The sequence below is a fragment of the Hemiscyllium ocellatum genome, chromosome 46, assembly GCF_020745735.1.
Source record: "Hemiscyllium ocellatum isolate sHemOce1 chromosome 46, sHemOce1.pat.X.cur, whole genome shotgun sequence".
NCBI classification, from domain to species: Eukaryota; Metazoa; Chordata; class Chondrichthyes; order Orectolobiformes; family Hemiscylliidae; genus Hemiscyllium; species Hemiscyllium ocellatum.
Window position 1 is genome coordinate 13,778,508 of NC_083446.1, and position 72,089 is coordinate 13,850,596.

The 72,089-nt window shown below is 43.9% G+C and overlaps 1 protein-coding gene across 1 annotated transcript; it reads left to right on the plus strand.

Moving 5' to 3' along the window:
- The first annotated feature begins 5,580 nt into the window (after positions 1-5,580).
- LOC132836207 (gastrula zinc finger protein XlCGF57.1-like) lies at positions 5,581-31,744 on the plus strand. Its single transcript, XM_060855535.1, has 3 exons — positions 5,581-5,666; positions 12,771-13,832; positions 28,203-31,744. The coding sequence occupies exons 2-3, from the start codon at positions 13,060-13,062 to the stop codon at positions 29,389-29,391; spliced, it is 1,962 nt and encodes a 653-aa protein (XP_060711518.1). The 5' UTR covers positions 5,581-5,666; positions 12,771-13,059; the 3' UTR covers positions 29,392-31,744.
- The last annotated feature ends 40,345 nt before the right edge of the window (positions 31,745-72,089 follow it).

Consider the following 72,089-nt stretch of genomic DNA (forward strand, 5'->3'; position numbering starts at 1 on the left):
GGGGAGTTTAATCAGGACAAATGTGAGGTGCTGCATTTTGGAAAGGCAAATCAGGGCAGGGCTTATACTCTTAATGGTAATGTCCTGGGGAGTGTTGCTGAACAGAGACCTTGGAGTGCAGGTTCATAATTCCTTGAAAGTGAACTTGCAGGCAGACAAGTGTAGTGAAGAAGGCCTTTATTGGTCAGAGCATCGAGTATCAGAGTTGGAATACTATGTTCAATTCTGGTCTCCCTCCTATAGGAAAGATGTTGTTCACCGGAAAGGGTTCAGAAAAGATTTACAAGGATGTTGCCAGGGTTGGAGGGCTTGAGCGACAGGGAGAGGCTGAATAGGCTGGGGCTGTTTTCCCTGAGCATCAGAGGCTGAGAGATTTATAAAATCATGAGGGTCATGGATATGGTAAATAGACAAGCTCTCTTCCCAAAGGTAGAAGAATCTAAAACTGGAGGGCATAGGTTTAAGGTGAGAGGGGAAAATTTAAAAGGGGCCTAAGGGGCAACTATTTCATGCAGAGGGTGGTCGTATGTAGGAAGAGCTGCCAGAGGAAATGGTAGAGGCTGGTACAATTACAACATTTAAAAGGTATCTGGATGGGTGTATGAATAGGAAAGGATGGAGGGATATGGGTCAAATATGGGCAAATGGGACTAGATTAATTTAGGATATCTGATCGGCATGGATGAGTTGGTCTGAAAGGTCTGTTTCTGTGCTGTACATCTCTATGACCTCTACATGAGTTAAAGGATATACTGTTGGAAGTGGACACCAGGCCGACTGAGTTTGGGAAAAACCACTTGAGTGAAGGCAATTGCATAGCATCACTCACGACATACACTGAACAGAGGGACTTTAGGTCAGCCGACAGCAAGACCCCAAACCAAAGCCAAGCCTTTGGCTAAAGGAGTTGGGAAATCATGTTGAGGTTGCACACGACAGTGGTGAGTCCTCCTGTGGAATAGTGTGTCCAGTTCTGGCCACCCCGCTATACGAAGGATATTAGTAAGCTGGAGAGGGTTCAGAAGAGATTACCAAGATGTTGCTGTGCATGGGACATTTGAGTTATAAACAGAGGCTGGATAGACTAGGATGTTTTTCACTGGAACATGGGAGGTTGAGAGTGAACTGATAGAGGTCTTTAAAATAATAAGGGGTATAGATAGAGTTAATGGTAGTTGTTTTTCTGCTAGGATGGGGAAATTTTAAGACACATTTTTAAGGTGAGAGAAAGATTTTTAATAAACGAGGGCAATTTTTTTTACACGGAATGTGGTTCGTGAGTGGAATAAAATCCAGAGGAAGTGGCGGACATGGGTACAATGGCAGTGTTTAAGAGAATTTGGATAAGTACATGAACAGGAAAGGGTTTGGAGGGATATGAGCCAGGTAGGTGGGCCTAGTTTTGTTTGGGATTATGCTCGGCATGGACTGGTTGGACCAAGGGGTCTTTTTCTGTGATGTATGAGTCTATGACTCTATAAGCCTCATCCAAATGGTTGACAGTTTTTCAGGACTCAGGTCTGTAGTTCCTGCCACCATGCAGACTCAAGACAGCAAGACAGTCCCGCTAGACCTAAATTTGAGTCAGGAGAGTGTACACCTTGGGAAGTTCATCTATATCTGATTTGGAACAGTTAAATTTCTGAGCAACATCCAAATAAGAACCAATCAAAATAAGCACCTGGTTACACGGTCACCTGGTTCTGATGGAGGTTGATCCTGGCGGCTTTGTCAGTGATTGCAGAACCAGTCCTCAACAAAATTCATTCTGGACTTCAACCCTTAAGATCGAAGACCTTAGCTAGACTGAGAACCTATATCAGGGCACATTTACAGATTAAGATTACAACTTTGGTTCTGATCTCAGTTCTGCTTCTGTTCCCACTGATTGTAGTAAAAGACTCAGGCCTGAGCCTGATGGGATTAACTTGGTTCAGAAAGATTCATCTTGATTAGCTCAATGTTTTTTAATGAGAAAATGACTGTCTGAGTGAAGTCCTATTTTAAATACCCGGACATTTTCCAGCATGGTCTGGAGTTTGTGTTGTTTAAGAATTGCTCTTTCAGTCACTCAGAGTTTCCTGGGGGTGGAAGAAGTCACTTTGGGTGTTTTACAGAGAGTAAGCAATGCAAGGTTTTTGGAATCAGCAAACATGCTGGAGTTGGGGCTGCCTGTGTGTGTGAGGAAAGGGGAGATAATTCAGACAATCACACAGCACTTACAATTGCCAAAAATGCCATTAGAATCTTGGGAATTGGCTAAATTTCAATTGCATGTGAAACAGTTTGAATTATGATTAAAAACAGAGGGAAAAGAAAAGGAAAGGAAGGCCCGGGGAGAAGAATAGGTGAGAGAGAGAGAAGAAAGGGAGAAAGAAAGAGTTTTTGAGCTTCAGAGTTTGGAAATGAAAAGTCAACTCACATTGGTGGAGGCAGAGGTAAAAAGTAGGAGCGATGGGGACTGTGATGACTGTCATCGCCCCAAAGACCTGGTGGGGATCTTTTTAAATATGTCCAAGCATTGTCTAAACTTGGCGAGAAGGATGCAGAATCCTTTTTCATTCAATTTGAGAAAGTGGCTAAACAAATGAAATGGCTCGTGACCTCATGGGTATTGTTGATCCAAACGAAATTGGGAGGTGGAGCTAGTGAGGTGCTTGCATGACAATCTGAGAAATTACTTAGGAAGTATAATGAGGTGTAAAGTTAGCGAGTTTTGAGAAGATTTGTACCTCAGATTGAGGTTCTGGATGTAGGTTTGCTCGCTAAGGTAGAAGGTTCATTTTCAGATGTTTCGTCACCATACTAGGTAACATCTTCAGTGAGCCTCCAGACAAAAATCCATCTTAAGTGCATATGAGCTAGGACCAGAAGCCTATAATAAAGTTCAAGAATCTAAGGAGGGACCCTGGTCAAATGTACATGGAGTTTGTAAGGATCAAACAAAGTAATTTTGATAAGTGGATAAGGGCACTGAAAATATATCATACATATAATGCTTTTATAGGGACAATTATTTTACAGGAGTTCAAAAATTCACTTCCTGAAGTACAGAAAACTCATGTGGAAAAGCAGAGAGCTAAGACTGCAAGATTAGCAGCGGAAATGACAATGATTATGAGTTGGTTCATACATCAAAGTTTGGCTTCTGACATCAATTTTAATCTCAAAGGGATAAATACTGGGAAAAAGAGAAATCCTCAGGTGTCAAGGGAAAAGGCGATCTCATTGAAAATAGTAAGGGCAGTTTACCACAGGGTAAAAAGAAAACAATTGACCTAACTGCAACTCTATCAAAATACTTAATAAAATAATAGATATATTCACTACTGCTAATTAACTATTCCAATCTAGTAACATCCCATGAACATCCCATAGCTCCTTGAAAGTAGAGTCACAAATAGATAGAATCGTGAAGAAGGTGTTTGGTATGCTTTCCTTTATTGATCAGAGTATTGAGTGTAGGAGTTGGGAAGTCACTTTGCAGCTGTACAGGATGTTGGTTAGGCCGTTTTTGGAATATTGCATGCAATTCTGGTCTCCTTCCTATCGGAAGGATGTTGTGAAATATGAAAGGGTTCAGAATAGATTTACAAGGATATTGGTAGGGTTGGAGGGTTTGAGGTACATGAAGAGGCTGAATAAGCTGGGGCTGTTTTCCCTGGAGCGTCAGAGGCTGAGGGGTGACCTTAAAGAGGTTTTGTAGAATCATGAGGGGCATAAATAGGATAAATAGACAAGGTCTTTTCCCGGGGTGTGGGAGTCCAGAAGTAGAGGGCATAGGTTTAGGATGAGAGAGACAAGATTTAAAAAAGACCTCAGGGTCAACCTTTTCACACAGAGGGTGGTGCGTAATTGGAATGAGCTGCCAGAGGAAATGGTGGAGGCTGGTACAATTACAACATTTAAAAGGCATCTGGATGGATATATGAATAAGAACGGTTTGGATAGCTATGGGCCAAGTGCTAGCAAATGGGACTCAAGTAGGTTGGGATATCTGGTTGACATGGACAAGTTGGACCGAAGGGTCTGTTTCCATGCGGTATGTCTCTGGACTCCATAAGACTCCAGCAACTGCTACTAAAAAATTAAAATTAAAACTAAAAATCCTGGCTCAGGGGAGTTTGACCCCACCCATTCAGGCTTCTTTCTTTGTTCCAACCGCAGAAAAAAACTTTTACTCTTTAGGTTATTAGATTCAAACAGACAGCTCTTCAAAAGAAAACAGGACAAAATACACCTCTGAAACCCATAGTATCATCACAGGACTATCGTTGGAGCCAAGGACACCTTACATGTAAGCCAGGAAGCATTTCCATGATTCTGCAAGGCCTGCCCAATGCCATTTGCTTTCCATACAAAAGTAGAGGCAGAAATCAGGAGGGTGGAAAGCAAAGAGATCATCAAACCAGTCCAATTTGTAGAATGAGCTGAAAATGTGTTGCTGGTTAAAGCGCAGCAGGTCAGGCAGCATCCAAGGAACAGGAAATTCGATGTTTCGGGCATAAGCCCTTCATCAAGATGATGAAGGGCTTATGCCCGAAACGTCGAATTTCCTGTTCCTTGGATGCTGCCTGACCTGCTGCGCTTTAACCAGCAACACATTTTCAGCTCTGATCTCCAGCATCTGCAGACCTCACTTTTTACTCAATTTGTAGAATGGGCACCTATGCTGACAGGATGATTTGGATCACTTCAATGATTTTAATATTATCAAAATACCAAATTCAAATTTGATTGGATTGTGGTATCTTGGGGTATAATTGAAACTGATTGGTTAAATTTGAGTTTGTTTTTATGCTCCATAGCAATACAGCTGTACTATTGGTTTCAACCAAGTGTTACATTGTTACCTTGTTCACTCTGGGCACAAGAGGTAGGCTATGGTCCAGTACACACTGTTGAGGCTGAGTCAGAGGAACCGGATCCAGGTGCAAAAATGTCTCGGAGAGGTGACAAGAATAAGAATAACACCACGTTTGTGGACTTAGAGGGGGAGGGATACAATGATTGTAACTAGATTATCCATGTGCATTTCCTAGTAAATGAGTTCCCTGATTGGGGCTGTTAACTCGGTCCAATCCGGGAGCCCTAGCTAACAGCTAAGTATGAGAGTGTCAGGATCTGAGAGTTGGGTCTGGGGGAGGCAGAACAGTGTCAAGCACGCTGAACACGTAAATAAAGGGTGATTTGTTGATAGAATACTGGTGTCTGTGGAGATATTTCACCTTTAGTAGCTCTCTTGCCTTCTGTCTCTCAGGAGAATAGCCCCAACTGCTTCAATCCATCCTCGTAACTGCTGTTCATCACCTCTGGAAGCAGAGACTGGGTTCAGTTCCCGTAATGGACTCCGCAATTCCCATAAGCCCTTTCGTCAGGGAATCCACTCAATGGACCTTGTAAACGAATGCGCATACGCATAGGCGAAAGAAGTACGCATGTGCAGAAGAAAGTTCATCCTCCTTTGTGGATGGCGGGAGATTGACCAATGGACTGTGCTGGAGGACCGGAAGAAGGCTGGTCCTCCACCCAATCAGAGCTTCCCCATTGTCTGAATGCGGATGTTACAGTTTGAGCTTCTGAAGCTGCTCTTTCCAGCCCAGTTAAAGTGTTTCTGTTCTGTCTGAACGAAGATTGAGTGAAACCTTCTCCTCCGGCCAACATCTGTGAGCAAAACATTTTCTTTTTCCTCATTTCCGTTTATTTTCAGATTCGGAGCTTAAATTGTTGACCTGCAGGAACTGATGGTAAACTTAAGTGGAATCTGAGGAGAGTGCAGACTCTGGAAGGGGTTGGCCCATGGGATGTCACTGGCTGGACCTCCACTTATTGACTAACCGTTGAGAAGGTGGTGGTGAGCTGCTTTTTTCAAACCCTGCACTCCATTTGGTGTAAGTAGATTCACAATACAGATACAGAGCAAGTTCCTGAAATTTAACCAAGCAACAGGGAAGGAATGATGATAATTTCCCGATTCAGGGTTGTAAGTGACTTGGAAGTGGTGTTGTTCCTATGTAATTGCTGTCCTTGCCCTTCTAAGTAAAAGTGGCTGTGAATTTGGAAGGTGCTGTTCAAAGAACCTTGGTGAATTTAGTAATACTGTAAGAAATAGAATCAGGATTTCCCCTACTGTTCAAGAATGTATCTCAGTCCTAAATATACACAAAACAGTGGCCTCTGTGGCAAAGAGCTCCAAAGATACTCAACCTGCTGAGAGAAGAAATTCCTCCTCATCTCAATCTTAAATTGGCAGCCATTAATTCTGAGACTATACACTCAGGTCTTAGACCAGAGGTGAAACATCGTTTCAGCATTAACCTGTCAAAATCTTCAGTCTCGTAAATGTCTTGCCTCTCATTCTTCTAAACTCCACAGACTCAAGTCCCAACTTGTTCAACCTTTACTCATAAGAAAATTCCTCCTCATTGGGAATCATCCTAGTGAACCTTGTCTGGACCGCCTGCAATTTAAAATTATTTTTTCTTCAATAAGGGAACAAAAACTGCTCTCTGTTTTCGAGGTGTGATCTCACCAGCACCTTGTACAGTTGCAAGATTTCCATTCAAATAAGGGACATCATTCCGTTAGCCTTCATAATTACCGGCTGTACATTTGTGGGTGCTTTGTTTCATGCATAAGTCCCTCCAAGTCCATTTGTGTTGTTGTTTTCTGTAGGTCTTCACCATCTAAATAGTGTTGTTCTTTTGCGTTCCCTTCCAAAATGAACAACTTCACATTTTCCCACATTATAATCCATATCCCAAATTTTTCCCCACTTAGTTTTAACCAATCAATAGCTCTCTGTAAATCATTTGTATTACTTTTACATTCGCCCTTTCTGGATGATTTTGTGTCATCTGCAAGTTTAGCCACAATATATTCACTTCCTTTCTCCAAGTCATTAATTTATATTGTAAACAGTTGCAGTCCCAGCACTGAACCCTGTGGAACCTCACTGGCCACAGATCACCTAAAAAAAATTCCTTAACCCTATTTGCTATTTGTTGCCTGTTAACTAATTCTCTATTCATGCCAATATATTGCCTCCACACCATGGGCCCTTATGTTACGAACGAAAATATAAATTGCTAGTAAAACTCTGCAGTCTGGCATCATCTGTGGAGAGAAATATTTCCGGTTCAGTGACTGAAGAACTGGACCAAAAACTTTAACTGTGCTTTCTTTCCACAGATCTGCTGAGTTTTCACAGCAATTTCTGTTTTTGTTTCTGATTTCCAGTATCCGCAGTTCTTTTGGGTTTTTTTTATGACTTAACCGCTTGTGAAGTGCTCTATCAAGCACCTTCTGGAAGTCCCAATACAATATAGCTACTGATTGATTTGGTCTTAAAAATGTGTTGCTGGAAAAGCGCAGCAGGTCAGGTAGCACCAAAGGAGCAGGAGAATCGACGTTTCGGGCATAAGCCCTTCTTCATTATGCCCGAAATGTCGATTCTCCTGCTCCTTTGGTGCTGCCTGACCTGCTGCGCTTTTCCAGCAACACATTTTTAAGCTCTGATCCCCAGCACCTGCAGTCCTCACTTTCTCCTAACTGATTGATTTGGTGTCAGGTGTACCCAAGAATAGTGAAAAGATTTGTTTCTGATCAATACAGGCAGATCAGAGTAAGCAAGGAAGTACAAATCAAAAAGACTTAGAGGCATACAAGTTCCATTGCACTAGGCAAGGTCAAATTCAGCAAGATCAGCATTATTTGAGGATAGAGAGTCCATTCATCAGCCAGGAGGAAGCTGTTCCTAAACCTGCTGGTGCATGTGTTCAGGCTTCGGTATCTTCTGCCTGACAGAAGAGGTTGTAGGAGATTATTACTGTGTTGTGGACCCTTGATTATGTTGGCACCCTTTTTGCATCAGTGAGCCGTGTAAATGGAGTCCATGGATGGAAGGTTGGCTTCTGTGATGGTCTGGGCTGTGCACATCACCTTGTATAGTTTCTTATGGTCCGGGGCAGAGTAGTTGCCGTACCAGGCCACAATGCACCCGGACCGTATATTTTCAATGGTGCATCTGTGGAAGTTGTTGAGGGTTCTTATGGACGTGCCAAATTTCCTGAGCTGCCCAACAGGAACCTTTGTGCTTTCTTGACTGTTGCATCCACGTGGCAAGTCTAGGACAGGTCCTTGGTTATTGTCTCTCCAAGGTCTTTACCTCTCAACCTCCATTCTGTTGATGTGTGTTGGGGGCATGTTTTCCTCTTTTCTTTCTGAAGTCAATGATCATTTCTTTAGTTTTGCTGATGTTGAGAGAGCAGTAGTTCTCATTGCACCATGTCAACAAGCTCTCTATCTCCCTTCCGTATTTTGACTTATCATTGTTAGACATCTGCCCTGTTACAATGGTGTCGTCAGCAAACTCGCACATAGCGTGCGTTAAGAATTTGGCAACACAGTCATGGGTATATAGGGAGTGCTGTAGGGGGCTGAGGATGCATCCTTTGTGGGGGGGGGGGGGGCGCTCCAATGTTGTGGAGGAGGTGCAGTTACCCATGTTCACTGATTGCAATCTGTGGGTCAGAAAGCTGAGGATCAAGTTGCAGAGGGCAGAACCGAGACCAAAGTCACAGAGCTTTGAGATCAGTCTGGAGGAGATAATGGTGTTGAAGGCAGATCTATAGCCAATGAGCAGGTGTTTAACATTGGTATCCTTGTTGTCCAGGTGTTCCAGGGATGATTATAGGGCAAGGGATACAGCATCTACTGTGGACCTGTTACATAAGTAAGGAAATTGTAGGGGATCGAGACAGGCTGGGAGACTGGAGTTGATGTGGGCCGTGACCAGCCTCTCGAGATACTTCATGATTATTGAGGTCAGAGTCACTGGCCAGTGGTCATTAAGGCACGTTGCATGTGCTTTCCTGGGTACGGGGATGATGGTGGTCTTCTTGAAGCAAGCGGGGACTTCGGCTTGTAGGAGGGAGGTTGAAGATGTCGGTGAATACCTCTACCGGCTGGTCCACACAGGATCTGAATGCTCGGCTGGGGAGTCCGTTGAGGCCTGTCCCTTTCCTTGGGTTGATTCCCAGGAAGACCGACCTGATGTCTGGTGCCGGAGGGAACAGCTGTGTCCGGTACTGTTGAGGCAGGCATCACCGCGCTGATGGCATTCTGCTGAAACCGAGCATAGAAAGCATTGAGCACATCAGGGAGGGATGTGTCTTTGTCTGCTACCTTCCATGCTTCATTTTGTATCCCATACTGTTGTTTAGGCATTGCCATAGATGCCGGGAGTCTGTATGGTAGGTTTGGGCCTCTAACTTGGTCCAGTTCTCCAGTTGGAGGTTGAACAATTCATCAGCTTCACCAACACTTTCCACCCCGACCTTAAATTCATCTGGAGCATCTCCGACACCTCCCTCCCCTTCCTGGACTTCTCCATCTCCGTCAATGGTGACCGCCTCAACATTGACATTTTCTACCGACCCACCGACTCCCACAGAGAGCTGGATTATACCTCCTCCCACCCTGACTACTGTAAAAATGCTATCTCGTATTCCCAATTCCTCCACCTCCGCCACATCTGCTCCCAGGAGGACCTGTTCCACCACAGAAAACACTAAATTGCCTCCTCCTTTAAAGACTGCAATTTCCCCTCCCACGTGGTTAATGATGCCCTCCAGCGCATCTCTTCCACTTCCCGCACCTCCGCCCTTGAACACCACCCCTCCAAACGCAACAAGAACAGAACCCCTCTGGTCCTCGCCTCCCCCCCCCCCCCCCACCAACCTCCATATACATTGCATCATCATCATCTGCCATTTCTGCCACCTACAAACGGACCCCACCACCAGAGATATAATTCCCTCCCCACACCTACCTGCTTTCTGTAAAAACCATTCCCATCGCAACTCACCAACAACCCACATCCCCTCTTAGCACCTTCCCCTGCCACCGCAGGAATTGCAAAACCTGCTCCCACACCTCCCCCCTCACCTCCATCCAAGGCCTCAAAGGAGCCTTCCACATCCATTAAAGTTTCACCTGCACATCCACCAATGTCATTTACTGTATCTATTGTTCCTGATGCAGTCTCCTCTACATTGGGGAGACTGGACGCCTGCTCGCAGAACGCTTCAGAAAACATCTCCAAGACACCCGCACCAATCAATCCCACAGCCCCGTGGCCAAACATTTCAACTCCCCCTCCCACTCTGCTGAGGACATGCAGATCCTGGGCCTCCTCCACCACCACTCCCTTACCACCCGACGCCTGGAAGAATGCCTCATCTTCTGCCTTGTGACCCTCCAACCCCATGGCATCAATGTGGATTTCACCAGTTTCCTCATTCCCCCTCCCCCCACATTATCCCAGTTCCAAACTTCCAGCTCAGCACCGCTCTCATGACCTGTCCATCTTCCATCCCACCTATCCGCTCCAGCCTCTTCTCCGATCTTACCCCCACCTCCATCGAACAATCCCACTCTTGGCTGCCTTAACCCCCTCCCAGGTCCACCACCCCCCCTCCCCATTTATCTCTCTCCACCCCCGAGGCTCCCAGCATCATTCCTGATGAAGGGCTTTTGCTCGAAATGTCGATTCTCCTGCTCCTCAGATGCTGCCTGACCTGCTGTGCTTTCCAGCACCACACACTCGACTCTAATCTCCAGCATCTGCAGTCCATGCTTTCACCTTGGTCCAATACTGTCTCTTGGCATTCCTGATGGCTTTGCAGAGGTCTTATCTGGATTTCCTGTATTGGTCTGGATCATTGGACTTGGTTCCCCTTTATTGACTCTGGCTAAGACTCTTGAAAAACTGTAATAAATTAGTCAGACACCATTTCCATTTCACAAAGCCAGGCTGACTCTGATTAGATTATGATTTTCCTGTTGTTGTGCTTTTACTCTCTAAATAAATGATTCCAACACTTTGATGACAATAGAGGTTAGGATAATCCTCCTACATTTGCCTGCTTTTTCCCTTTCTTGCTTTTGAATAGGAGTGTCACGTTGGGAATTTTCCAGTCCTCTGGTATTTCTCCAATGTCCGAGGATTTTTGGTCCAATGCATCCGTTACTCCTAGCTACCGCTATTAGGATCCTGGGATGCAAGTCAGGGGATGATTCACCATTAGCCCTATCAGTTTGTCTAATACTACTTCACTGGTGATTGTGATGGTACTTATATTCTGCTGAATATTCATATCCTGATGAAGGGCTGATGCCCGAAATGTCAAATTTCCTGTTCCTTGGATGCTGCCTGACCTGCTATGCTTTTCCAGCAACACATTTTCAGCATATTTAAAGGTCTTGTCAGTTTTTATATTTCTCGCTAGTTTGCCCTCGTAGTTTATTTTCTCATTTTTTATCATCTTCTCAGTCCTCCTTTGCTGGTTTCTGATTTTATCCCAGTTTTCGGGGCTATCACTGATGTTTTGTCTCCATATACACTTTTTTACTTTCAATTTGAATATTCTCCTTAATTTCCTTGGTTTAGCCATGGTTGAATTCTCCCTCTCTTGGAATCTTTCCTCTTTTTGTTTTTACCGAGAGTTTTAATGTCAGTCATTGCTTGCTTACGGTCATTACGTTACAATTGACTACTGCATCTAACTCATTTCTTCACAATTCCCTTCAATTAAATTAAGGACAGTTGTCATTGACCTAAGTTTCTCACTGTCAAACAGAACTTAATTTTCAATCATTTTACAATCGCAATCTTCTTAGAGATCTTTTCCCCTAAGGTTATTTATTAAGCCTGCCTCATTACCTATTACTATATCCCAAGATAAAAATCACACAACACCATATTATAGTCCAAGCAAGAGAAAAGTTAGCCTCTTTCCTAATATTCGTAATTAAAGGGGTGATTTGTCCAGGAGGTGGCTGATATTTAAGTGGATGGTAAATTAGTATAGGACGAAGATGTGCATTGTTATTATGCAATATGGTATTCATTGGGCAGCACGGTGGTTCAGTGGTTAGCACAGTTGCCTCACAGCACCAGGGACCTGGGTTTGATCCCAGCCTCGGGTGACTGTCTGTGTGGAGGTTGCACATTCTCCCGTGTCTACGTGGGTTTCCTCCAGGTGCTCCGGTTTCCTCCCACAGTCCAAAGATGTGCAGGTCAGGTGAATTAGCCATGCTAAATTGCCCATAGTGTTAGGTGCATTAGTCAGAGGGTAATGGGTGTAGATGGGTTACTCTTCGGAGAGTTGCTGTGGACGCGTTGGGCCGAAGGGCCTGTTTCCACACTGTAGGGAATCTAATCTAATTTAATCTAATATTCAATATGTTATTTGTGGCTCTCTGATCTTAATGTCTAATTATTTCTAGTCTTATGAAATTAACTCCATTATATATTTCCAGCCATTTGGCACATTTGAATCCATGAGACTTTGTCTAAATCCCTGTGATCCTGCAAGTTTATTTCTTTCAAGCGCCCATCTAAATGTCAGTTTGAAATTGTTGATTGGCTCTGTTTCCTTGACCGTCCCAGTGGTGATTTTCATACCATGAGCACATCCAGCTGAAATAAAAATATTCCCGAGATCCTTTTTTTTGCCAAATCAGTGAATCTACATTTATGTGAAGGTTGATATTTAGGGTCAGCAACTTTTTCCTGTGACCGGGACATGAAGCAGTGAGCGGGGGTTAGCATGAATCACCGCCTTCAGGGGAATGGGGAGCGTGTCTACAGTGGAGTGTGATGGAGATGTTCAGCTTGTGGATTATGAAATGTTCTGAACAATTCAACGTTTTGGCAGAATTTCTATCCTGTACTGACAGTGATTTTTTGTAAATGTGTTTTCCAGAATGCTAAATGGAGAGGATTGGAAATCTCAAAGACCTGACCCAGTCAATCAATTAATTGAGTCTCGAAACTCATTGGCATGGAATCGAGTGAAATGTCATCAGTTCTGTTTGCTGTCAAAGGTTTTGAACATCAGACAGAATGGAAAGGCACCAAGGCATACGCATGAGGGTGAACTGACAGTGGAAAGAGAGTAGAAACATTTCTTACTGTTCATAACGGGGAGAGACTGCACATGTGTTCTACCTCATGGACAAGGCTCTGACTGGTCATTCAACCTGAAAGGGCACATGGAGAACCTCCATATGGAGCGGCCATGGAAATGTGCGGACTGTGGGAAAGGATTCAGATCCCCATCTAAGCTGGAGATTCATTGTCGCAGCCACACTGGGGAGAGACCATTCACCTGCTCCTTGTGTGGCAAGGGCTTCACTGATTCATCCAACCTGCAGAAACATCAGCGACTTCACACAGGGGAGAGGCCATTCAACTGCTCCGAGTGTGGAAAGGAATTCACTTTGCTATCCAAGCTGCTGACCCACCAGCGAGTTCACACCCGGGAGAAACCTTTCACTTGCTCGGAGTGTGGGAGAGGATTCACTCAGTCATCCAACCTGCTGAAACACCAACAGGTCCATGCTGGGGACAAACCGTTCCCTTGCTCTGAGTGTGGGAAGGCGTTCACGCAGTTATCTCACCTGCTGACGCACCAGAGGGTTCACACTCGGGAGAGACCGTTCATTTGTTCAGAGTGCAGGAAGGGTTTCACTCAGTCCTCCCACCTGCTGACCCACCAGCGGGTTCACACCAGGGAGAGGCCGTTCACTTGCTCTGTGTGCGGGAAGGGATTCAGTGACTCATCCAATCTGCAGAAACACCAGCGAGTTCACACCGGGGAGAGGCCATTTGTCTGCTTGGAGTGTGGGAAGGGATTCACTCAGTTATCCCACTTGCAGACGCATCAGCGGGTTCACACCAAACAGAGACCATTTACCTGCTGTGTGTGTGGGCAGAGGTTCACTGATTCCTCCAACCTGGAGATACACCAGCGAGGTCACAAGTAGTTACAGGGGTCAGATTCTGCTGTCATTGCTGCTGTTAATTACATCCAGTGCTGAATGATGTTCGCTCTGACAGTGGGTGAAGTCGGGCCTCTGGTTGGAGGGTGTCTTTCTGCTGGTGTTGCTGAGCTGTCCACTTGGTTTCCAGTAGCCTGATGCTGTCTGAGCTTGGACGGCACCTTTCCATTGAACTGATCTGCAAAAACCGGACAATGTAGGTCTGTTTTATCCTGGATAGTTCATGGTGTTTTCCTATCACCACAGGCAAATAAATACATTTGCATCTGCCTCATAGAGTCGATAGCACAGGACCAAGCCAATTGGCTGAATTGGTCCATGACAGTCCCCACCCTCCCCTTATCATACTCCCCAACAACATACCCTTCTAATACTATCTCCCTTATGAATGTATCCATTTCCCTCTAAAAGAATCCATGTGAGTTTGAGATGATTTGTAGCTCAGGTTGAGGTTTGGGATGTAGGTTTGCTCGCTCAGCTGGAAGGTTTGTTTTCCAACGTTTTGTCACCACACTGGGTAACACCAGTGAGCCTCCGGTGAAGTACTGGTATTTAACACAAGAAAACCCAAACACGCGAATAGAACGCTGGCCACTAACACCAGTGCTTCACCGGAGGCTCACTGATGATGTTACCTAGTATGGTGACGAAACGTCTGAAACTGAACCTTCCAGCTCAGCGAACAAACTTACATCCCGAATCCATGCTGTTCAACTCAAGCACTCGTGGTAGCAAGTGCCATATTCTCACCACTTGCTAGGTTAAGAGTTTTTTTTAAATGAAATCTTATTGGTTTATTGAAGCCTTTCATCATCACGAAATGTTCCATCTCGTCACCCTTCACTCCTCTCTCTACTAGAGCAAAGCCTCTCCTGAGGGTGAAATGCTCTCAGTTCTGATATTCTGTTGAATCTGTGTGGCACCTTCTCCAATGCCTCTATTTCCTTTCTCTAAATAGAGATCATGGATGGGGACAGTGGAGCTTACTTGTGGTTCAGAATTAATTGAACAGAACCTCCCCCATTTCTGAACTTCTCGCCCTGTGAAAAGGAGACCCACGTGGGGTTGTACAGGGCACCTGGATCATTGGCCCCTTGTTTCAAGGTTGGGGGGGGGGGGGGGGGGGGGGGGGGGGGAGTTTTTTTTTTGTTTTTCTTAATTTATTCATACAACATGGGATTTGCTGGCTGGGATAGAAAGCGAGGATTGCAGATGCTGGAGATCAGAGTCAAGAAGGTGTTACTGGAAAAACACAGCAGGTCATGCAGCATCCCAGGAGCAGGAAAATTGATGGGCTTAAGCCCTTCATCAGGAATGAGGCTGGCTGGTCGGCCAAAGGCGCTGAGAGATAAATGGGAGGGGTGGGGCTTGGGGGAAGGTAACTGAGAATGCGATAGGTGGATGAAGGTGAGGGAAAAGGTGATAAGTGGCTGGCCATCATTTATTGTGTCCACTCAGTTGCCCTTGAAGGTGATGGTGAGCTGTCTTCTTTAGCCACTTGGTCAACCTACACCACGTGGACAACAGAGAGGGAATTCCAGGATTTTGACTCAGAAACAATGAAGGAATGGTGATATGTTTCAAGTCAGGATGGGGAGTGGCTAGAAGAGGAATTTGCAGGTGCTTGTTTTCCCATGTATCTGATGCCCTGTTCTTTCAGGTGGAAATGTGTGTGGGTTTGGAAGGTGCTATCGAAGGATCTTCGTAAATTTTTGCAGTGTATAGAGTCATAGAGATGTACAGCACAGAAACAGACCCTTCAGTCCAACTCGTCTATGCTGACCAGATATCCTAACCTAATCTAGTCCCATTTTCCAGCCCTTGGCCCACATCCCTCTTAAATCCTTCCTATTCAGATACTCATCCAAATGCCTTTTAAATGTTACAACTGTACTAGCCTCCACCACTTTCTCTTGCAGCTCATTCCATACACACACCACTCTCTGCATGAAAACGTTGCTCCTTAGGTCCCTTTTATATCTTTCCCCTCTCACCCTAAACCTATGTCCTCTAGTTCTGGACTCCCCCAGCCCAGGGAAAAGACCTTGTATACTTATCCTATCCATGCCCCTCATGATTTTATAAACCTCAATAAGGTCACCCCTCAACCTCTGCTCCAGGGAAAACAGCCCCAGCCTATTCAAATAGCTCAAATCCTCCAACCCTGGCAACATCCTTGTAAATCTTTTCTGAACCCTTTCAAGTTTCACAACATCCTTCTCAGAGGAAAGAGACCAGAATTGCACACAATACTCCAAAAGTGGCCTAACCGGTGTCCTATACAGCCGCAACATGACCTCCCAACTCCTATACTCAGTGCTCTGACCAATAAAGGAAAGCATACCAAATGCCGCCTTCTCTATTCTATCTACCTGTGACTCTACTTTCAAAGAGCTATGAAACTGCACTCCAAGGTCTCTTTGTTCAGCAACACCCCCCAGCACCTTACCATTAAGTGCATCTTGTAGATAGTGCTGCTGTTTCTGAGTGTCAGTGGTGGAGGGAATGGATTTGGTGTGAATCAAGGGTGCTGCTTTGTACAGGATGGTGTCAAGTTTCTTTGAGTGTTGTTGGATCTGCACCCATCTAAACAAGTGGAGAGTATTCCATCACACTCCTGTCTTGTAGTTGGTGGACAAGCTCTGGGGAGTCATAATGTGAGTTATTTGCTGCAGTATTCCCAGCCTCTGACTTGCTCTTGTAGCCACTGTGTTTTGCAGTGATTCCAGTCGGGTTTCTGGTCATTGGCAACCCCTAAGATATTGATAGTGGAAGATTCAGTGATGTCATGGCGCATTGGTTCGATTGTCTCTCATTTCAGATGATCATTATCTTGCTTTTGTGTGCTGCGAATTTTACTTGCCACTCATCAGCCAGATGCTATTGCATTTGAACATGGACTGGTTCAGTAACTGAGCAGTCGTGAATGATCTTGAACCATTTAAGAGTGTATGAGAAGGAAAGCCTTACTGCACCTGTACACTATGCTGGTGAGACCACGTCTGAAGTACTGAGAGTAGTTTTGGTCCTCTTATCTAAAGAAATATATTATTTAATTAGAAGCAGTTCAGAGAAGATTCACTAGCATGATCCCCAATGCAGAGGGGATTGTCTTAAGAGCAAAGATTAGACCTGTTGGAATTTAGAAGGAAGATGATGTCGTTAAAACACAGGATTCCTCGGGAGCTTGACAGTGTTGGGGATGGCAGTAAATTGAGCAGTGGGTGACTCGCTCCTAGTGGTCCAATTTAGAAATATCACGTCACACAAGCCTTGAGTATTGACAGGTTTATTTGAGAGTTCATGGGGAGAGACAAGGTGATTGAAGGCTGCAAGTCACTCCAAGATACAAAGAATCGCGTGATTATATAGGTTACAATAGTTTAGCAATTGGCAAACTGTTAATTGCAGGATAATGAGCAAGATGGCATCTTGCTCAGTCATTAGCTTCAGTCATGTAATGTCTGGACGGTGTCAGTTAGTAGCTGACAAGCAGATGTTAGTAGACAATAGGTCCATGCAAAGGTATCAGTACAGTGGCAAGGCCAACCATCTTAGCTGGGCATGGGAAGCACAAGATTTTAGCAGTCAGTCATGAAGATGGGATTCAAAATGGTTTCCAGGCTCTTAATATGTGACAAAATGGCTGCCACGAATCTCTCCATTCTCCCACACAGAGTAATTGCCAAGATGATGTTTCACCTGATGGGAGGATGTACGACCAGAAGGCATAGTCTCAGAATAAAAGAGTGCTAATTTAAGATTCAGATGAAGAATTTCTTCTGAGGGTTGAGTCTTTAAACCTCCTTGCCACAGAGAACTGTGGTATGGATTCCTTGTGTATATTTAATGCTGAGGTAGATCAGAAGGGGAATCTAGGGTTACAGGGAAAGGGCAGGAAAATAGAGTTGACGATTATCTGATCAGCCATGTTCACATTGGTGGAGCAGACTCAATGGGCTGAATGGCCCAATTCTAATCCTAATGTTTATTATCTGACGTTCTGGCCAATGAAGTATTGAACAGACATAAGGTGGAGATGTCAGGGTTGGACCTGGATGGGCAGAGTCAAAAATCAAATGACACCAAGTAATAGACACACACACACACACACACACACACACACACACACAAAATCTCTGCCTCCCTCCCTCTCTGTCTGTCTCTCCCTTACACTCTCTTGCTCACTCTCACACATAAACAATGGGAGGGATTATTTCATTCAAGATTCTTTTCTGTCAAAAAAAATGGACCTCCGCTTAAAACATAGACAGAATTAAAGCAGGACCTCACACCTAAAATGCATTCTCTAACCTGAGGTACCACCTATTGGATATTGATAAAACCTTTAATTATCTGTGGACAAAGACTTGAAAGTAATTTGCATTTTGCATTTTAATCAAGCAGGAGGTTGGAGGAACACAGCAAGCCGGGCAGCATCAGGAGATGGAGAAGTTGACATTTCTTCAGGAATGCTCCCCCTATCCCCACCTCCTGAAGAAGGATTATACCCAAAATGTCGACTTCTCCACCTCCTGATGCTGCCTGGCTTGCTGTGTTCCTCCAGCTCCCTGCTTGTCTACTTTGGATTCCAGCATCTTCTGTTTTGTTTTAAAGCTTTAATTTTGCATTTTAATCAGCAGTCTGCTTCCTAATGATTAAAGGATTCAACTTTTAAAATTGTTAACTTTTTGCTTATCAATATTGTGTCTTATGTTTCCCTATCATACCATACCTGAGGAAGGAGCAGAGCTCTGAAAGCTTGCAATTTCAAATAAACCCGTTGAACTATAACCTGGTGTTTGCTTTTTGAGACCTTCGAGTGCAGGTTCATAGCTCCTTGAAAGTGGAGTGTTAGGTAGACAGGATAGTGAAGAAGGCAATTGTTGTGCTTTCCTTTATTAGTCAGAGCATTGAGTATCGGAGTATGGAGGTCATGTTGTAGCTGTACAGTACAGTGGTTAGGCCAATTTTGGAATATTGTGTGCAATTCTGGTCTCCTTCCGATCGGAAGGATGTTGTGAAACTTGAAAGGGTTCAGAAAAGATTTACAAGGATGTCGCTAGGGTTGGAGGATTTGAGCATAGGGAGAGATTGAATAGGCTGGAGCATCTGAGGCTGAGGGGTGACCTTGGAGGATTATAAAATCATGAAGGACGTGGATTGAGTAAATAGACCAGGACTTTTCCCTGGTTGGGGGGGTGGAATTCAGAATTAGAGGGTATAGGTTTAGGGTGAGAGGGGAAAAGATTTAAAAGGGACCCAAGGTGCAACTTTTTCACACAGGATGGTGTGTGTATGGTATGGGTTGCCAGAGGAAGTGGTGGAGACTGATTCAATTATAACATTTAAAAGCATCTGGATGGATATGTGCTTGGAGGAATATGGGCCAAGAGCTGGCAAATGGGACTAGATTAGGATAGAATATCTTATCAGCATGGATGAGTTGAACTGAAGGGTCTGTTTCTGTGCTTACCACTCTGTGATCTATAAGTAAACATAGAGTGACTCAGTGGTTAGCACTGCTGCCTTACAGGGCCAGGGACCCAGGTTCGATTCCAGCCTCAGATGACTGTCTTTGTGGAGTTTGCACATTCTCCCTGTGTCTGCGCGGGTTTCCTCCAGATGCTCCTAGTTTTCCCCTACAATCCAAAGATGTGCAGCTTCGGTGAATTGGCCATTCTAAATTGCCAAGAGTGTTCAGGGATGTGTAGGTTAGGTGCATAAATCAGTATAAATGAAGAATAATAGGGTAGGGGAATGGGTTTGGGTGGGTTACTCTTTGGAGGGTCGGTGTGGGCTTGTTGGGCCAAATGGCCTGTTTCCACACTCTGGGGATTCTATGGTGTACAAAGAGGAGGCTCAGCTTTCACAGAATTACAGAAGGAGCCCACCGTGGCCGCAAAGGCTCGCTAAATGAGAATCATTACCTAAATGTTTCCTTGAATATGTCACCCCGTCAAAGTTGACATTTGGGATGTTGCGGCCGCTGCATTTGCACCTTCCACCTTCTCTCATTGCAAAGGCCAGACTGGTGAATGGTCGGGTGATTGACGGAAGCTCTGGGCCAATTAGGATCAGGGGACCGGACGTCCACGGACAATCAGAGGAGGGACGTGTCTGGCACGTGATCACCGCAGCCGGCGTCGCGCAGGCGCAGCGTTGTCGCGGCCGCAAAGGTTGTGTTGCTCCTGAAATGGAAGGGCCGTGATGGATAAGTGATATTAAAACTTCGCCAGGAAAGGAATGGAGCCGTTCAGTTGACCGTGAACAACTTATAGCTGTGCGTAGATACAAATTAGAAGGCCCCTTTCTCAAATCCGGAGGACGTGGCTGTGAGCTGCGGGGTTCCAGCAGCGCTGACCCTTCTGTTCTAAACCGCCATTTTTATTGGGGGTAAATATTCAATAGGACGCATGCGCGGTAGCTGTGGTTATGAGGCAGCAAGCAGGAGAGCGCATGCGCTCCTATACCCTCAAGGCCTGGGTGGAGGATCTGCACAGAGAAAGCAGAAGCTGGAGAATTGTATCTTCTATCTTATTTTGTCACGATTGACATAATTTTATTTTATGAACTCCTTTCACAGATTGTAAATACAGGAGGATTTGCAAGTCAAGCCAAGGTTCAGGCAATTCGTCAGGATCTGATTATTTGAATGTGGAACGTGAAAGGTTTGTTCAACTTATGGAATCATACAGCACGTTAGAGGCCCTTCAGCCCATCGAGTCCTGCCGACCTATCTACACTAATCCCACTTTCCAGCACTTGGCCCATACCCTTAACTGTTATTGCATTTTCAAGTACTTGTGTATTTTTGTAAAAAGTTTGTAAGGTTTCCCATCCTAACTAGGAGATAGTGAGGACTGCAGATGCTGGAGAAGTCAGAGTCGATAAAAGTGTGGTGCTGGAAAAATCACAAATGTTGATTGTTGCTCTTCAGTTACTTCCATCTTAACTACCCTCCCAGGCAATACATTCAAAATTCCCAGCATATTCACGGAGTTCCCCCTCAAACCCTCTCCAGACCTCCTGCCATTCACCTTTAACATTAACATTATGCTATTGACTCTTCAACTAAGGAGAATAGCTGCTTTCTATGTATTCTGTCTGTGGCCCTCATCTTATACACCTTAATCAGGTTCCCACCCCGCCCCAATCTTCTTTGCTTCAAAGAAAGCTACCCAAGTTTATCTAGCCTGTCTTGATTGCAGAAGTGCCCATCCCAGGTCATGTCTTGGTGAATCTGAATCTCCAGTACACTGACATCCTCCCTGTAATGAGGAGACAAGAACTGCACATAGTATTCCAGCTATGGCCTAACATAATCTCCCTGCTGTGATAATCTATGCTGTGACTAAAAATGGTAAATGTCCTGTATGCTGTCGTAACTGTCCTGTTAGTCTGGACTACCACCCTCCTTTTGAGCTTTCTGGTGTCCTGCTATTCAGTGACTCCTTTATCTTGACACATCTTCCAAAGTGCATCACCTCACTCTTTCAGTGACAAACTACATCTATCAGTGATTTGCCACTATGAACAAGGGACTGTATCTGATTGGACAGGCACCAAAATATTCAAATACCTAGTTCGACCTGGAGTCTGTGTTCAGTTCTGGGTCCTTGCTGGAGTGTGGAATAGATTTATCTGAATGATTTGACCAAAGATGTATGGGTTAGGTTAATTGGCCATGCTAAATTGCCCACATATCCAGGGATATGCAGGCTAGATTAGTTAGCCATGGGAGAGGCAGGGTTACAGGGATAGAGAAGGGGGCTTGAACTGGGTGAAATCCTCTTTGGAGGGTCAGTGTACATGATTGGCCAAATGGCCTGCTCTAAAACTGTAAGGATTCTCCAATTCTATGAAGGATACCTGGACTGCAGAGAATGGATTATGAGGAAAGGTTTAACACTGATCATTGAGTCAGTGTGACACATGCTGCATGCAGTCCATCAAGTTCAGTCTGGCTCTCTGTGAAGCAATACACATTCGAGTGCCTACCCTGATTAGCTTTTATAAATCATTGATCACTTTCACTCACCACGGTCCTGGATATTAGAAATCACTGCATAAATAAAGTGTGTGCTTCCCTGTATAACTTTTTCAAAAGTTTTTTTTGGCACATGTACCTTCAGCTAATTGAAACAATGTTTCCTTTTGTATACCTTTTCTAAACCTGTCGACACCTTTTACACCTCAATCAAATCTTCCCTCAAGTTCTTTGCTTCAACTCTAAGCTTCTCCAAACCAACCATTTGACTAAATTCCCTTATTGTAGAACCAGGAGAAAGTGAGGACTGCAAATGCTGGCGATCAGAGTCGAGAGCATAGTGCTGGAAAAACGCAGCAGGTCAGGCAGCATCGGAGGACCAGGAGGATCAACATTTCGGGCATAAGCGGGCTGATGCCCAAAACGTTCGATTCTCCTCCTCCTCAGATGTTTATTGTAGAACCATTCTGGTAAATCTCATCTGCATTCTTTCAAGGGCCAGCATGGAGACTGGAACTGGAGCAATCCTCTTGTGGCCCCCAACAGGGTTTTGCAAAAGGCCAACATACTCTTCCAGTTGTTGTCCTTCAGCAGAACTGCACACAGTACTCCAGCTGTGTATTCACAGCTCTGTACATCTCCAACATTACTTCTATGCTCTTATACTCTGTGCCACAACTAATGAAAGCAAGTATCCCATACGCCACCGTAACTATCCCTTTCGCATGCTTTGCTGACTTCGGGGATCTGTGAATAATTACCCCAAGATCCCTCTGTTCCTCTAAGCGACCCAGTGCTCTCCCATTCATTAAATACTCCTTCACCTTATTGTTTCTTCCAGAGTGCATCACCTTGCACTTACTGGGGTTGAATACCATATGCGCTTCTGACTAACCCATCAATATCTTCCTTTAACCTACAACCATTTTCTCCGCTGATAAGTGTCGACCAATCTTGGTGTAGACTGCAAATTTGCTTACCATTCCCTCCACGCTTCCACCGATATCATTTATGTATATAACAAACAGTAAGGGTCCCAGTACTGAATCTTGTGGTACACCGCTGGACACCGGCCTCCAGTCACTCAATCAGCATTCTACCATGACCCCTTGTGAACCTATTACTTAGCCAGTTTCGGATCCATTTCACTATGTTTCCCTCAATTCCATGTGCTTTAACCTTCTCAATCAGTTTCCCATGTGGGACCTTGTCAAAAGCTCTGCTGAAATCCATATAAACTGCATCGATTGAAGTTCTCGATCGTACACCTGATCATGTTTTCAAGAAATCGATCAAATTTGTGAGACAGGACCTTCCTCTCTGACAAAGGCACCCTAACTATCACTAATTAACCCATGCCTTTCAAGTGGGTATTAATTCACTGCTTAAGAATTTTCTCCAATATAATGCCTACAATTGACAGGAGACACTCCGGACTGTAATTTCCTGGTTCATTTCTACCATCCTTTTTGAAAAGTGCAGCCCCACATTCATCATCCTCCATCCTCTGGCCAGAGAGGAATTACAAATTTCCATCAAAAACCCTTCAGTTTCCTGCCTCAGCTCCCACAACAGCCTGGGATAGAATTCACCCGGATCAGGGGATTTGTCTATTTTTAATAGACAAATGATAGCGCCTCCATGTTTCCGGCATTATACTGCACAAGTTGCTCACAGTCCCTTTTCCCGTGCTGCTCTAGGGCTGCAGCTGAGTTGTCCCTTTGGATTTTTTTAATAGCCTTTCTCGTTTTCCTCACCCCGTCCTGAATTGTCCGAGACATTTGGGGGTCTCTGAACTTAATGCTCCTACATCTCCCTCTAAAGGCTCCATGCAGGTTCTGTACCCCCTCGCCCACTCCTTTTTGAATGCCTTCCACTGCTCTGCGGGAGACTTACCCACAAAGAGCTGTTCCCAGTCAACTGTGGCCGCGTCCTGCTTTATTTTGATAAAATATCCATTCCCTCAGTTCAAAGCTATCTTTAGCAGGCCATCTTTTATCCTTGTCCAGAACAAATTGGAGCCACATCATGTTGTGCTCATGATTGCTAAAATATATTTGCCACTGCCACATCAAACATTTTCCCTGCTTTTTTTCACCATAACCAGATCCAGCACTGCGCCTTCCTTTTATTTGGGCCTTCTACATATTGATACAAAAAACTCCCCTGAATCCATTTCACAAAATCGGCCTCCTGTGAACCATTAACACTGTGACTTTCCCAGTTTATGTTGAACCTATGTTTATGTTATGTACAGCGCAGGAGCTGGCCCTGTGGCCCACAATGTTGTGCCAAATATGACGCCAAATTAAGCTAATCCCTTCCACATGCCCTGGATCCATATCCTTCCATTCCTTGCAAAATCTAAAAGTTCCTTAAATGCCCCTGTCATATTTGCCTCCACCACCACCCCTGGTGTTCCAGACTCCCACCACAGTGTTTTTTAATCCTCACATCTCTTTTTGAAATTTCCCCATTCCACCTTAAATGCATGCCCCCGAGTATCAGACATTTCAGCTCTGTGAAAAAGATTGACTGTCAACCATATCTATGCATCTGATAATTTTATAGGCTTGCATCAAGTCTCCCCTCAGCCTCTGCCACTCCAGAGGAAACCACCCGGGTTTTTCTAGCTTCTCCTTTATAACTCATACCCTTTAAACAGGGGCAGCAGCCTGGTAAACCTCTTCTGCGCCCTCTCCAAAATCTCCACAGCCTTCCTGTAATGCGGCAACCAGAATTGAATGCAATACTCTTAAGTGTAGCCTAACCAAAATCTTATAAAGCTGCAACATGGCATCCTGACTCATGTACTTAATTCCCTGACTAATAAAGGCAAGCATGCTATATGCCCCTGCTTTACCACCCTATCTACTTGTGTTGCCACTTCAGGGAGCTATGGACTTGAACCCCAAGATCCCTGTGTTGTTCAGGGTCCTGCCATTAACCCAATACTCTTCCTTAACATTTGATCTCCCAAAGTGCAGCAACTCTCACGTACCCAGATTAAACTCCATCTGCCACTTCTCCACCCATATCTGCAAATGATCTATATCCTGTTGATCTGTATCCTTTGACAACTTTCTACAGCTATCCACAACTCCACCGATCTTTGTGTTGTCTGCAAACTTACTAACTAACCCATCTACTTTTTCATCCAAGTCATTGATGTATATCGCAAATAGCAGAGGTTTGGTTCAAGTCTGGTTCCCTGCAGAAGATCAGCAGTCATGGACACTCAACCAGGGTAATTTAGGTAAAGGGGCAGTACAGAGAGATCTGGGTATTCTTGTACACCAGTCAATGAAGGCCAGCATGCAGGTACAGCAGGTAGTGAGGAAGGCTAATAGCATGCTGGCCTTCATAACAAGAGGGATTGAGTATAGAAGCAAAGAGGTGCTTCTGCAGCTGTACAGGGCCCTGGTGAGACCACACCTGAAGTACTGTGTGCAGTTCTGGTCTCCAAATTTGAGGAAAGACATTCTGGCTATTGAGGGAGTGCAACGTAGGTTCACGAGGTCAATTCCTGGAATGGAGGGATTACCTTACACTGAAAGACTGAAGCGACTGGACTTGTATATCCTTGAGTTTAGAAGACTGAGAGGGGATCTGATTGAGACATATAAGATTATGAAAGGATTGGACACTCTGGCAGCAGGAAACATGTTTCCGCTGATGGGTGAGTGCCGAACCAGAGGACACAGCTTACAAATACGGGGTAGACCATTTAGGACAGAGATGAGGAGAAACTTCTTCACCCAGAGAGTGGTGGCTGTGTGGAATGCTCTGCCCCAGAGGGCAGTGGAGGCCCAGTCTCTGGATTCATTTAAGAAAGAGTTGGATAGAGCTCTCAAAGATAGTGGAATCAAGGGTTATGGAGATAAGGCAGGAAACGGATACTGATTAGGAACGATCAGCCATGATCATATTGAATGACAGTGCAGGCTCGAAGGGCTGAATGGCCTGCTCCTGCACCTATTGTCTATTGTCTATAACCAGCAAAACACCTTTCTACCACAACCCTCTGCCTTCTGTAGGAAAGCCAATTCTGAATGCACATGTCCAAGTTACCATGGATCCCATGCGTCTTAAACTTCTGGATGAGCCTACCATGAGGGAACTTGTTGAAAGCCCCACTAAGATTCATGCACACAGCATCCACTGCCCTACCCTCATTGATCATCTTCAGCACCACCTCAAAACAAAATTCAGCCACGTTAGTAAGACATGACCTGTCCCCCACACAGCCATGCATGCCAACTGTCCCGAATTAGGCCATCCTTTTCCAAATACGTGTAAATCCTATCCCAATGATTTTCTCTGATAGCTTCCTAACCACTGATGTGGGACTCACTCGTCTGTAGTTTCCTGGATTATCCCTTTTGCTGTTCGTGAACAGAGGAACAATGTTAGTTATTCCTCCAGGATGTCTCCAGTGGCAAGTGAGGATACAGGATGTTGGGAAAATTGAAATCCCCTAGTATAATTATGATTATTACTCTTATGCACCCCTATGAACAATCTGCATATTTGCTCCGTTATTTCCTGCTGATTCTTCGGAGACCTATAATGCACTTCCTAGTAAAGTGGCTGCTCCCTTAACATTCCTAAGTTCTACCTTCAGAACCTCGTTTGAGGACACTTCCAAGATAGCATCTCTCCTTATTGCAGTAACTGACTCCTTAATCAATTATGATACTCCACCACCCTTTTTACACCCTCCTCTGTCTCACCGAAAGATCCTATTCCCTGGAATGTTGAAGTGCCAGTCCTGCCCTTCCCTCAGCCATGATTCTGTGATTGCAACATCGTACTTCCATGTGCCAATCCATGCCATTGACTTGTCCATCCATTACACTTCCAGCTACACTACATTAACATAGACCATCTTCCTTGCCATACTCTTTTGACACTTAGCATAGCTGAACTCCTTGTGATTTGCTTCCTTTATTGTGTGTCTCTGTTTCATTGATTCTGTATCCCCTCCTCGTGCCAGTCTCGAGGAGGTGAATTCCTCCCAACAGCACGAGCAAACCTACCTGCAAGGCTGTTGATTCAGATGCAGACTGAAGTCCAGTTTGTGCATGTCCCACCTTCCCCAGAAACATTCCAGTGATCCAGGAACCTAAGACTCTCCCTCTTGCACCAACTGTTGAGCTACGCATTCATCTGTCCTATTTACCTCTTTCTATACTGCTAGCACAAGGGAGTAATCCGGAGATTATGACCATTGAGGTCTTGATTTTTAATTTTCTGCCTAGCTCTGAGTTCTTGATGCAAGACCTCATTTCCCCACTTTGCCCATGTTATGGTACCAAAGTGTACCATGACTTCTCACCCTCCACCCTCCCCTTTCAGGATGCCCGACAGGCCATTCAGTGACATCCCTGACCCTGGCACCAAGGGAGGCAACGCATCTTCCTGGAGCCACATCCTTGTCTGCAGGTACACTTGTCTGTTCCCCTATTAAAGACTCCCCTGTCACGGTAGCTCTTTCTTTCTCCCCCCACCCCATATAGTTGAGCTGCCTATGGTGTCAGAGGCTTTGAAACTGGAATATTGGTTAGTGAGAGGAGCCCCGGGGGACTCCTGAACTACCTGCCTGTTCTTTCTGGAAAGTTCTTTCCTTGTGGATACACCCAGTGTCTCCATTTGGTGAGACCCAGGGCTTCAGCTTCTGCAGCTGGGAGCACATCCTGCACGTATGATCACCTAGGACACTGGCAGCATCACATCAGACAAGCAACACATTCCGGTCAGTTGGCCTCTCCTGACATCTCTTAAACTTAAAATTAATGCCTTAGACGAGAACTATTAGACATCCGACTCCATCGCTAAAGTTAACTAACAGTGATCTCACTGCTCTAACTCTGTACGATAAGAAAGGGTTACCTGTCAGGTACCAGTACTCACCAATCCAGAGCCTTTCTCATCTTTTTGAAGTTGTAATGTCAGCAGGATCCACATCGAAGATTCTCGCCATGTTCCTGCAGCTTATCGGTCACCATATCCCCCTCCACCACTGCCTCTGGAAGCTAAGGGCGCTGTAAAGACTAGGCCCGAATCTGCACTAGATTTATAGGCTGATTCATGGTCACTTTATCGTCATGCCAACTCCACAAATGACCGGGTTCATTCAGCTAGGAGAATGTGAGGGCTGCAGATGCTGGAGATCAGAGCTTAAAAATGTGTTGCTGGAAAAGCGCAGTAGGTCAGGCAGCATCAAAGGAGCAGGAGAATCGACGTTTCCGGCATAGAAGGGTATAAGCCCAGGTTCATTCAGCTCCAGTTCACAGCCTCGGTGAGTTATTTGTTGCTCTGTTTTCTCCTGTTTTAAATCAATTTTACAGGAAAGAATTTAAAGTGGGCGATTCAAAGCGCATTCTCTGATGGAGCGGCTTGCCTCATCAGGACCTGAATGTCGTTGGCCTTTGGATATGGAAAGCAGTGAAGAGAAACCATGGAAATGTGGAGATTGTGAGAAGGGCTTTGATTACCCATCTAAACTGGAAACACATCGACGCAGTCACACCGGGGAGAGGCCGTTCACCTGCTCGGAATGCAGGAAGGGATTCCGTGATTCCTCCTCCCTGCAGAAACACCGGCGTGTTCACACCGGAGAGAGGCCATTCGCCTGCCCCAAATGTGGGAAGGGATTCACTCAGCTTGCCCACCTGCTGAAGCATCAACGTGTTCACACCGATCAGAGACCTTTTCAATGCCTGGAATGTGGGAAGTGCTTCAAACATTCTGGTGACCTGATGTCCCACCAACGGGTGCACACTGATGAGCGACCATTCAGGTGCTCTGAATGTGGGACTGGATTCAGACAATCATCCGATCTCACTGTACACCAGCGGGTTCACACTGGAGAGAGACCATTCACCTGCCCTGTGTGTGGGAAGGGATTCATGACTTCATCCGACCTACTGAGACACCAGCGGGTCCACACCGGGGAGAGACCATTCACCTGCTCCGAATGTGGGAAGGGGTTTACTCAGTCGTCCAACCTTCAGTCACACCAGCAAGTTCACACCGATGAGAAACTGTTCAGGTGCTCTCACTGCGGGTCTGGCTTCACAGGACCGTCTCAACTCCGTGTACACCAGCGAGTGCACACCAGGGAGAGGCCGTTCACCTGCCCTCAGTGTGGGAAAGGATTCACCCAGTCGTGTAACCTGCTGAGACACCAGCGCGTTCACAACGGGGAGAGACCATTCACTTGCACAGAGTGTGGGAAAGGATTCACCCAGTCTTCCCACCTGCTGATACACCAACGTATTCACACGGAGGAGAGGCCATTCAGGTGCTCGCACTGTGCTGCTGGCTTCAGGCGATCATCGCAACTCATCGAACACCAGTATATTCACACTGGGGAGAAGCCTTTCACCTGCTCTGTGTGTGGAAAGGGATTCACTCGGTCATCCCATCTGCTGACACACTTGGAAATTCACAAGCAGCTCCCCATGTTGGATTTCATTGTTAATCCATTCCGAACTGAACTGTGTTCATTGGAGACTGTTTCGGCGAATAAACTGCAGATCAGTCATTGAGATCGTCCAGTCAGCTGCTTAACATCACTTCCTCACTTTCACCAGCCACTGGACAGAATTACTGCTAATGTTCCTCCTTGCCTGAGCCCTGAACCTTTCTCTCACTTAGCTCCTCCCTCCATTTGCCTTGATTTTCCATTTTGTCCACGCAGCTTGGGCGATCAGTTTTGAAGTCTTGAACCAAGGGTGAGAGCAGGGGAGGGACTGGGAAAATAGTGAAGCAAGCAGTGAACATGGTTCTTCGACAGTTCAAGAGCAGGGTGGGTGGGCGAGAGCTGAAAGAATCGTGAGACTTAATAGTTTGGAGTTATGAGAGCAGATTGGGTGGGTTTGTGAAGTCTGGGACCGCAAATGGAGTTCAGAGTTCTGGCAGTGGTAAACCTGTGTGTGTTTTGGAGATGCCTGGTTGTGTTGTAAGGGCTATCCGCCTGTATGCCGGTCATTGTGCATCTGTGTAGGAGGATGTGTGTTTGGAAATTGGGGTCCCCTTTAAAATATTTAGAATTTCTTCTGTAACATGAGACTTTGAAAAAGTAATGAAGAGGATTGATGAGGGCATAGCGGTGGACGTGATCCATATGAACTTCAGAAAGGCGTTCAACAAGGTTCCCCATGGGAGACTGTTTAGCAGGATTAGATCTCATGGAATACAGGGAGAACTAGCTATTTGGATACAGAACTGGTTCAAAGGTAGAAGACAGAGGGTGGTGGTGGAGGTTTGCATTTCAGACTGGAGCCCTATGACCAGTGGAATGCCACAAGGATTGGTGCTGGGTCCACTACTTATCGTCATTTATATAAAAGATTTGGATGTGAACATAGGAGGTATAGAGTTTGCAGATGGCACTAAAATTGGAGGTGTTGTGGATAGTGGGTTACCTTAGATTGCAATGGGATCTTGATCAGCTGGGCCAATGGGCTGAGAAATGGCAAATGGAGTTTAATTTATATGTGAGGTGCTGCATTTTGGAAAAGCAAATTAGAGCAGGACTTGTATACTTAATGGTAAGATCCTAGGGAGTGTTGCTGAACAAAGAGACCTTGGAGTGCGGTTCAAAGCTCCTTGAAAGTGGAGTCGCAGGTAGATAGGGTAGTGAAGAAGGTGTTTGGTATGCTTTCCTTTATTGTCGGAGTATTGAGTACAGGAGTTGGGAGGTGATGTTGCAGCTGTACAGGACATTGGTTAGGCCACTTTTGGAATATTGCGTGGAATTCTGGTCTCCTTCCTATTGGAAAGATGTTGTGAAACGTGAAAGGGTTCAGAAAATATTTACAAGGAAGTTGCTAGGATTGGAGAATTTGAGCTATAGGGAGAGGCTGAACAGGCTGTGGCTGTTTTTCCTGGAGCATTGGAGGCTGAGGGGTGACCTTTTAGAGATTTATAAAATTATGACGGGCATGGAGAGGGTAAATAGACAAGGTCTTTTCCCTGGAATAGGGGAGTCCAGCACTAGAGGGCATAGGTTTAGGGTGCGAGGGGAAAGATTTAAAAGAGACCTAAGGGGCTACATTTTCACACAGAGGGTGGTATGTGTATGGAATGAGCTGCCAGAGGACGTGGTGAAGGCTGGTACAAGTACAGTATTTAAAAGACATCTGGATGGGTATATGAATAGGAAAGGTTTAGAGTGATATGCGTCACGTGCTGGCAAATGGGACTCTGTTAGGTTGGGATATCTGGTCAACATGGACGAGTTGGTCCAAAAGGTTTGTTTCTATGGTGTACATCGCTATAACTCTGTAACATGGTTAAATTAAGTCATAGTTGCAACTAACCTTCGATACACACCAACACAATATTCATTGGGCGCCACACTGCTCTACTATTATGAGTCTAAGTTTTGAAGATACATTTTTGCTAATGGAGAGAATGGAACCTGCCTTCCAAATGGGGATGAGCAAGGGGACAACAGTCACCTTAGCATCGTGAGTAGCTGCTTATGGTCATTGGTCGATGGGCTTTAAACAGGTGACTTACGCAATATTGATGGCTGACCCTCAAAATAAGATATGGAACAAGGATAGCTGGGGAGAGAGAAAGGATTCAGAGAAACAAGCCACTACCATCTTGGGAGAAGACCTGGAGTTCCCTGATGTCAGCCCAAGGAAGGGACAAAGATTGTTACTGCCAAAGACTGCACAGTATCAGTAACAAACAGTCCATCACTTCAAAACTACCATCCCTGATCCACCATTTGATAGAACAGCTTCAGGACCAGGTGAAGCATTTGCGCTGTCAGTCGTATGTGGTTGTCTAATTAATATATCATATACAAACTTCTGTTTAATAAATTTTCAGAAAATAGCTCCAAATTGAAAACTGCCTATATTAAGTAAAGTCACTAGTCTCAGAGAACCATACGGCTACATTGTAACTACTGGTTACAATGCAAACTACTGGTGAGTTTAGTGTAGCATGTGTGTTGGATGCTGTGTGTGTGTGTGTCTATCTTTGACACTGCTGCAGCTTACTTAGCAACCCGGCTGTGCTGTTCTGAATGATGGTGGTGTTAATCTTCACCTTAACCTGTCCTAATTCTTTAGCTGGTTAATTGATTGAAAGCAGGGCATTTCCTTGTTCTAAGAGTGCCATTCTCTGACTGCCTCGTACTTGTTAAGTCAGTCCTTTTGTGTACACACACACTTTCACCATGGTCCCGCCATGTCTGGAACAAATGTCAAAATATTTCCTTCAAACAGACAGGGTTTCATCTTGAGCTGATTGATTTAGGGAGTGAGAAAATATTGGAGGTTTTGTCAGGCTTAAAAGTGGACAGATCTCCATGAGATATTGAAGGGTTAATTTGTTCTTCTGACCTGCAGGAAATTGGATGTCCGGGGGGGTAGGGTGGTATGTCTCGTCTTACAGGTAGAATGTAAGGAATTTACATTCCCATCCCTTGTCATTCAGAGCCATTTGCATGGCCAGTTATTCAGAGTAAAATAATTACATTATCAGCGCCTATTCACAAATCAATAAGAACACGCCGAGTAAAATTCTGACTACTCCCTACAGTTTAAAAAGAAATTCACAACAGATCTGGCCATAAAGGGATGATTTACATTACATTGTTTCTGGAAATGATGTGATCACTACATTGTTTATTGAGTGGCATGTGACTGGAGGAATGGCTGGGGGTTGTCTTGTGGGCATCACTGACTGTAATGTGAAACTCCTGTACTGAAGGACTGGTTCTTTTGTTTGGAGAGATCCTTGACATAGCTCCACAAGCCCTCCGAAGTGTGTTAAGGCTTCCTACAGAAAGCTTGTACTTGCTTAAAATATTGGTTGTTCACAGAGGTTGGTGTGTTGCAGTTGCACCAAGTTTGTAAGAACCCCAAGACAAAAGAACATAACACCCACATACAAATGAGTTGTTTGCCAGGCTGCTGTGAGGTGAGGGAGAAAAGCACAGAGGCTTTGACCAAAGTTTTAAATTCTGCTCTGGCCACAGAGGAGATGACACGGAGGGGACAGCAAATATGCTTCCAGTTTTCAAGAGAGGTGGTAAAGCTAAACCAGGGAATTATGACCAGTGAATCTCACATCAGTGAAGCTATTGGAAAGAATTAATCTCCAATTTAAAAACCCAGGCTTGATCAAGGATAGAGAGCATGGTTTGATCAGAGGTGATCATACCTAACAAATTTGGTTGAATGTTTCTAAGACTGTCAATGTAGGTAGTGTAGTTTATATCGATTTCAGCAAAGCCTTTGATGCAGTCCTAAATGGGAGACTGATGAAAGAAGGTTAAAATACATGGGATTCAGGATAATTTGGCAAATTGCATCCAAAATTGGCTTAGTGGCAGGCAACAGAGGGTGGTGATAGGCAAATTGTGTGACTGGAAGCCAGTGGCTCACCACAAGGATCATTGTTGGGTCGTTTATTGTTGGGGATATGAATCTTGGGAGGTTGGGGGTGAGGTGAGGAGTATGGAATGAAAAATAAGTTTGCGATTAACATTAGCCGGGAGTTGACAGTAAGGAAGAAGGTCTTGAGCTTCAAGAGGACATAAATAAATTAGTCAGATGGACGGATCGGTGGTAGATGGAATTTAATCCCACGAAGTGTGAGGTGAGACTTTGGAAGAAGTAACAGTACAAGGGATGTTCAATGTATGGCAAGACATTAGAGAACTTCGAAGAACAGAGGCATCTTGGGATGCTTGTCCACAAATTCCATGGAAGTGGCAGGGCAGGTTAATAGAGTAGTTAAGAAAGCATTCAGATTGTTTTATCAATGAGGTTGTAGATTGCAAGATCAGGGAGGTTATGTTGGAGCTGTCAGGATTTGGGTTTTCTCACAGTTGGAGTAGTGTGTCCAATTCTGGTCTTCACACCATATAAAGGATGTCATTGCTCTGGAGGAGTGCAGAGGAGATTCACCGATGTGTTTACTTTGCTGGACTACTTTAGCTGTGAAAAAGAGGATGATAAGCTCAGGTTGTTGGAGCAGAGCAGGTTGATGAGCTCCCCAGTATCCACCACTGATGCTCAGAAGCAGTAGTGTGTACTATCTACAAGATGCACTGCAGAAGTTCACCAAAGATCCTCAGACAGCACCTTCCAATCCCATGACCACTTCCACCTAAGGACAAAGGGACTTTTTATGGTGTAGGTTTGCTTGCTGAGCTGTAGGTGTGATATCCAGACATTTCATTACCTGGCTAGGTAACATCAGTGGTGACCTCCAAGTGAAGTGAACCTGTTGTCTCCTGCTTTCTATTTATGTTTCTCCTGGATGGCGTTCCTGGGGTTTGTGGTGATGCCATTTCCTGTTCATTTTCTGAGGGGTTGATAGATGGTATCTAGATCTATGTGTTTGTTTATGGCATTATGGTTGGAGTGCCAGGCCTCTAGGAATTCTCTGGCATGTCTTTGCTTAGCCTGTTCCAGGACAGATGTGTTGTCCCAGTCGAAATGGTGGTTTTATTCCCCCCCGTGTGTAGGGCTACGAGGGAGAGAGGGTTGTGTGTTTTTGTGGCTAGCTGGTGTTCATGTATCCTGGTGGCTAACTTTCTTCCTGTTTGTCCTACGTGGTGTTTGTGGTAATCATTGCATGGAATTTTGTAGACGGGACTCTTGTTTCCCTCACCATCTGCTGCAGACTCAGTCTAGCAGCCATGTCCTTTAGCATCCCACCAACTCGATCCCTGGTGCTGCCCACCAGAGATCATTTTCCAATGTTGCCACCTGTTGGTCAACATGGAGGAGTAGTGATTCATCAGCCAAGAGGGGATGGGATATGGTAATCAGTAGGTAGTTTCCTTTCCCATGTTTAACTTGAAGTTATGAGACTTTGTGGGGTTCAGAGTGAAGGTTGAGTCCCAGAAAAACTGCCTCCCAACTAGATACTACTGTGCCATCATCTCTGCTGGGTTTGTCCTACTGGTGGGCCTGGGATGGTGATGGTGTTGTCTGTAAACTATGATTGTGAGCATGACTATTTCAGGCAGTTGCTTGACTAGTCTGTGAAACAGCCCTCCCAATTTTGGCACTCTCCTTCAGATGTTAATAAGGAGGGCTTTGCAGGGTCAACATGGCAATTTTTGCCATTGTTGTTTCTGGTGCCCGGATCAATGATTGGTGTTCCATCTGGATTCAGTTCTTCATTGAAACCCTGTAGCAAGTAATACAACTGAATGACTTGCATTTCAGAAGGCAATTGAGAGTCAACCACATTGCTGTGGCTCTGGGCTCACGTATAGACCAGATTAGATGAGGATGGTAGATTTTCTTCCCTGAAGGGTATTAATGAGCCTAATGGATCTTTCTGGACAATTGTCAATGGTTTCATAGACATTAATAGATTCTTAATTCCTGATCTCTTTCATTGAATTCAAATTCCACTATCTGCCATATAATACAACACAGGGTAAACCTTCCTACTTTATTTAAAACCAGCAGCACAGAAACGATTTATCCCATGCAGTAATCTGTAAAAATTGAGTGGCCAGGAACTATTTAAAGTAAAAGTTAATAACTTTATTTCTTAAAGTATAACAGGGAATAATTAACTAACCACTACTTGCAATTTCTTTTCTAATCTATCTGTTACCTTCCCTTATATAATACTAGTCCGATAAAACTCCCAATTAAAATTTACAAAACAGCACTTCTTATCTCAAAGTCAGGCAGCTGTAGATTCTTGTCTTTGGATCTTCCTGTGTCTTCTTTTCTCCTTGTTATGATGCAGAAATTCCTAAGTTACTGATCAAAAAAGTACATTTTCAAGCAGTCTGTTTACATGCTAGGCCATTATAGTTCTCCCCTCAACTGTTCAATTTTCCCTGGTCTTATACTCCAGAGCATTGGATTGTGTTATTCCTTTTAAGATTGCCAATATACTCAACTTGATCGGAGTTTATGTTTTGGGTATAATTTAAACTGATTGGCCGAATTCAAATTTGTTTTTGTCTTCAAGCAACAAACTGATCAAGTTGTTCGACCCTCTGTTACATTGTTACCAATTTTTAGTACACTTGGTGCTGGGTCAGGTAGTTCTACTGCTTTTAACTCTCTTAAAGGTGCACCCACATCTTCATAACACATGACAAGATCATTCACTGGGGTTTCTCATTTAATGGTTGAACAATGATAGTACTACGCCAGTGTCTTCCCAGTCAATTTGTGCTGAAGAGAGGCCGTTCATCTGCTCCATATATAGAGAGGGATTCACTGAGTTACTCATCCTCATAACACACGGCAAATCACACGATCCCTCCTGTAGAAAACCGGCTGTGTTTTCTTTTGACCCTAAAGCACAGAGGTGAGTTCTGGGTGTAGAAGGTGAATCAGTAAGTAAGCCTTTCTCTCTCACATGCACACACCGGGGAGAAGCCATTCACTCAGTTATTTCACCTAATGATAAAGCAGCGAGACCATAAGTCTCTGACGTGATTCAGTTCTGTTTCTGATTATGTTCAGGATTGATAGCCTGATAGTATAGCGCTTTGATTTTTCCTCTTCATTCAAGAACTCTCAACAGGTTATAGTTTACAGTAAAATTATGAACTTTTACTTCAGTCCTAAATTGATCTTTGAAAAAATGTGCAATTCATTGATTGAAAGGTTTCACTAAATAAAATTAAATGAGAAATTAATTCTGTCTGATACTTGTCACCGATTTCCCATTTGCCCGCGTGTGCACACAGTGTGCATCATGAAATTAAATTATCAAGGAATGTGAAGCAGAATTGGTATTGGTGAAGTTTGGAAATCGCCGAGTTGAATCATTTTTGACCCAGCCACAGCAACATGAAGTAGAGATGAGACCCACAACAAAGACAACCAACTCGCTGGAGGTGACGTTTTGCATTGAAATGAAAAGCGAGGGGTGACCTGATGCACAACATCAGCAAGAATAACCTGAAAATAGCTGAGACAGTCGTGCAAATAAAGGAACCTGTCAAGAAATATAAACTTGCTGTGACAATGGAAATCTGTGCTCTGACTGACGGTGCCTCCCGAGAGTGCCCTCGGACACTGTCGGAAGAGCTGGTTGGTCTATTGTATACCAGCTCCCTGGTTCTGACACTGGGCTTATGTAGTGAAATGTTGTCTGATGAAAAACACAGGAGGCAGATGCTTCAGTGGCAAAGGAAACTTTGATTGAAACAAGCAAAAGTGAAAATAAGAACAATAACAAAGAAAATGAATATTTTTTAAAAAACTGTTCAAGTCAAGTGAGACTTATCTGATGCCTAACTAGCACCCCAGTTTAAAATTACAAAGAGCTGTTAATCACTGGGTGATATGGGAAAGAGAGTCCGAGAAAATACAAATCCTGGGGTCCTATCTTGCTTCCCTTCCCCTGGGATGCCCTGCGCCATTGGTCAGAAAGCCTACCCTTCCTACACCATCTGAGTTGGGACAGAGGGTTTTGATGACCTTATTCTTACCCCCTGAAGTAGCTTCTGTTGGCTTGGATGGTGGTGGATGTCACTGGCACTGCCCCAGTCGGTATCTCTGCGCTCTGGTTACTTCTTGGAGGTTTGTGGATAAGAAGATCATTTACTCTCATTTCCTGAGTCTGTGACGGTTACAGTCTGTGACTCACGGCGACTGGCTGTGTCTGATTCTCTGGACTCTGGCTAAACCTCTCACTCCAATCTCTAAGGAGTTATTGCCCAGTTATACTGACTGTCGGTTCCCTGATCTCCAAATCTGGGTTTGATGAGTGAGCTGTTCTTCCTCTGAGGGCTGAATGATTCTCCTGATTATTAGAGAGGTGTGAATGGTTCTCCAATAACAATGTTTACGATAGTTTTGGATGTCTATCTTTCTTTTGGATGGATGCGGGTTAAAGCTTTACTGCTAAGTGCAAGGCCTTCACATTCGAAGACAACCAGATTTGTATGTGGTACAATGACGTGGAATGTTCAGTATCTCTGTGTCTGAGTAAACTGATTAGAAGTTGAATGGGTTTGTATTTTTATGGGTCCCAGCATGTCTCAGTGGTTTGCTCTGCAGGCTGGTGTTTCATTATGTTTAGTTAAGGTGTTTATTGGGGGGGGTCTTCCTTTCGCTTGACAAGCTAAACCCTTGTTCCAGACAGCTGGCTTGCATATTGCCTGCTCTGTTTTAGCCATAGAGCTCCGCGAGTCTTTGTTCAAATATGAATTCCAAAAACTCATGTCCAAGTTCAGAGGGTTTAAGTCCAGGGTATCTGATGGGGCTTTCAGCCTTACAACACCAAAGTTCCCAGATGCAGTTGGGAGGTGGTAGATTCTTCACTGACTGAAATAAACAGCAGTCTCGCTGGATTAAGCATAACATTGAGCTATACCACCATGACAGAAACACCTTCTTGTCTCAGTTTGATTATCTCCAATGACTGACTCCTATCATGGTTAAGTTGGACAAGGAACACTGACAGTTGAAAAAGCCATTTGTTGCCTACTAAGTAGAAAGACCACCAGCAACAAGGGACTTGTCCTAAACTGCTGAAGCATGGAAACCCCCAAGCTCCTACCACAGCTTCATGTCCTCTTCCTTCTCTTCTGGGAAGTCAGATCCCCTATTCTATGAGCCACAAAGATTTACATAAAACAAGGTGCCAGTGGGGATTGCAATAGCTGCAAGGACATTTCACTCCGCATCATGGGAAAAATCTTCATTCAGCTCATGATTAACTGGCTCCATCCACTTGCACAGTGAATGTTGCCAAGAAGCACAGATCCTGTGCTAGTAGATCAACATTGGACAGGATCCTCTCCAGTTGGCAGCTACAAGAAAAGTCTAAGCAACGGGGTATACTTTTGTCGATCTCGATTTGGAGGAGCTGGTGTTGGACTGGGATGGACAAAGTTAAAATTCACACGACAGATTATAGTCTGACAGATTTATTTGGAAGTACTAACTTTCGGAACGCTGCTCCTTCATCAGGTGGTGAAAGCAGCGCTTCGAAAGCCTGTGCCTCCAAATAAACCTGTCGGATTGTAACCCTGCTGTTGTGTGATTTTTAACATTGTAGATCTCAGGAGAGCATTCAAGATTATCAGCAAGACAGGATTTGACAAGGTTTTCGGGAAGTTCTAGAAGGGTCACTGGATCTGAAATGTTAACTCTGATTTCTTCTCCATCGATGCTGCCAGACCTGCTGAGAGTCTCCAGCAATTTCTGCTTTGATTTTGGGGAGTTGTCTGTGTACCAAAGCTCCTCAGTCTGATCCATTCATTTGCTCTGTATAAATACTGTGACAGCTTCACTTCTAAGTTTCAAGATTAAGAATAGAATAGAACAGAGACCAACACCATTGCTGGATAGACATGAGGAATAAAGACTTCCCTCAGGGAAATGTCCTGACTGATAGAATGGGCAACTGGTTGATAACATGACAAGGACAAATCATGGCAGGACTCACATTTAATGGTAAGGTCCTGTGGAATGTTGCCAAACAGAGACCTTGGGGTGCAGGTTCACAGTTCCTTGAATGTGGAGTCGCTGTAGACATGGGAGTGAAGGAGGCATTTGGTATACTTGCCTTTATTGGTCAGTGCATTAAGTATAGGTGTTGGGAGGTCATGTTTCAGCTGAACAGGGCATTGGTTAGGCCACTTTTGTAATACTGCATTGAGTTCTGGTCTTCCTGTTATTGGAAAGATGTGAAAAAAAGATTTACAAGGATGTTGCCAGGATTGGAGGATTTGAGCTGTAGGGCAAGGCTGAGTAGGCAGGGGCTTTATTCCGTGGAATGTCGGACGTTGAGGGGTGACTTTATAAAGGTTTATAAAAGCATGAGGGGCATGGATAGGGTGAATAGCCAAGGTCTTTTTCTTAGGATGGGGAGTCCAAAACGAGTGGGGAAATATTTACAAAGCACCTGAGGAGTAACGTTTCATGCAAAGGGAGCTGTGTTTACAGAACAAGCTGACAGAGGAGGTTGGTATAATTACAACATTTAAAGGGCATCTGGATGGTTACATGACTAGGAAGGGTTGAGAACAATATGGGCCAAATGAGATTAGGTCAGGTTGGAATGTCTGGTTGGCACCAACATGAGACTCGATGGTCTGTAATTTCCTGATTCATCTGGAAAAGTGGAAACACATTAGCCTTCCCACAGTCCTCTGGCACTTCCCCCGTGACCAGACAGGAATTAAACGTGTCCAAGCCCCTGTAATTTCTTGCATTGCAACCAGCCCCTGTCTCCCCCAGATGCAATTCGTCTGTACCACAGGAGATTTGTCCATTTTTAAGCCTGACTAAACCTCCCCATTTCCTATGTCAAGCTGTGCAAGTTCCTCACAGTGCCTTTTCTTTAATTCTGCAACAGAATTCTCCTTTTCCAGAGTGAAAACTGAACAGAAGCAATTATTTAACACTGTTCCAATATCCTGCGGCTTCATACACGGTTTGCCCCCTTTCTCGCGATCAGAGATAAGACTGATGAGTTAAAGGAGGGGACTGACACATGCTGTAGCTATCACAGAACAGTGGTTGATGGAAGGGTTGGTCCGGAAGGTCAATATTCCAGGCTATGGAATTATTAGGCAAGGTAGCGGAGGAAAATTGATAAGGGTGCTTAGATTTAAGGGAAGGAGCAGAAGGATTAGAAAAGCTGGGAGGCAAGTTTGTTTCACCCAGAGGATGGTGGGAAGCTGGAACTCAGAGCATGGAAACAGACCAGCCGACCATGTTTCGAGACTAGGACCCATGGGCACAGCTTTAGAATTAGAGGGGGTCAATTTAGGACAGAAATGAGAGTCATTTCTTCAGCCAAAGTGATAGGCCTGTGGAATTCATTGCCATGGAGTGCAGTGGAGACTGGTGCGTTGGGTGTCTTCAAGGCAGAGATTGATAAATTCTTGATCTCATAAAGAACTAAGGGCTATGGGGAGGGTGCAGGTAAATGGAATTAAAATGCCCATCAGCCATGATTAAATGGTGGAGTGGTCTTGATGGGCTGAACGGCCTTGCGTCCACTCCTTTGTCTTATGGTCTTATGGTTTCCAAACTGAACTGCTCTCACTTGCCTATGCCTGGCCCATTTCCCTCCAAATCTTTCCTATTCATGAACTTATTCAAATGTCTTTTTAATATTTTAACTGTGCCTTTATCCATCCCTTTCACTGGCAATTCATCCCACACACAGACCTGTGTAAAAGAGTTCCCCCCATGTCCTAGTTAAATCTATCTCCTCTCACCTTAAAAATATGCTCCTGGAGAAAAGACCCTTGTCATTCACCTTATCTATACCCCTCATGATTCTATAAACCTAAAAAAAAGTCACCCCTCAACCTCCTACACTCCAGTCTTTCAGTCTATTTTTGTATCTCAATCCCTCCATTCCTGATAAAGCTTTGATGAACCCTCTCCAGTTTAATAATATCTTTCCTATAACAGAGTAATGAGAACTGCACACAGTATTCCAGAAGAGGCCTGTCCAACATCCTGTACAACCTCAACACGATGTCCCAATTCCTATACACAAAGGTCTGAGCAGTGAAGACAAGCATGCTAAACTCACGAGGAGGAAGTGAGAACTGCAGTTGCTGGAGATCAGAGTCGAAAGTGTGGTGCTGGAAAAGCGCAGCATCCCAGGAGCAGGAGAATCGACGTTTCGGGCAAAAGCCCTTCATCAGGAATGAGGCTTGTGAGCCAAGGGGGTGGAGAGGTAAATGGGAGGGAGGGATGCGGCTGGGGGTAAGATAACTGAGAATGTGATCGGTAGCTGGAGGTGGGGGTCAGAGAGGAGTGTGGAGCGGATAGGTGGGAAAGAAGATGGACAGATAGGACAGATCGTGAGAGCGGTGCTGAATTGGAAGGTAGGAACTGGGATAAGGTAGTGGGAGGGGTAATGAGGAAACTGGTGAAGTCCACATTGATCCCGTATGGTTGCAGGGTCCCAAGGCAGAAGTTGAGGGGTTCTTCCTCCAGGCATCGGGTGGTCAGGGTGTGGTGACCACCTCACATGACCACATTCTCGTGCTAACCTCACTGCCTTGTAAGGTTGATAGGCCTCCTCCTCTGTCCTTGGCACTTTAGTCCCACACTCCTGATCTTTGAGCACCCACTGCAGAGGGGAGCGGAGGGGACTCCCTGTGTGGTCTGCTCCTGGGCCTGGCCAAGCTGGACATTAACAGGTCCAGACAGTGGACCGTGAAGGGGGCTGTTTCTGTCGACTGCCTGCCCCTCTTCTGTGGTTATGTTTGAGCCCGAATGTCCTTGGAGAGGGGGCATGTTGTATCCACCAACACTCGCAATGCCTTTAGGGAGAGTGGGCACTGCAGGGAGTAGAGTTTTTTTATTTTAACTCCCTGCCCCATTCTATTTGGATTTGATCCCTACTCTCCCCTTCACTTTTCCTTTCACACGGTCATTACCCCTACCGGGCTGTGACTGGGGCTAGATCCCTGGCCACATGGGTGTTTTTTTCCTGGTGGTGGAAAACACTGAGGATAAAATTATCTCGCACATGGTGTTTTCACTGGGTCCTGCACTTACACACTCACAACAGGGGTGCTGTGGAAAAAAAAGAAGAAAAATGATGAAAAATACACAACGGTAAGGATCTGGGCAGTGTTGCCAAATAAAGAGACCTTGGAGTGCAGGTTCATAGTTCCTTGAAAATGGAGTTGCAGATAGCTGGGTTAGTGAAGAAGGCATTTGGTACACTTGCTTTTATTGGTCAGAGCATTGAATATAGGAGTTGGGAGGTAATGTTGCATCTGTACAGGATATTGATTAGGTCAGTTTTGGAACACTGCACTCAATTCTGGTCTCCCTCCGATATGAAAGATGTTGTGAAACTTGAAAGGGTTCAAAAAGAAATTCTGTTTTGTTTTGACGCAAGTAAGATAGTTTCATATTTATAAACATTATACCCCTCCTGCCATGTTCTAGCCCTTTCTCTTCACCTGTTCAAATCCCCCGAAGCCTCCCCCTCTATTCAGTAACACCCAGTGAGTGTTGCTCATTCCCGAACACAGGTGGCCCCTACAGCCCTGGATCAGACTGAATGCTCCCCTGGGGTTTCGGGAAGATTCTGCTTCTCCCGCCCGCTAATGGCCCCAGGAGGAAACTCCATCCAATTGTTCCACCAGGTGTCAGGCACCATCCAACACTGCGTATGCTTTACTCCATGGCTGCAGTGCTCACACTCCAGTCAGAGACTGCCCTGTGCATTCGTGTGGACTTGGCGCGCCTACACGGAAGCTTCTGTCCTGGAGTTGAGGGGGATGCTGCCCCTCAAAGGAATTAAAATTATGCTTTATCATTCGATCTTGTTTGGAGCAATGATGCAAAGGCATCCATTGCCAGACCAGTCAAAGTAACCTGACAAGTGTGAGGTGATGCATTTTGGGAAATAACAAAGCAGGGGTTTACACATTGAATAGTAAGACCCTGAGAAGGACAGAGCATCAGAGGGACCTTGGTGTGCACAGATGTCCACAGATCCTTGAAGGTAGCAGGACAGGCAGATACATTGGTTCAGAAGGCATATGGGATACTTGCCTTTATTGCTCAAGGTATTAAACACAAGAGCACTGAGGTTATGATGGAGCTGAAGAAAGTCATTGGACAAGAAAGGTGAACACCATTTTGTCCCCATCGAATCTGCTAGACCGGCTGAGTTCCTTCAGCAATTTCTGCATTTGTTTGAGGTTATGATGGAGCTGTGTATAACATCAACGACATCACAGCTGGATACTGTGCACAATTTTGAGCACAATAGGTCAGATGTGATTGCACTCGAGAGGGTGCAGAAGAGATTTGCTGGGATGTTCCCTCGGTTGGAGCGATTCAACTCTGAAGAGAGATAAGATGGGTGGAGTTGTTTTCCTGAGAGCAGGGAAGGCTAATGGGGGATCTGATTGAGGTGTATATTGCTTTGAGGGGCGTGGACAGAATAGATCAGAAGAATCTTTTCTGCTTGGTAGAGGGGGTCAATAACTAAGAGGCACAGTTTCCTGTTTCGTGGGGTCTTGAGGGAGGGAATGATCCAGAGAGTTGTGGGTACCTGATTCTGCCTACAACAGTGGTAGAGATAAGAACCCTCAAGTCACTTAAGATGTATTGAAGTATTTAATTGAAGTGCCATAGCATTTTAAAATTATGTTAAAATAGATTGATGTTTGATGATCACATGGATGTGATTCTATGCTGGAAAAAAAATTGACTGTAAAGTACATATGATTGGAATGAGGTCAGCCAGGTTGATCTCATAGAATATGAACTCCCTGATTGGGACCGTTAACTGGGTCCAATCAGGGGCCCTGGCTGACAGATAGAAACAGGGGTTCTGCTCACTCTAGGAGGCATCAGTGCTAGCCGAGTCAGTGTCATGTACATGTAAATAAAGTGTGACTTGGTGATGGGATATCGGCCTTCGTAGAGTTATTTCAGGTTTCTCCATCATAGCTCTGTGCTGCATGTGAACAACTGCAGAACCAATATCTTCAGTTAAATGTAAACTCACTGACATCTCAGCTGGTGTGGTAAACGAGTGATTTTCTCATCTTAAAGAGAAGAGTTAAACTGCTCCTTGCCCACTACAATGTGCCAATTCTGGTCTCCTTCCTATCGGAAGGATGTTGTGAAACTTGAAAGGGTTCAGAAAAGATTTACAAGGATGTTGCCAGGGTTTGAGCTATAGGGAGAAGCTGAATAGGCTGGGACTGTTTTCCCTGGAGCGTTGGAGGCTGAGGGGTGACCTCATAGAGGTTTGCAAAACCATGAGGGGCATGGATAACATAAATAGACAAGGTCTTTTCCCTGGGGTGGGGGAGTCCAGAACTAGAGGGCATAGGTTTAGGATGAGAGGGGAAAGATATAAGAGACCTAAGGGTCAACGTTTCCACACAGAGTATAGTGCGTGTGTAGAACGGGCTGCCAGAGGAAGTGATGGAGACTAGTACAATTGCATCATTTAAAAGGCATCTGGATGGGTATATGAATAGGAAGGGTTTGGAGGAATATGGGCTGGGTGCTAGGTGGGACTAGATTGGGTTGGAATATCTGGTAGGCATGGACGAATTGGACCAAAGGGTCTGTTTCCGTGCTGTACATCTCTATGACTCTATGACTATAAATCCTTTGAACTGTTAAAGCTGTGTGTTAAGATTTAGAAAAACTGAGCAGACCTGTTCACGCACATGATGTATGTGAATAATCTTCTCCTAATGGGTTTGAATTACGTCAGTACAGGGAATGACAGATTGAAACTATTTTCAGAGTTACTTGGTGAGTCCTCTTTTAGCAATTGGATTTTACTGATGAATTTCCAGCTCAGACAATAATAGAATCCTAAATTTCATCAGGGAAATGCTAGAAATACACAATAAATCTGGCTGTGTCTCTGGAGAGGGAGACATATTTCATATCCACAACCATTCATCAGAATTCACTGCTTCAGAGCCCAGACATGAACATCAACTCTATTTCTCAATCAACAGATGCTGTGAGACATACAAAGGTTTTACAGTAAATTTTGATGTTACTCAACAGTACTTTGGATTTGTTAGGGACTAGCTTATATCAATTTCTCTCTTTTCAGCTTTACATGCTTTTTTACCCTTTTAAACATTGTAATTGTACCAGCCTCCACCACTTCCTCTGGCAACTCATTCCATACAAGCACCACCCTCTGTGTTAAAAAGTTGCCCCTTGTGTCCCTTTTAACTTTTTCCCTCTCACCCCAAACCAATGCCCTCTATTTCTGGACTCCCCCAACCCAGGGAAAAGACCTTGTCTATCTATCCTATCAATGCCCTTCATGATTTTGTAAATCACCATGAGGTCATCCCTCAGCCTCCAGGTAAAACAGCCCCAGCCTATTCAGCCTCTCCCTATAGCTCCAACACCCCCCCCCCCCCCCCCCCCCCCCCGGCAACATCTTTGTAAATCTTTTCTGAATTGTTTCAAGTTTCACAACATCCAGCCTAAGGAAGGGAGACCAGAATTGCAGACAACAATCCAAAAGTGGCCTAACCAAAGTCCTGAACAGCTGCAGTATGACCTCCCAATTCTTATACTCAATTCACTGTCCAATAAAGGAAAGCATACTAAACGCCTCCTTCACTATCCTATCTATCCGAAACTCCACTTTCAAGGAACTATGAACCTGCACTCCAAGGTCTCTTTGTTCAGCAACACACCCCAGGACCTTACCATTAAGTCTTACCCTGATTTGCCTTTCCAAAATGCATCACCTCACAGTTATCTAAATTAAACTCCATCTGCCTCTCCTCAGCCCATTGGCCCATTTGATCAAGATCCCATTGCACTCTCAGAAAACCCTCTTCGTTGTCCACTACATCTCCAATTTTGGTGTTGTCTGCAAACTTACTCTCTACACCGCCTATGTTCACATCCAAAACATTTATATAAATGACAAAAAGTAGTGGACCCAGCACCAATCCTTGTGGCACTCCACTGGTCACAGGCCTCCAGTCTGATAAACAACCCTCCACCACCACCCTCTGTCTTCTGCCTTTGAGCCAGTTCTTTATCCAAATGGCTAGTTCTCCCTATATTCCATGAAATCTAACTTTGCTAACTGGTCTACCATGAGGAACCTTGTCGAATGCCTTACTGAAGTCCATATAGATCACGTCCACTGCTCTCATTAATTCTCTTCGTTACTTCTTCAAAAAACTCAATCAAGTTAGTGAGACATGATTTCCCACACACAAAGCGATGTTGACTATCCCTAACCAGTTCTTGCTTTTCCAATACATGTACATCCTGTCCCTCAGGATTCCCTCCAACAACTTGCCCACCACCGATGTCAGGCTCACCGGTCTATAGTTCCCTGGCTTGTCCTTACTGCCATTCTTAGTCGCATCACATTAGCCAACCTCCAGTCTTACAGCACCTCACCTGTGATTATCATGATACAAATATCTCAGCCAGGGGCCCCAACAATCACTCCCCTAGCTTCTCACAGAGCTTTGGAATAAACCTGATCAGGTCCTGGGGATTTATCCACCTTTACACATTTCAAGACATCTATCACTTCCTCCTCTGTAATATGGGCATTTTTCAAGATGTCACCATTTATTTCCCCACATTCTATGTCTTCCATATCCTTTTCCACAGTAAATACTGATGCAAAATACTCATTTAGTATCTCCCCCACCTCCTGCGGCTCCACACACAGGCCGCCTTGCAGATCTTTGAGGGGCCCTATTCTCTCCCTAGTTACCCTTTTGTCCTTAGTCTATTAATGAAATCCCTTTGGATTCTCCTCAATCCTATTTGCCAAAGCTACCTTATGTCCCCTTTGCCCTCTCGATTTCCCTCTCAAGTATACTCCTACTGCCTTTATACTCTTCTTAGGATTCACTCAATCCCTCCTGTCCATACCTGACATATGCTTCCTTCTTTCTCTTAATCAAACCCTCAATTTCTTTCATCATCCAGCATTCCCTACATCTGCCAGCTTTCCTTTAACCCTAATTGGACTCTCATTATTGCATTTTGAAGGCTTCCCATTTTCCAGCCATCCCTTTACCTGCGAATTGATAGATATAACCCTGATAGATACAGCATTATTCCAGTAAATCTTCTCTGCATCTTCTCCATTGATTCTAGATGCGTCTTACCATATGAAGACCTGAGCAAATTTGTGTATCAAACTTAACATTATCTAGAAATATGAAGTAAATGGCAATTGTCCTTTATCACTTTTATCCTTCCAAAACAAATGGTGAACAGTCATTTGTGAATGCATGAGGACTGTATGAAGCATACGCATTTAACCAACAACCAGCCACCATACAAATGGGACTGTCTCACTTTGAAACTTACAGGGTCTTGTCTGTTATCACAGAAGTCTGATAATTCTGAAGGCTTTAAATCCAGTTGATCAGGAGATTAAAGAGAGCACCAGGAATGGACTCTGCGAGTTAGTTATGGAAAAGCACAGAACTGGATTGAATTGAATTTATTGTTACATGTACTGAGGCACAGTGAAAAGCTTTGTCTTGTGAGCAATACAGGCAGATCACAGAGTTAAGTAGCATTGATAGTAAATAATAGGTAAACAGTGGCGAAAACAAAACCACAGGTACAGGCGAATGTTAAGAATTTGTGAGTCCATTCAGCATTCTAACAACAGTAGGGTAGAAACTGTTTCAAAACTGGCTGGTGCATGTGTTCAGGCTTCTGTACCTTCTCCCCGATGGTAGAGGTTGTAGAAAAACATTGCCAGGGTGGGATGGATCTTTGAGAATGCTGGCGGCCTTTCCTTGACAGTGGGACTGGTCGATGGATTCTCTTGATGGGAGGTTGGCCTTTGTGATGGTCCGGGCCGAGTTCACCACTCTCTGTAACCGTCTCCGATCTTCAATGGTACAGTTGCCATACCAGGTAGTGATACATCCAAACAGAATGCTCTCAATGGTGCACCTATAAAAGTTGGCAAGGGTATTCGCCGTCATTCCAAATTTCCTCAGCTGCCTGAGGAAGGAGAGATGTTGTTGGGCCTCTGTGACCAGTGCGTCCATATGAAGAGTCCAAGAAAGCTTGTTGTGGATGACCACTCCCAGGAACTTGACATTCTCCACTCGTTCCACCTCTGTGCTGTTAATGTGTATAGGGGCATGAGTGATATCCCGCTGAAAGTTAATAATGAGCTCCTTGTGATTTAAAAGTTAATGTTTTAAATTGGAGTAAGGTCAGTTCTTACAGTATTAGGCAAGAACTTTGCTAAATTAATTGGGAGAGGCTATTCACAGGTAAAAGGGCAGTTGGAAAGTCCTGAGGCAATATATTCCTGTTTGTGTGAAGGGCAAGTCTGATGGGTGCAGGGAATGCTGGATGACTAGAGAAATTGAGGCTCTGGTCAAGAAAAAAAGGGAGGCATGTGACAGGAATAGACAGCTGGGATTGAGTGAATCCCTCAAGGAGTATAACGGCAGTAGGAGTATACTCAAGAGGGAAATCAGGAGGGCAAAAAGGGGACATGAGATAGCTTTGGCAAATAGGGTTAAGGAGGATCCAAAAACACTCTACGGATACATTAAGGACAAAAGAGTAACTAGGGAGAGAATGGGGCCCCTTTACGATTAACAAGACCATCTATGTGTTGAACTGCAGGATGATGGATGATATACTAAATGAGTATTTTGCATCAATATTTATTGTGGAAAAGGACATGGAAGCTAAAACATTTGTAGAAATAAACAATGTTAGCTTGAAACATGTTTATATTGCAGAAGAGGAGGTGCTGGACATCTTAAAATGCATAAAGGTGGAGAAATCCCAAGGACCTGATATGGGGTATCCCACAACTCTGTGGGAAGCTAGGGAAGTGATTCCTGAGCCCCTTGCTGATGTATTTGTGTCATTTATAGCCACGGGTGAGGTGCCAGAAGACTAGAAAGTGGCTAATAAAGTAGCATGATTTAAGAAAGGTGATAAGGAAAAGCTAGTGAGCCTAACGTTGTGCTGGGTATGTTCTTGGAGGGGTTTCTGAGGGACAGGATCTACATGTATTTGAAAAGGCAAGGACTGATTAGGATAGTCAGCATAGCTTTGTGCATGGAAAATCATGCCGCACTGACTTGATTAAGTATTTTGAATAAGTGACAAAGAAGATTGATGAAGGCATGGGGTGGACATTGACTACATGGACATTAGTAAAGCCTTTGACATGGTGGACTAGTTAACAATGTTTGATCACACGGAATCCAGGGGAGCTAGCCATTTGGATTCAAAATTGGCTTGAAGGTAGGAGACAGAGAGTGATAGCGGGGCATTATTTTTCAGACTGGAAGCCTGTGACCAGTGGTGTGCAGCAAGTATTGGTGCTGGGTCCACTACTTTTTGTCATTTATATAAATGATTTGGATGTGAATGTAGAAAAATTAGTTAGTAAGTTTGCAGATGATACCAATATTGGTGGTGTAGTGGACACTGAAGAAGTACAATAGACCTTGATTGGATGGGCCAATGGGCCGAGGAGCGGCAGATGCAGTTTAACTTAAATAAATGTGAGGTATAGCAGGGCAGGACTTATACAGTTAATGGTAGGGTGCTGGGGAATGTTGCCAAACAAACATGTCCTGGGGTGCAGGTTCATAATTTCTTGAAGATGGAATCATGGGTAGACAGGGTAGTGAAGAAGGCGTTTGGGCCGTTTGCCTTTATTGGTTGGTGCATTAAGTATCAGAGTAGAGAGATCTTGTTGCAGTGCTATAGGACATTGGTTCAGCCACTTTTAGAATACTGCATTCAGTTCTGGTCTCCTTCCTATAGGAAGTATGTTATTAAACTTGAAAGGATTCAGAAAAGATTTGGAAAGATTGTTTGCCGGGTTTGGAGGGTTTGAGCTATAGGGAGAGCTGGAAAATGGGACTAAATTTATTTAGGATATCTGGAGAAGTTGGACCGAAGGGTCTGTTTTTGTGCTGTATCATTTTATGACTCTAGAATTGAATTTGTAGTAGCGACCAAAGTCAATGAACTCTACCTTCCCAATTTTCAAATGGAGGGGAATTCTGCCAATCCAGTACTGGGTATCAGGTGAGCAATCTGATAATTTAGCAACAGCGGATGAGTAAAGAAAGGTTGTGATCAAGTAGAGTTGGGTGTTGTCAATGTGTATGTGAATTCGAATGTGGTACCTCAAGTTGATGTTGCCCACTGCACCATGTAGGTGAGAAATATAAGGGGCTAAGGATAGATCCTTGAGGTACACCAAATTCAGGAACATTGAAGAGGAAAGGAAGATTGGAGATGAGGCAGTAGTTTGTGAAGATGGTGGGTTCATTTTTTTTTGAATGGTAGATTCAGAACTGAGGGGCAGTATCAAAAATATTGTTAACAATGTCAGTGAACCTGGAATGGCTGATGATCAGCATTAAGTAAGAAGAGGGTCAAGGGAATAAAAGGTGGGTCACGTGATCAAATTATTTCTGACTGGGCATGTTGAGGTTGGAGAGAAACTGGAGACACTTGCATTTCAGGGCTCAGATAATGGGAGCCATGGAAACTGCTTGGCAAGGTGGCACAGTGGAAGGGAAGGAAGCCATAGAGGCAACTGATCCAATTGGCTTAATTTTACTGACAATAAAGCTTGATCAACTCCTCCTTGTTGGAGATGGGAATGGTAGGGGGTAGAGAGAGCCCTGCAAAGGAACTAACCTGATTCAGCAATGCACAATTTATTTGATCGACGTTTCGGGCATAAGCCCTTCTTCAGGAAGCTTATGCCCGAAACGTCGATTCCCCTGCTCCTTGGATGCTGCCTGACCTGCTGCGCTTTTCCAGCAACACATTTTTCAGCTCTGATCTCCAGCATCTGCAGTCCTCACTTTCTCACAATTTATTTGATATTAATCCAGAAGATCAATGCTAATAACTCAGGTTGAATTTACTAACATTGGCAGAAAGAGAGCCCAGTCGGGCTGGTTGAGTCCCAGAAATGATCAACAGTAAGATCCAATCACTGCAGTTACATGCAAGGTCTGTGGTGTCTGGGCAGCTTGAAGGATTGAGTGACTCCTTCTCACAGAGCAGGTGAACAGCCTCTCCCCGTGTCTGCGTGGGTTTCCTCCGGGTGCTCCGGTCTCCTCCCACAGTCCAAAGATGTGCAGGTCAGGTGAATTGGCCATGCTAAATTGCACGTAGTGTTAGGTAAAGGGGTAAACGTAAGGGTATGGGTGGGTTGCGCTTCGGCGGGTCGGTGTGGACTTGTTGGGCCGAAGGGCCTGTTTCCACACTGTAAGTAATCTAATCTAATCTAATCTAATCATGGACGACACTTTGCCAGTGTGAATTAGTTGCTGTGCAGTGAGGTCAGATGACCCCTTGAACTCAGCCCCATAGTGAGAGCTTTGATCTGTCTCCGATCAGTGTGAACACATTGAAGGCACAGCAGTTCCCAAGAATGCTTAAAACGTTTCCCATGGCTGACATTTAGAAGGTTTATCATTAATGTTTATGAGAAGGGGGGGATGAATTGGTGCATCCCTGTTCACAAACAGAACAAGGAAATGGTATCAACCAGTGTGAACTCACCAGGTTGAATAGATCACTGACATCCCCTCCCATACACAGAGCATGTGAATGGCCTCTTTCCAGCGTGAATCCTCAGGTACGTCAGCATGTTGTCCCCCTCTGCCTAGTGTCGAAGAAGCCTGAGATGGACATGGCGGATGTTGCAGCCTTGACTCCTTTACCATTTGAAGAAGAGGATGAATTTCTTCTGAGACGCTCTGGGTGTAAGAGGCAGGCTGTGGTCCCATACACATTCCCCTATCCGAGGCTGCGGCAGAGAAACTGGATTTGGAGCGGAAATGCCCCAGGAGAGGCTAAAAGAGAAAGAACAGGCCTATGTCCTTGGACTTAGAGGGAGAGGGATGTTATAATTGCGATGAGGTCACCACAGGTGGACCTCATAGGATATGAGTTCCCTGATTGGGGCTGTTAATCTGGTTGATTCAGGGAGCCCTGGCTGACAGGCATAAACTCTGCTCGCTCCGACACTTGGCTCTGATAAAACCAGTACTATGCATGTGTGACTTGGTGATGGGATACCAGCCTGTGTGGAGTTAATTCAGGATGTAACTCTTCAAGACAATTTTTTCTTACCTGTTGAACCAGCATTTTACCCAACTCTCTCTCTCTCTCTCTCTCCCTGTGAATAGATTACAACAGATGGTGACACTTCAAAAATACTTCATTGTCCTTTGGCTTCTTCTTGTCGTTCTCAGGTAGGAAAAGGCTCTGTTTAAATGTGTGTCCTTCTTTCTTTTCTTCTGTTTGTCAATCTCAGTCAACAATCATATGTACCTGTTCCTTTCAGTGTCTGCCACACTCTCTATGTCTGTCTCTTTTTTTTTTCGGTGTTCACTTCACCCTCTTTCACTCTCTCCCTCTATTCATGGCGCTCACTTCCTAGTGCTGCTGTTTAAAAAGGATGAAAATCTGAGACAGTTTGACATTTGACCTCTCAGTTGCTGTAACACTTCTCCCTGCCAGCTGCAGCACCCAAAACTGGGCTCCCATTCTCCAGATAATGTGTCCAGTTGGTTAGGACTGAGGCAAGGAGAAACTGCTTCCCTCAAAAGTTTATGAATCTTTGTTCTGGGGGAGTCCTCAGACGATATATCAAAATTCTGCACTGGATCTGAGTAGCCATCTCTGATTTTTGCACTGGGGTTGTGGTTAAATGTGCTGGTTTTAAAATCTATTGAGAGATCCCTATTAGTTTTGAACACTGCTGATTACATCTGGATTCCTGACATTTATCATATTTCCACAGACGTAATTATCAATTGCAGGAAACAAATATTACCCTTGTTTTTCATTCATTTACAAGGACCCAGAACATAGAATATATGAAATATAGAATCCCTACAGTGTGGAAGCAAGCTATTCGGCCCATCGAGTCCACACCGACCCTCTGAAGAGCATTCCACCCAGAACCACCCACTCCTGCCCTATACCTGTAACCCTACTTTTCCCATGGGTAATCCACCTAACCTACACATCCCTGGTCACTATGGGCAATTTAGCATGGTCAAATTTGCAATGCAAGTGGCAAACAAGAACTCAGACAACTTACTGACATCCATGCTCGGGGCCTTTGTCTCTCCTCTGGCCTCTGTCTTCGGGCATATGTCTGTATGTTTTCCTCTGCCTGTGTCAACATATTTCAGTTCCTCAAAGTTACAATTCCAAACAAAATTCAGATTAGCTGTGGTGCTTTGTGTTAAAATCATACAGAGGAAAACAAAAAGTCAGTGGAGAAGCAGACAACTGAGGTATTACTAGAAGTATACACTGGAAATTTTCCTGACTCTGTGGTAACAAGGTCACAAAGCCAGCAGCTGAAACAGGAGGAGAAATCAAAAAACACAGATAAGGAAGTTAAAGTAGAATTATTAGAGACCATGTTTGATCGAATGATTGAGACAAAACAAGAACAGGTGGAGGACAAAGTGGATATTTTTAACTCAGAGGAATTAACTGAGTTACAACAGAAAGATGAAAAACTGAAGCAATTGAATCAAAAAGCACACCCGGAAGAAGAATCTGAATATATTCCTGATTGGTATTACCTTTAAAATGATGTCTTGATGAGGAAATGGTGACCATTGCATATTTAGGCAGACGAGAAATGGGCAGACATTCATCAAGTTGTATTACCAGTGGATTATTACCAGGTATTACAGGTAGCTCACCAGTTACCAGTAGGTCAGTTTGGGTAAGAAAATGCAAAAACATTTTCACTGGCCAGACATGTCATATGTGTCAAGTAGTTGGAAAACCTCAGGCGATAATAAAACCTGCATCTTTAATACCCATTTCTGCATTTGAGAAGTCTTTTACAAGGGCCTCAATTGATTGCATTGGACCCCTTACTTAAAACAAAAAAAAATGTGAAGCAGTATTTGTTAACAATAATAGATGTGTCCACTAGGTTTCCAGAGGTCATTCCATTATACAATATCAGAGCTAAAAGAATTGTAGAGGAGTCACTCAATCTTTTCACTAGATATAGACTACCCACAGAGATACAATCAGATCAAGGGTCAAATTTCACACAAATTTATTCAGGGAAGTTATGGATAGCATAAGAATAAAACAATTTAAATCCACTGCATACCATCCAGAATCACACAGAGCATTAGGAAGATGACATCAAACTTTAAAGACCATGTTAAGGGCTTATAAGTTAAGGATAAAAATTCCAGACTGTTTAGATAGAGCTTATTATTGCAGCCATTCAATTTGAAAATTATACATGGGGCAGGATGAGAAAACTTAATTGCCGATGTGTTGTCAAGACTTGGATAAAGAAAAACGGAGGCATTTGTTGGCAAGAGTAAACAGACTAAAATAGAATGTCGTAGTGAATGTTTGCCTGCCTTAGAATTAATGTAATATATATGTCTTGTCGTGTACTAACAGAGTAAGATTAAGGGTTTTTAAGTGAAGCCATTTTTGTGTATTGTTGGTTCTTTTTTTAAAGGGGGAGGTGTGACAATGCTGTCATTTTAAAAAAGGTTACTTTTGTCCTTGGTTTTTTTTGAAGAGAGGTCATAAAGGCAGAGATGCTGAGGAGTCTACTTTAACAATGGAAGGGGAGTGGCCAGTTCTCCCAGTTTAGGTTTTCCTAGTTTGTCTTTAGCTGTACCAGTCACAACTTGTGAGAGTCCAGGAGCATTGCAAGCTTCAGTAAAGAATTCCGCTGGCTTGCTTCTGAAATCTCTCCTGCCTGTAAGAATCTGTGTCTGAATTTACCTTTTTGCAAAGGGGTGTGCTTATGGTATGTTATTTTATTGGAACAGTTAATTAGTAATAGTTAGTGTAACGGTTGGTTAAGTTTTCCTGTAGTTGTTATTCTAAATTCTGCTTTCTTTCGTTCATGTTTCAACTGTAGTGTTTAAATAAATTTCATTTTGCTTAAAGCTGAGTGGTTTGACCAGCTGCATCACACCTGGAGCACCCACTACACATCTGCCTTTAAAATAAGAAAAGGTTAGGGTCTAGGCTAGCTTCTTAAAGTATTACTACAGAGTCTGGCCTGGTCCACAACAGCAAAATCAAAAGGGTTTTAGATTGGGGTCGTGCAGGTTTTTATTAAAGTAAGGCAGAACTGGCCAAAATAGACTTAGTGTAAATCTACAGCATAACAGTGGGAGACATTCAAAAAGCTACAGGCCTATTGTGTTCCCTGAAGGTGAAATGTAGGAGCCACAACCCCAGAGAACCCAGAATTTCCAGGAATATTCAGGACTGGCTAAAAAGTAAAGGAGAGACAGGTAACATGGAATAAAGGGACGCTCAGTCAGAGTAGCAGAGGGAGATGAGCAGAATGAAGTGAAACTGGGGTGAATGGTGGCAGCTGACCTTCTGGAGGAACACCTGAGGGGTGAGGCCCAGATCAAACTCAGCGGGAGCAGCAGGAGGAGAGGAGAGGAGAGGATTGGAGTGAACCTTCACTGAATCCAGAAGCAGAGCTCCTGAGGTGATATCAGGGTTCAAAAAGGACGCAAGATAAGAAGATTAGTTGCTTAGAAACCAGCTTTGGGGACTGAGTGAGTCGTATTGGGAGGGAGACAGAATGTGAAGTGCTTATTTCTGTGGCTCATAGTTTGTTAGGACTAGGGAGAAAGGGCGAGAAATCTGATTTGGTGAGTAGTGGATAAGGTTGAGTAACTTTCCTCGCAATTGGTGGAATTCAGAATAGCAGGAGATTTGGCTCCGTGGAATGCTCCTCCAGCAACAGGTGAGAAATCAGAGACACTTTAAGTACCCATGGTGATCCACGTACTTAAGAAGTGTCTTCAGTTGTGGCTTATGGAGTGGCTGGAGCTTGGACTGGAGTCACTGTAGGGTGCCCGTGATGCTGAGGACATCATGGAAAGTGTGATTACCAAGATTGTTGCACCACAAGTAAGGCCTACACAGGCGCTGACCAACAGGAACACGAGTAAGCATGGGTAGGCAGGGCAAGGGTGTCCCATGGCCATCCACCTCTCCAACAGATATACGTATTAGATTCTGTTACAACTGAGAGCCAGTCAGGGGAAAGCAGCTACTGCCAGGTTTGTAACTTCCCGACCACAGATGTGAGACTGCAATTCCTTGCTTTATCTTTACCATCCTTTTTGTAAAGTGGAATCAAGTTGGCTGTCTTCTTGTCTTCTGGCACTTCCGCTGTGGCCAGAGAGAAACTGAAAATTTGGGACAAGGCCCCTACAATTTCCTCCCTCATTTCCCACAGCAGCTTCAGCTACCTGGGAATCTGTCGACATTTAAACACCTCAAAATTCCCAATGCCTCCTCACTTGCTATATCAATCTGCTGAAGAAGTTCACAGAAGTAATCAGGGGTAAATATCAGGTAGGGGAATGGGTCTGGGTGGGTTACTCTTCAGAAGGTCAGAGTGGACTTGTTGGGCCAAAGGACCTCTCTCCATACTGTAGGGATTCTATGTAAGGATTCTATGAACTCTGTGCCTACATACACCTTCTCCTGATGAAAATAGTTGTGATGCATTTGTTTAACATTCTACCATGTCTTCTGACCCCACACACCAATATACCCCTTAGCACGCCAGGACAAATATGACAAGTGGACATATTATGAATGGATGGACCCTGGGAAGCAACAAGGATCAAAGGAACATTGGGTGTGTGTGTACACTGGTCCCTTAAGGTATCAGGATAGAGGATAAATTGGCTTAGAAGGCATATGGTAGGATTGCCTTTATTAGCTGAGGCATAGAGTTTAAGAGCAGGGAGGTTACGTTGGAACTGTATTAAACATTAGTTAGGCCGCAGCTGGAGTATTATGTACAATTCTGGACTCCACATTATAGAAGGGATGTAATTGGAGAGGAGAGGGTGCAGAGGAGATAGATTAGATTCCCTACTGTATGAAAACAGGCCCTTCAGCTCAACAAGACCACACCGGCCATCTGAAGAGTAACCTACCCAGACCCATTCCCCTACACTATATTTACCCCTGACCAACGCACCAAACACTGTAGGCAAATTAGCATGGCCAGTTCACCCAACCTGCACATCTTTGGACTGTGAGAGGAAACCGGAGCACCTGGAGGAAACCCCGCAGACACGGGGAGAGTATGCAAACTCCACACAGTCAGTCGCATAAGGCGGGAATTGAACCCGGGTCTCTGGTGCTGTGAGGCAGCAGTGCTAACCACTGTGCCACCGTGCCGGAACTTGGTGTCCGAGTCCATAGTTTCTTGAAAGTGGCCACACAAATAGATATTATTATGCAGGTGTAAGGGGTACTGTACCTTTAAGAGATTTAAAAGCTGGCAGAACTACCTGATACAGCACCATGTGTTCTGAACAAGGTAACAATGTAACATTTGGTCGAACAGTGAGAGTAGCTGGGTTGCTTGGATAAAAAAAATTCAAATTCAGCCAAGTTATGCCCAAAGATACTGAACTCCAATCAAGTTTGAATTTGATATGTTGACAATATTAAAATCAATGAAATTATCTGATGCTTTGTGTTATAAGACCAGGAAAGATTGATCGGTTGGGGAAGAACTGGCCACCAACTGCCTGCAGAATAGCTCTCTTAAAGGTACCTTTATCTATCAACGACCTGTGAAACACAATCCCTAAGAAGAAGAAAAGAAGACAGAGAAAGATGCAAAGAGAAGATTCAACAGCTGGCTGGTTTGGAAGTTTGAATTTTTTGGTAAATCTTAATTGATGGTTTAATTGGACCAGTATTGTAGAAGGGAAAGCAAAAGTTAGAGAAAGGAGTTGTAAATAGTTGTTAGTTAATTATTCTCTGTTAGATTTTTTTTAAAAACGTTGTCAATTTTTACTTTAAATAGTGACTTTTGGAATAGTTCTTTGCCTCTCAAAATTTAACAGATTATCTCACTGGGTATATCTTTCTCGAGTTGCTGGTTTAAATTAGTTGAGGGGGGACGGAGTTTACCCCATATTGTAACAGTTGGGGACTTTTGTCTGAGATTTGAACAGGTTTAGACAGATTTGAATAGATTTGGGGATATGAAAATGCACAGTAGATTTAAACCCTTGCAGATTAGTGTCCTAGATCTTTAAATAATCTGCAAGTGAGACAATTTGTTTAATTTTGGTGACTTTGTGATTGGTTAAATTAAAAGTGAGAGAAATGGCTCTTAAAATTGCTAAAGCAGTTCTTGGATTTGTAGATGATTCTCAAATTTGCCAAGAAAGTTTAGATGGAAAGAAAAAGACCATAATTTTAGAATTAGGAAATTAATTAGATGTAGGTTTAACCAAGAACAAAAGTAATGCTGAAATTGTAAGGGAATTACTCAAACATTTAGGTGTGTCAGAGAAACAGACAAGTGCAGTAGTGGGAGAAAAACATAAATTACAATTGAGGAAAATTGAGTTAGAAGATAAGCAAAGAAAGAGAGAGGTAGAGAGAAAGAGAAAGAGAAGAGAAAGAAAGAGGGAAGAGAGAGAAAGAAAGGAAAAAGACAGAGAGAAGGTTCTAAGCTGAGCAAAGAGAGAGAGAGAAGAAAGGGAGAAAGAGAAAGAGCTTGAACTTGAGGAGTTGCTACTTAGTCAGCAAAGTCAAGTTAACAGAATGGAGATTAAAAGAGAAGGTAGTGATATATATAAATATGTAAAAACTCTGTCACATTTTGATGAGAAAGATGTTGAAGTCTTTTTTATTTCATTTGAAAAATTAGCTAGCAGATGGAGTGGTCCAAGGACTTATGGGTAACACTAGTTCAGACTAAATTGGTAGGCAGAGCTAGTGAGGTATTTGCAGCGCTGTCAGATGAGGGGTCAAGAGATTATGAAGAGGTGAAACAGGCCATATTAAGTGCGTATGAATTGGTACCAGATGCATATAGACAGTGGTTCAGAAACACAAAGAAGGGACCAGGTCAGATGTATGATGAGTTTGAAAGAATTAAACATTGTCATTGTGACAGATGGGTGTATGCTTTAAAGATAAATAGTACCTTCGAGGCTCTAAGAGAGATTATTCTGCTGAAAGAGTTTAAAAACTCACTTCCAGAGATGGTAAGAATTCACGTGGTGGAACAGAAAGTTCAGGGAAATGAAAAGAGCAGCAGAATTAGCAGATGAGTACATGTTGGTGCATAAGACAAGCTTCAGGCCAGAATTCCGTCCTGTGAGGAATAGAAGTTGGGAGAAAGGGAGATCCTACACTATGAAACCAAAAGTAGGGAACATAGGTAAGAATTTACCAGAATTTTTTTAAAAGCCCAAGAGGGTGGAAAGGAGGTGAAAGGCCTCAGGTGTTTCCACTGTGGCAAAGTGGGACATGCAAAGTCACAGCGCTGGTTGTTAAAGAAAGACACTGTGGGAAAAGATGTGCTAAAAGAAGCTAAGCTAGTGGCATTAGTGAAGGTAGTAAAGGAGACCCCAAGAAGAGAAGGACAAGAAGTTACAAGTTTTAGAGATACAGGATCTAACCAGTCGCTAATAGAGATGAACGAATGTGCACTCTTCCTGATCTGTTACCCAAGGGTGTGGTAATTCGTGGGATAGATGGACAACAATTTAGCGTTCCTCTATGTAAAATCAGGTTAGAGTGCCAACTCAAGACTGGGAAAGTTACAGTAGGAGTGATTGACAGAGTGTCAGTTCCAGGAATTTAGTTTGTTCTCAGGAGTGGTTTGGCAGGATCCAAGGTGGGAGTGACACCCCTTGTTGTGGAGATGCCGAAGAAAGACCAGGGAACTGAGGGGTTAAAACAGAAATATCCTGGTATTTTCCCAGAATGTGTAATAACCAGATCCCACTATCATAAGTCACAGCATGAAGCAAAAATTAAAGAGAAAGATGGAAGTGTTGAGGTTCAGTTAGTGGACACTCTGTTTGATGTAATGGTGCAGGAAAAACTTGAACAGGCAGAGGGTGAGACAAAAGTGTTTAGTCCTGAAAGGCTGAGGGCCTTGCAATAGCAAGAGAAGACGTACTCCGAAAAGGAGACAGAGAATATTCTGGAGGGTTATTATCTGAAAGATAGTATCCTAAGATGGAAATGGAGACCATGGCAAGTTAGTGCAGAGGAGAACTGGGCCGATGTGCACCAGATTGTGTTGTCGGTAGCATACAGACAGGAATTGTTACGGGTAGCACATGAGCTACCTGTAGGAGGTCACCTAGGGGTATAAAAGACTCTGGTTAAGGTGCAAAAACATTTTTATTGGCCTCGGATGCACAAGGATGTGGTTAACTTCAGCCATTTGTGTCATACATGTCAAATGGTAGGTAAGCCACAGGCAGTAATAAAACCAGCACCTTTGTTGCTAATTCCCAAAGTTGAAGAACCTTTCATGCGGGTTATAATAGATTGTTTAGATCCCCTCCGGAGAACTAAAAGGGGGAACCAGTACTTGTTAACCATAATGGACGTGTCTAACAGATTTCCGGAGGCAATTCCATTACAGAGTATCAAAGCAAAAACGATAGTAGAGGAGTTAGTAGCTTTCTTCACACAGTATGGGCTACCCAGAGAGATTCAGTCAGATCAAGGGTCAAATTTTATTGCTTGGCTGTTTAAGCAGGTTATGGATAGCTTAGGTATACAGCGCTTTAAATTCAATGTGTATCATCCTGAATCCCAGGGGGCTTTAGAAAGGTGGCATCAGACCTTGAAGACCATGTTGAGAGCATACTGTCGGGATTACTCGAATGATTGGGATAAAGGTATCCCATTCGTATTGTTTGCCATTAGAGATGCCCCAAATGAATCTACTGAGTTCACCACGTTCGAGTTAATATTCAGTCATGAAGTGAGAGGCCCTTTAAAATTAATTAAAGAAAAATTGACAGGACCAAAGTCGGAGATCTCACACTTAGATTATTTATCAGAGATGAGGGAGAGTTTAAACGGAGTAGGTGAGTTAGCTAAACAGCATCTCAAGAGGGCATAGTATAGAATGAAGTAGGTGGCAGATAAAAGCTCTGAGACTCTGACATTTTCCCGATGGGATAACGTGTTGGTACTGTTACCAGTGATAGGAGATCCCTTCAAAGCCAAGTTTAGTGGTCCCTATCAAATTGTAAAGAAGTTGAGTCAGGTGAACTATCAAGTAAAGATGCCAGATAGGAAAAAAAGGTATCGGGTACATCATGTGAACATGTTGAAACCGTATTATACTAGAGAGAAAGAACTGAAGAAAAGGTTGTTAGTTACCACCCTGCAGAGTGAGGAATCAAATCCAGATGATGTGGATTTTGATGTGCCTCAAAATAGATTAAAAAATGAAGAAGTCTTGAAGAGTGGTATGTGTTAGTAAACTATTTGTCTCAGGAGCATAGGACACAGTTGAAAGATTTGTTACTGCATTATAAGGACATTAGTAAGAATCAGATGGGGAGGACTAATGCCTTTGTACGTGAAGTAGACATAGGAAATACTGCTCTGATAAAACAATACCGCTATTGGCTTAAGCCTTTCAAAGCCAGACAGGTCTAGAAGGAGGTGGAGACCATGCTTGATGAGGATATCATCAAACATAGCCAGAGAGAGTCGAGTTTACAAGTTGTCTTAATTCCCAAACCAGATGGGACTCAACGATTCTGCGTGGATTACCGGAAGGTCAACACATTACAAAATTGGACTCATCTCCAATTCTTAGATTGGAGGACTGCATCGAGAAAGTCGGACAACCCAGTTACATCACCAAATTGCACTAAATGCGTGGTGACTGGCATACCTTATCAGAGACGGCGAAAGAAATTTCTGCGTTTGTAACCCCAAACGGGCTACATCAATTTAAAGTGATGCCCTTTGGAATGAAGAACGTACCTGCCACATTCCAAAACCTCATGAACAGAGTTGTGGCTGGGTTAACAAAATACGCAGTCTATTTGGACGATGTAGTGATCTCTAGTAAGTCCTGGAAGTATCACGTGTTACAATTGGCAGAGCTGTTTGAACGATTGCAAGAAGCAAAACTGGTGATCAACTTAAGTAAAACTGAATTTGTGAAAGGAGAGGTGACGTTCTTGGGACATAACATCGGTCATGGAAGGTTGACTCCATGGAATGCAAAGACGAAGGCTATCAAGGAATTTCCATGACCAATCTCGAAGAAAGAGGTGCTTCGATTCTTAGGACACAGCGGATTCTAACGGAAGTTTTTTCCAAACTACAGCAGTGTAGTGGCACCATCAACCGATTTGCTGAAGAAGAACACAAAGTTTCGGTGGACAGAACAATGCCAGGAAGCATTCGACCATTTGAAAGCAATGTTAACCACCAAAGCAGTTTTAGCTCCACCAAACTTTTCAACACTTTTTAAAGTCGCCATTGATACTAGTGACATAGGAGTTGGAGCTGTACTGCTACAAGATGAGGATGGGATTGAACTGCCAGTTGGTTACTTTTCAAAGAAACTTGCAACATCCAGCAGAGGAAATACTCCACAATCAAAAAAGAACTATTGAGTTTGTAACTGGTCTTACAATATTTTAACGTGTATGTCACAAACAATGTGTCGGAGACAGTTGTGTACACGGATCATAATCCTCTTAAATTCTTGGAATGCTTTACAGACAAGATTAGGAGACTATTCTGTTGGAGTCCTGTGTTACAGACTTTTAATTTAAAAATCGTATATGTTACAAGTCTTAAGAATATAATCACAGTTGCATTATTGTGAATTTAACTGATAAAGTATCGATAAGATGCATCCATCCAATATGTTTTTTATATAGGAAGAAGTTAAGGTGAATTGAGATTCTCGTACGGGGTAAAGCTTTTCTGTGTTGCTGTTTTAAATTAGCGTGGGGGAGTTTACCCCGTGTCATAACAATAGGGTGGTAAAGAAAGCATATGGCATGTTTGCCTTTATTGGTCAGGGTATTGAGTACAAGAGTCAGGAAGTTATGATGCAGCTTTATAAAATTTTGGTTAGGCTGTACTGAAGAGTATTGCATTTAATTCTGGTTGCCACATAACAGAAAGGCTGTGGAGGTTTTGGAGAGGGTGCAGAAGAGGTTTACCAGGATGCTGCCTGGATTAGAGGGGATGAGCTATAAAGAGAGGCGGGACAAACTAGGGTTGTTTTCTCTGGAGTGACGAAGGCTGAGGGGAGACTGAGAAGTTTATCAAACTATGAGAGGCGGAGATAGAGTTGATGCTCAGAATCTTTTTCCCAGAGTTGAAATGTCTAATACTAGGGGGCATGTTTTTAAGGTGAGGGGGGAAAGATCAAAGGAGATGTGAGGGGCAAGTCATTTTACACAGTGGTAGGTGCCGAGAATATGCTGCCAAGGGCAGTGGTGTAGTCCGATATGATAGGGATGTTTAAGCCGCTTCTAGATAAGCAAATGAAAATGCAAGGGATGGAGGGATATGGAGCACGGGCAGGCATAAAGGATTAGTTTAATTTGGCATTGTGGGCTGAAGGGCCCGTTTCTGTGCTAATAGCTAGGTGGTTGTTTTTAACTAATGGGCCAAAGGATCTTTTTCTGTGCTGTAGATCTCTGAGACTCCATGTGGATTTTTAAAAAAATCTTTTGAAAGCATTAAGTTGAAACCTACCTCATAATTTTGTTTTATTATTTTCAAAAATAATATCAGAGACTCTGTTTGCACATTACAAAAAAATACATCGTGATTAAATCATAAAACCTAACTGTTATGTCAATGACTGGGCTCTTGCTCAGCATTGACAATGGGATAGACTTGTATCCCAGTCTCAAGGCAGGTGACCCCGCGCAGAGATCATGCGCAGTTCGCTCCTTGATCGGAGCATGCGCATTGTAACGGAAGACCACTGCAAGGGTCCGTAACCGACGAGAAAGATGCAAACCGCGGGAGGATCATAAGGGAGGTGGACAGAGCGAGGAGGCTTCCCAAACACAGACCGAAGTCCGAGACCCCGGACCGGATGCTCCTGATTCGGAATTGGCAAAGAACTGGACGGATGTGACGGGGCTACACCTCGGCGACATGCTCGAGGGTCGCCGCCATTTTGTAGGAGTAGCAGGGCGCATGCGTGGGAATCCTGGCCCTGGGGGGCGGGGTCGGTAGTGAATGTTAAAAATCCCTCAACTGCAGGTTACAGTCCAACAGGTTTAACTGCAAATACAAGGTTTCCCAGCGCTGCTCCTCCGTCAGGTAGCTAGTGGGGCAGGATCATAGCACACAGGATGGAAAGCAAAAGTTCAAAGTGTCATACAACTGATGCAATGTATTTAACAAACCTAGATTGCTGTTAAAGTCTTTCATCCTTTAGAATTAAAAATTGCTCAACACCAGGCGATAGTCCCAAGACGTTTACTTGGAAGCACTACTCAGAACGCTACTCCTTCATCAGATGGTGTGGAGGTTAAGATCATGCTCACAGAACTTACAGCCAAAGAGTCCAGTGTCAGGGAGATGCAATACAGTAAACAATCTTAGATTAAAACTTTCATTTTTTATCACATCTTCATGGCAATGGACTCCTTTGGCTATAAATTTGGTGAACATGATCTTAACCTCCACAACCACCTGATGACGGAGCAGCGTTCCGAAAGCTAGTGATTCCAAGTAAACCTGTTGGACTGTAACCTCGTGTTGTGTGATTTTTAACTTTGTCCACCCCGTGTCCACCCCGGTCCAATGCTAGCACTTCCACATAGAGTCACAGAGATGTATTGCATGGAAACAGACCCTTCAGTCCAACCCATCCATGCTGACCAGATATCCCAACCCAATCTAGTCCCACCTGCCAGACCCGGCCCATATCCCTCCAAACCGTTCCTATTCATACACCCACCCAAATGCCTCTTAAATGTTGCAATTGTACCAACCCCCACCATTTCCTCTGGTAGCTCATTCCATACATTTCACCCTCTGCGTGAAAACGTTGCCCCGTAGGTCTCTTTTATATCTTTCCGCTCTCACCCTAAACCTATGACCTCTAGTTCTGGACTCCCTGACCCCAGGGAAAAGAATTTACCTATTTACACTATCCATGCCCCTCATAATTTTGTAAGCCTCGATAAGGTCACCCCTCAACCTCCGCTCCAGGAAAAACAGCCCCAGCCTGTTCAGCCTCTCCCTATAGCTCAAATCCTCCAACCCTGGCAACATGCTTGTAAATCTTTTCTGAACCCTTTCAAGTTTCACAACATCTTTCCGATAGGAAGGAGACCAGAATTGCCTAACCAATGTCCTGTACAGCCGCAACATGACCTCCCAACTCCTGTACTCAATACTCTGACCAACAAAGGAAAGCATACCAAATACCTTCTTCACTATCCTATCTACCTGTGACTCCACTTTCAAGGAGCTATGAACCTGCACTCCAACGTCTCTTTGTTCAGCAACATTCCCTAGGACCTTGCCATTGAGTGTATAAGTCTTGCTAAGATTTGCTTTCCCAAAATGCAGCACCTCGCATTTATCTGAAATAAACTCCATCTGCCACTTCTCAGCCCATTGGCCCATCCGGTCAAGATCCTGTTGTAATCTGAGGTAACCCTCTTCACTGTCCACGACACCTCTAATTTTGTGTCATCTGCAAACTTACTAACTGTACCTCTTATGCGCGCATCCAAATCATTTATGTAAATGACAAAAAGTAGAGGACCCAGCACAGATCCTTGTGGCACTCCACTGGTCACAGGCCTCCAGTCTGAAAAATAACCCTCCACCACCACCCTCTGTCTTCTACCTTTGAGCCAGTTCAGTATCCACATGGCTAGTTCTCCCTGTATTCCGTGAGATCTAACCTTGCTAATCAGTCTCCCATGGGGAACCTTGTTGAATGCCTTACTGAAGTCTACATAGATCACATCTGCTGCTCTGCCCTCATCAATCCTTTTTGTTACTTCCTCAAAAAACTCAATCAAGTTTGTGAGACATGATTTCCCACGCACAAAGCCATGTTGACTATCCCTAATCAGTCCTTTCCTTTCCAAATACATGTACATCCTGTCCCTCAGGATTCCCTCCAACAACTTGCCCATCACCGACATCAGGCTCACTGGTCTATAGTTCCCTGGCTTGTCCTTACCACCCTTCTTTAACAGTGGCACCATGTTAGTCAACCTTCAGTCTTCTGGCACCTCACCTGTGACTATCGATGATACAAATATCTCAGCAGGAGGCCCAGTAATCACTTCTCTAGCTTCCCACAGAGTTCTAGGGTACACCTGATCAGGTCTTGGGGATTTATCCACCTTTACCTGTTTCAAGACATCCAGCACTTCCTCCCCTGTAATAAGGACATTTTGCAAGACGTCCCCATCTATTTCCCGACACTCTATATCTTCCATATCCTTTTTCACATTAAATACTGATGCAAAATACTCATTTAGTATCTCCCCATTTTCTGCGGCTCCACACAAAGGCCGCCTTGCTGATCTTTGAGGGGCCCTATTCTCTCCCTAGTTACCCTTTTGTCCTTTACATATTTGTAAAAATTCTTTGGATTCTCCTTAATTCTATTTGCCAAAGCTATCTCATGTCTATTTGCCAAAGCTATGCTTCTTTCTTTTTGTTAACCAAACCTTCAATTTCTTTAGTCATCCAGCATTCCCTATACCTACCGGCCTTTCCTTTCACGCTAACAGGAATATACTTTCTCTGGATTCTCATTATCTCATCTCTTTTTCCAGCCATCCCTTTACCTGCGAACATCTGCCCCCAATCAGCTTTCAAAAGTTCTTGCCTAATACTATCAAATTTGACCTTTCTCCAATTTAGAACTTCAACTTTTAGATCTGGTCTATCCTTTTCCATCATTATTTTAAATCTAATAGAATTATGGTCGCTGGCCCCAAAGTGCTCCCCCACTGACACCTCAGTCACCTGCCCTGCCTTATTTCCCAAGAGTAGGTCAAGTTTTGTACCTTCTCTAGTAGGTACATCCACATACTGAATCAGAAAATTGTCTTGTACACACTTAGCAAATTCCTCTCCTCTAAACCCTTAACACTATGGCGGTTCCAGTCTATGTTTGGAAAGTTAAAATCCCCTACTATAACCACCCTATTATTCTTACAGATAGTTGAGATCTCCTTACAAGTTTGTTTCTCAATTTCCCTCTGACTATTAGGGGGTCTATAATACAAACCCAATGAGGTTGTCATCCCTTTCTCAGTTCCAACCAAATAATTTCCCTGGATGTATTTTCAGGAATATCCTCCCTCAGCACAACTGTAATGCTATCCCTTATCAAAAATGCCACTCCTCCTCCTCTCTTGCCTCCCTTTCTATCCTTCCTTTAGCATTTGTATCCTGGAACATTAAGCTGCCAGTCCTGCCCATCCCTGAGTCATATTTCTGTTACCTTTTAGAATGGGTTACAGGTTTTGATTCATTCATATGTAAATCCCAGAACTTCTTTCAAGTCACATTCCCAAGATAACTTAAGGTTTTATTGAAAAAAGTGAGGTCTCAGCTCAGACAATGTGTTAAAGGTGTGAGGATGGAGTCTGTACGTATTCCAATCTTGAGTCAGACGACTGTTGCAAAGTAGGAATTTATAAAATGTCACACGGATTATAAAAAATTTTGATTGCCCATAGATTGTGTGCTCTTTGAACAAAATAAAATGTTCCTGCAAATACAATTCTGCAAATGCAAATTCTCCCCTAGACTTATGTGTGTGTGTGTGTGTGTGTGTGTGTGTGTGCATGCGTGCATGTATGGCAATGAGTGAGTGTGTGTATATGTGGGAGAGAGTGTGAAGGTGTGTGTGTGTGCATGTGAGACAGTATGTGTGTGTGTGTATAATTGATAGAGTGTGTGCGTGAGTGTGATGGATTATTCAACATATTGCATCAGTGAACAGCACTATGATCTTTTGCTATAAATTCTGTGTCCTATGATCCTACACCACCTGACGAAGGAGCAATGCTCTGAAAGCTTATACTTCCAAATAAACCTGTTGCACTATTACTGCTGTTGTGTGATTTGTCCACCCCAGTCCAACACCAGCACCTCCATATCTAAGTGAATGCTTCACCTTGGACTGACAGGAATGGAGTTTATAAACTCCTTTTATGGAGTTGGGTGCGTGTGGGGGGGGGGGCGGCGGCGGGTGGGGTGGTTGTAGAGGGAAGGATTTATCTTCTGCAGAGTCACACCAAGATAAATAAAAACTCAGGTTTGGCAGCATTTGTGGAGAGAAAAACTGTGTTAATGCCTTAATAGACAAAGAATTTGGACTAGAAATGGTAACTTTCTTTCCACAGATGCACCTGAAACTTTTTATGATTTGTTCATGATGGCATGTTGACAGCAAAGCCAACAATTATTGCCCATCCCTAATTGTCCAGAGGGCAGGTAAAAGTCAACCACATCACTATGTGGTCTGCAGTCACATGTAGGTAAGGATGGCAGTTTCCTTCCCTAAAGGTCAATTAAAAAAAAACTGGTGGGGGTTTTCCAATAATTGATAATGGTTTTATGGTCATCATTAAACTCTTAATTTTTTTATTGACTTCAAATTCTACCAGCGATAGCACAAACAAATTGAAGAGATGACAAAGTCAGGAAATTAAGGTGAAGAAGGAAATTATACGTGTGACAAAAATCAGGTTGATAATTCAAATGCTGAATTTGGAGGGTTCAGGGGCAAAAAGGAGAAACAGAGGATGAAAAGACTGGAAACTAATGTTGAAGTAGATCAAAAAGTCTTCTCTCGGTACGTAAAACGTAAAACGAAACGTGGTAAAAGGAGCAGTGAGTCAAATTGGGAACTGAAAAGGAAGCAGATGTATTAAATATAGATTTTGACTCGAACTTTGTCGAGGAAGAAGATGCTATGCAGGCCACAGTGAAAGAGGAGGAAATTCAGATACCTGCAGTGTTTAAAATTGAAAAGGAGGAGACATTGGATAGGATGTGCATAAAAGTTAATAAGGCATCAGGAGCAGATAAAATGAATCCAGTGTAACCGGGGTAAGTGAGAGTGAAAATTGGGTAGGCAATAGCTGTAATTTTCTAATTTTCATTGGACTTGAGGGCAGTGACAGGTTGCAAATGATGCATGTGGTTTCAAAAGATGGGGTAAAGATTGGGTCAGTAAAACAGGCGAGTCAATTGAACTTGGTGCTGGGGAATCCTCCCGAACCAATAATTCAGAACAAACACGTGTTAATTAAGGAAAGCTAGCTTGATTTTGTTCCAGGATAATCATATTTAACCACCTTGCTTACATTTTTTTGATGGGATAGCAAAGATTCAAGGTGGTGTTGTTTTTTTGTAAACTTGCAAAATGTATTTGGTTAAATTCCATGCAACAGACTCTTGAGCAATGTTAGAATTAGAATAAAAGGGATAGCAGCAAGTTGAGTAAGAAATTGACTGGAACACAGGGAAAAGAGATCATTGGTTATTTGATAATTAGGCTGCAGGAAAGTGGAGTTACTACTGAAGTTAGTAGTAGAGTCCTTTTCCTGATTGATATAAATGAACTTGATGCAATTGAAGCAGAGGAGAAGCTCGGCAGGTCTGGCAGCACCTGTGGAGGGGAAACTGCAATTAATGTTTCGAGTCTAGTACCAGACTCAATACCAGATTCTGTTTCTCTCCATCGATGCTGGCAGATAAGATGAATTTTTCCAGCACTGTCAGCCCTTGTTTCTCTTTCCAGTATCTGCAGTTCTTTGTTATATTTTTGATGGAATTGGCCTTTGTGTACAGGGGACAGTTTTAAATTTTGCCATGATTTGGACGATGGTGTTGACTGGGGTGGACAAAGTTAAAAATCACACAACACCAGGTTATAGTCCAACAGGTTTAAACCTGTTATTGTGTGATTTATAACTTCAAATTTTGCATAATTTTAGATGAGCTCAGACTGGAGTTCTTTGAAGTAATGTTGATGTGCTTCTAATAGACAACAATATGTCAGCTTTTCCCACATGCCAGTCCTATGAAAGACCAGATTCATTTCACTGGATTTCTCAAACTGCGTTTATATTTGTGGGCTCTCTCTCAGTTGTCTTTTTTCTCTTTTAAGTTAGTCTCACAGGGTAAGAGATTTGCAGCCAGGAAACTGAAGCCAAACCACCAAGATCCCTCTGCTCATCCACACTACCAAGTATCCGACCATTAGCCCAGTACTCCATCTTCTTGTTATTCTTACCAAAGTGAATCACTTCACACTTACCTACATTGAACTCCATTTGCCAGCTTGAACTCTTTCTGCCCAGCTCTGCAGCTTATCTATATCCCACTGTAACCTGCCACATCCTTCCTCACTGTCAACACCTCCACCAACTTTCGTATCCGCAAACTTGCTCACCCAGCCTTCTAGCCCCTCCTCCAGGTCATTTATAAAAATGACAAACAGCAATGGTCCCAAAACAGATCCTTGCGGAACACCGCTAGTAACTGCATTCCAAGATGAACCTTTACCATCAACTACTACCCCCTGTCTTCTTCGAGCCAGCCAATTCCTAATCCAAACCTCTAACGCACCCTCAATGCCATACCTCTGTATTTTTTGCAGTAGCCTACCATGGGGAACCTTCTCAAATGCCTTACTAAAATCCATATACACCACATCTACCGCTTTACCCTCGTCCACCTCCTTAGTCATCTTCTCAAAGAATTCAATAAGGTTTGTGAGGCACGACCTGCCCTTCACAAAACCATGCTGACTATCCTTGATCACATTATTCCTATCCAGATATTCATAAATCCTATCCCTTACAATTCTCTCTAAGACTTTGCCCACAACAGAAATGAGACTCACCAGCCTATAGTTATTAGGGTTATCCCTATCCCCCTTCTTGAACAAGGGAACCACATTTGCTATCCTCCAGTCTTCTGGCACTATTCCTGTAGACAACGAGGACATAAAAATCAAGGCCAATGGCTCTGCAATCTCCTCCCTTGCTTCCCAGAGAATCCTAGTATAAATGCCATCAGGCCCAAGGGACTTATCTATTTTCACCCTTTCTAGAATTTCCAACACCTCTTCCCTACATACCTCAAAGCCATCCATTCTAATTAATTGTGACTCAATATTCACATCAGCAACAATGTCCTGTTCCTGAGTGAATACTGACGAAAAGTATTCATTCAGTGTCTCTCCAATCTCTTCAGCCTCCACGCACAACTTCCCACGACTATCCTTGACTGGACCTATTACTACCCAAGTCATTCTTTTATTCCTGACATACCTATAGGAAGTCTTTGGGTTTTCCCTAATCCTACCAACCAAGGACTTTTCATGTCCCCTCCTTGCTGTTCTTAGCTCTCTCTTTAGATCCTTCCTGGCTACCTTATAACTCTCAATCGACCCAATTGAACCTTCACGCCTCACCTTTACATAGGCCGCCCTCTTCCCTTTAACAAGGGATTCCAATTCCTTATTAAATCACGGCTCCCTCACACGACCCTTTCCTCCCTACCTGACAGGTACATACTTATCAAGGACACTCTATAGCTGCTCCTTGAACAAGCTCCACATATCGATTGTGCCCTTCCCTTGAAGCCTACTTTTCCAAGCCACGCATCCTAAGTCATGCCTCACCGCATCATAATTTCCCTGCCCCCAGCTATAACTCTTGCCCTGCAGTGCACATTTATCCCTCTCCATCACTAGAGTAAAAGTCACCGAATTGTGGTCACTGTCCCCAAAGTGCTCATCTACCTCCAATTCTAACACCTGGCCTGGTTTGTTACCCAGAACCAAATCCAGTATGTCCTCACCTTTTGTTGGCCTGTCTACATATTGTGTCAGGAAACCCTCCTGCACACATTGGACAAACATCGACCCATCTAATGAACTCGAGCTATAGCTTTCT

Excerpts from the sequence above, each read along its gene's own strand:
- LOC132836207 (XM_060855535.1), top strand. The coding sequence starts at position 13,060 with ATGGAGAACCTCCATATGGAGCGGCCATGGAAATGTGCGGACTGTGGG. Across the intron at positions 13,833-28,202 it reads CACCAGCGAGGTCACAAGTA|TGGGCGATTCAAAGCGCATT; the intron begins GTTACAGGGGTC and ends AAGAATTTAAAG.